Below are 71,577 nucleotides of genomic sequence, written 5' to 3' on the forward strand. Positions count from 1 at the left end.
TACCCTCAACTTCTGTCACCTACACAATCATAACATAGCCATGAAAACAGTTTTCTATGGTATAACATTACTTCCATACAACATTGATTACATACATACCTCACTCATGATGACCGACGATTGCGACTCCCCAGAATCAGATGTAGCTAATGATTCGACATCAAGGCCTGTCTCCGCGTCGGATTCACCGTAATAGTCGTACGCATTATGACATTCGGAAATGAGCTGAAAAATATAACACAAATACATAAGTACTTATCATATAATATTCCGGGATTAATTCAATTTGCATGCATGCCAACAAAAAATTCCACTTCCATACTTGACTAATGTAATCTTCATTCGAGATCTCCGAGTTGTTTTCCTCACCATCATCATGCTCATTGTTTTCCTGACCATCATCATGTTCATCCATCTATAAATTTTCAAAATATAATATTGTCGGATGCCACCAAAAAATTACAACATGATAATGCCACTCACATTAAGATCTTCCAATACGTTCCCATTCTCTGAACTATCTCCACGATCTGAATTTTCATCATCTGACCAATCTTCTATCCAGTCTTTCATCAGTTCTCCAAACTCCATGTCATACAGCATATCAGTTAACTCATCGTCCGCCATTTCCTACAACAATTAATATGTATCGTCACATGTGCAAACATTATCAATGCTGACATATACAACACCTAGCGCACGATCACGGATGTTAAATAAACTACACCAACCGGAGAGCGCCCCAACCGAAGGCGTTCGGATCGTGCACACAACCGACGCCAACGACCTCTGATCGCCCATGGATCCTCCCCCCTCTCCACACCGAGCGGCGTTAAGGTACGCCCCACGAATCCAGTACGTGATCACTTTGGATCGCGAGAAGCAGCGCTACCCGTGATAACATGCGCCGCTAGATTCCTAGCCCACGGCACCAGTCGTGATTACTTTGGATCGCCGGATACCTAGGTAAGCCGCCGCATCAAATAACGGAGTCGTCGTGCACACAACCGACGGCAACCGTCGCTAGGTTAACCCTAGAAAGAAGAAACCCACTTTAGCCCGCGTGATCACTGTGTATATCACGACGAGCAGCACTACCAGAACAAGATCTGCGATGGCCTGGACCGCCAGAAAGCTAGGTTGCCCGCCCCGCTAGGTTAACCACTACGACGAAAACAACGGCAGTTCGTTTGATGCTGCCGCGAGCGAGACAAACGTGGGGAAACGGGATGCGGTACCTGCGAGCGCTGGAGGTTGACGACGGTGCCGCGCGCGCTCTCGGACGAGATCGCCGGCGATAAGATCGCTGCCGCCGATATTCCTAGAGAACCTCACCAGAATGATGGAGGAGCTGCGTGAATGATGGATCTGCGTGATTGATTGAGTTGCGTGATTGATGGATCGGCCGTCGGCAGGTCTTACCTGGTCGTGGGGTCGTGTCATCCTTTTTTTTCGGGATGTCACCGTATACATACGTATGGGTCATACGGGTTATACAGGGCTTGGATATGGGCTACGGGGCTTGGATATGGGCAGCGGCGGGCCGGAGAAAAAATAGATGGCGGGGGTCAAGAATACCCCTAGGAAATTGAGTTAGGGGGTGCACCGGAGCAAGCCTCTACGTCTGAGTCTCTTCTTCCTCTCTCTCTCTCTCTCTCTCTCTCTCTCTTTCTCTCTCTCTCTCTCTCAGTGCTTTGGTGGTACGTGAGTGTCTATTTTGTGGAGAGAAGAAGAAAACCCATACGGTGATGCATGTGTGTGTTAGACAATGTAAATGTGTACGTGGTGGTGCAGTATAAACCACGTACACATATAGTATGGGTTGCGTGCGTTGTACTCTAGGTAGTTTAGGTTAGTTGGGATTGATGTTTATCTTGTATAGATCTTAGCTTGAGGATCAATCTCATAACAACCTGAACTACCGCCCTTGTACCTATGATCTATAAATAACACGCAACGCGTCCCTGCGAAAGCATACACTTCAACCATATTTTACATGGTATTCAGAGCCTAACCTCTAGCACATCCCAAAACCCTAGCCATGGCCTCAAGCTCCACCGCCGCCGCTGCACCAGCCCTCATTCCCATCGCCGATCGCCTCCATCGCTCCAACTTCCTGGTGTGGCATGCCAAAGCGGTTGCTGCCATCCGCGGCGCTCAGCTCGTCTCCTACATCAACCCAGACAGAGAAGAGCCGGCGCCCAAGCTCACGGACAAGGATGGCAAGCCAACAGATGTGCCCAATCCGGCGTATGAGATCGCCAAGGCGCAGGATTCCCAGGTTCTGAGTTTTCTGTTCAATTCAGTCTCACCTCCTGTGATGATCCAGATTGCCCACTGCACCATGGCCTCGGCAGCATGGACTGCCATCACGGAGATGTTCATCTCACAAACCCAGGCGCACATGGTGAACACGAGGATCGCCCTGTCAAACACCAAGAAGGGCACATCGACTGTTGCCGAGTACATCGGCCGCATGAAGGCGCTCGGAGACGAGCTGGCTTCTGTTGGGAAGCCCCTCACCGACGATGACATGGTGTCATACATCCTCGCCGGCCTCGACTTCGACTACATGGGCTTCGTCTCCTCCCTATGCGCCAGGGCCGAGCCGATCAAGGTGAGCGAGCTCTACTCCCTCCTTGTCGGCTTCGAGAACAGGCTCGCCATGTTCGACGGCGGGCATCAATCCTCTCACTCATCTGCCAACGCTGTCTCTCGTGGCGGCGGTCGTGGTGGACGAGGAGGTGGACGTGGCGGCGGCCGCGGACAAGGCTGTGGAGGTCGCGGCCAAGGAGGAGGCCGCAACGATCTCCCTGAGGTATTCTGTCAGATCTGCTCCAAGCCCAATCATGTTGCTATGGAGTGCTACCGCCGCTTCGACGTCGCATTCACCAAGGAGAAGAGCGCAACGGCTGTCAACACCAACACCAGCTCCTACGGGGTCGACACCAACTGGTACGTCAACACAAGGGCGACAGATCACATCACCATTGAGCTTGACAAGCTCACCATGAGGGAGAAGTACTCTGGCCAGGATCAAGTGAACATGCCCAACGGCGCAGGTATGAAAATTAGCCATGTTGGTCAAGCCTACATTCACACCCCCACTCGCAATCTCCATCTTAAAGATAAATTGCATGCTCCTAAAGCAACCAAAAACTTGATCTCTGCTCATCGCTTATCACATGATAATCATGCCTTTCTTGAAACTCATCCACACTATTTCTTTGTCAAGGACAAGGCAATGAAGAAAACCCTCCTCCAAGGCAGGTGTAGGGGTGGCCTCTATCCCCTCTCATCTGCACCTTTGAGCTCGGGCAGGCAGGCGTTTGGTGCCACCAAGGTCTCTCCATCGAGGTGGCATAGCCGATTAGGTCACCCTTCGTCAACAATCGTTCAGCATGTTCTTAGGAAGAATAAGATTTCCTTTTCAAATAGTGAGTTGAATAAAGAGAGTGTATGTGATGCTTGCCAAAAAGGCGAAAGTCACCAACTCCCCTATCCGAATTCCATTAGTGTTTCCAATGCTCCTTTAGAGGTAGTTTTCTCTGATGTATGGGGGCCTGCCCGAGATTCTATTAATAGAAAGAATTATTATGTGAGTTTCATTGACGATTTCAGCAAGTTCACTTGGATTTACATCCTTAAACATAAGTCTGAAGTGTTCAAAATATTTCATGAATTCCAAGCTCTTGTTGAAAGACGCTTTAATCATAAAATCATCACCATGCAAACAGATTGGGGTGGTGAGTACGAGCGTTTAAACTCCTTTTTCCGGCAAATTGGCATCACTCATCACGTCTCCTGCCCTCACGCACACCAGCAAAACGGGTCGGCCGAGAGGAAACACCGGCATCTTGTGGAAGTTGGACTCTCACTATTAGCCCATGCCTCCATGCCCTTAAAATTTTGGGATGAGGCCTTTATAGCTGCCACGTATCTTATCAATAGAACTCCTAGTAAGGTGATCAATCTTGAAACACCTCTCGAACGATTGTTCCAGGAAAAACCAAATTATCATGCTCTCCGCACCTTTGGGTGCACATGTTGGCCTAATCTCCGCCCATTCAACTCTAAGAAGCTTGAATTCCGCTCCAAACGTTGTGTTTTTCTTAGTTATAGCAATCTTCACAAAGGGTTCAAGTGTTTGGATGTAGCCGCTGGATGAGTTTACATATCTCGTGACGTCGTGTTTGATGAAACCGTGTTTCCTTTTGCCTCACTAAACCCCAATGCCGGTGCTCTCCTTAGGTCAGAAGTTCTTCTTCTCCCTGGAAATTCCATCACCACCAAACCTCTTGATCATGGGGATGAAATTAGTGCTAATCCATCGGTTAATTTTCATGCAAATCCTGCTATAAATTTTGGAGGAAATCCTGTTGTGCGCCATGATTTTATGCAGCACCAGACTGACGCAGAACACGAGGAGGATCCAGGTGCTGGCGCGTCTGGCGGCGACAGTTCTACAGGCGGCGATCCCGAGCGCAATCTCTCGAACGCCGCGCCTGCAGGTAGGGACAGCGACTTGCCCACGCGCGACCGTGACCCGTCCACGTGCACGCCTCTGCGCAATGACACTAACTGTGGGCCCGCTGGGAGCAGCCCCACAGCGCACTCCGAATCAGGCGGGTCCAGGGCGGTACGGCGGCTCCTCCGAGTCGCCAGGTGGCGGCCTCTGCACCGCGCATCGACGTGGGAGAACGGCGGGCCCCTGACAGCATCTCTGGGTCTGCCGCTGCTGATCCTGTCGAGATCCGCCTCGGATCGGGCGTGCCTGGCTCGTCTGCGGCAGATCCCGCGGGATCTTCTGTGCCAGCTCCGGGATCTTCTGCGCCTTCCTCAACAGTGGCCGCACCCGAACAAACTCGGCGTACACGGTCTCAGCATGGTATTGCAAAACCCAAAGTACGTACAGATGGTATGGTCAGGTATGGTAAAACCAAGTTTCTTGGTCTTGCTACAATAGAAGAACCAAACAATCTACATGAAGCTTTCGAAAGTAAAAAATGGAAAAATGCAATGGATGAGGAATATGGTGCACTAATCAAAAACAAAACTTGGCATTTAGTTCCTCTGGCCAAGGGCAGAAATATTATTGATTGCAAATGGGTCTATAGAATTAAAAGAAAAGCTACAGGAGAAATAGATAGATACAAAGCCAGGCTAGTTGCAAAAGGTTTTAAACAAAGATATGACATTGACTATGAGGACACCTTTAGTCCGGTTGTTAAAGCAGCTATTGTCAGACTTGTTCTATCTATTGCAGTATCAAAAGGTTGGAGTCTTCGTCAATTGGATGTGCAGAATGCGTTCCTTCATGGCGTTCTAGAGGAAGAAGTGTATATGAGACAACCTCCTGGGTATGAAGTGAAAAACAAACAACATTATGTATGTAAGCTTGATAAGTCCTTGTATGGGTTGAAGCAAGCACCTAGAGCGTGGTATTCTAGGTTAAGTGAAAAACTTCAAAGGCTTGGCTTCAAACCATCAAAAGATGACACTTCATTATTCTTTTATAGCAAAGGCAAGATCACCATCTTTATGCTTGTGTATGTCGATGACATTATTGTGGCCAGCTCTTCACAGGAGGGGACTACAGCATTGTTGGAAGATCTCAGAAGGGATTTTGCCTTGAAAGATCTTGGTGACTTGCATTATTTCTTGGGAATAGAGGTGAAGAAAGTCAAGGATGGTATACTTCTAACTCAAGAAAAATATGTATCAGATGTATTAAAACGTGCTTGTATGATGAATTGCAAAGTGTCAAATATGCCTCTGTCCACATCCGAAAAGCTCTCTAAAGAAAAAGGTGAAATCTTGGGAGCTCATGATTCTACAAATCATAGAAGTGTGGTAGGTGCATTACAGTACTTGACTTTAACAAGGCCAGATATATCCTTCTCTGTCAATAAAGTATGTCAATTCTTGCACTCTCCTACACTTGAACATTGGACTGCAGTAAAAAGAATTCTCAGATATCTCAGAGGAACCATGAGCACTGGACTTAAATTTTCCAAGTCAAGTTCTACACTACTAGAAAAAGGCTTACTAGTGGCGCACCAGTTTTGCCTACTAATGGCGCACTACTGGTGCGCCACTAGCACCACGCCACTAGTATTTTTTACTAATGGCGCACCACTAGTGCGCCATTAGTATCTGGTATACTAATGGCGCACCAGGCAGTGCGCCATTAGTATAGGCCACGGTGCGCCATTAGTAAGCCTCCCAGGGGGCCATATTTACCCATGTGCCTAGCCATACTAATGGCGCACCGCATGGTGATGCGCCATTAGTATCCTTGGGCATACTAATGGCGCACTGCATGGTGATGCGCCATTAGTATCCTTTGGCATACTAATGGCGCACTGCGGTGTGATGCGCCATTAGTATGTATATTAGGGATTTTTTTTTCTTTTTTGATTTTTGCACAGATTACAAAATATATTATTGGACAAAATATAAGCAGCACCACACAGCAACAGCAGATTCATCGAATACAATAGAAGATTAGTCTCCGAATACAATTCATCATATTAGTCTCCGAATTCAAAAGACCGAACAAAGATAGAACATTACAAGTCTCGAGACCGCGAGTAGCGAGTTTGTCTTCACATTACAAGTCGATATCGATCATCTAAACTACCATCACATAGAAGAGAGCTGCGGTCATCACGATGAGCATCATCGCGATGAAACTGGTCTTCATCCGGTTCCTCCAACGCTCCCTCCTCTCTCCCGCTAGATAGCGCGCGTATCTAGATTCCGCCTCCGCCCTAGTGGTGTACCCGTTGTAACTGTTACCGCTGAAACGGTGAACCTGTCTCCGACACTCCTCCAAGTCGTCGTAGACTCCGGGAACCTTACCCTTGTACACGACATACGACGGCATCTCTATGCACTAGCCAAACAACAGACAATACATAAGCAATATATAAGTATGCAACAAAAGCATCGAAAGAGAAAAGCAAGACATTAATAGCACGATTCATGGTCCTACTAATAAATAGCATCGATTACATCTAAGTTGAACGACTGTCCAAACCAAAGAGACATACAAGTTCATTAAAGTTTAATTACAACAAGACCTAATCAATGTTTCAGAACTACACATAGCATCACTACTTTCGACTCGACTCATGGCACCGGAGCGTGGATGAAGCCGCCGTCTGTCGTGATGGTCATGAAGTCGCGGGCGTTGTCAGCCTGCATTTGTAGCGTTGTGTCTATCTCGCTGTTGGACGGTTGAAATTTGAGGTAGAACTGCCCCGAGGTACGAAGGACATCTTGATGGATGATTTCTGCAAACTCCGACTGGATGCGAAAGAATTCTTGTCGGATGTCCGCGTCCTGGATTGCCGCCAAGCTGCGGCCCAATCTTTGAGATTATTTGGTAGCAGAAGGTGATTATGGTCCCGTACGATCGCCCGCATGTGATGGAGGGCGTAGTAGGCATCCTTCTGACCGCCTGCGTGACGCAGGGGAACGTCGTATTGTGGGTGAACACGTGCCTGCCCTACCTACGAGATGGCCTCTTAAAGGTGCCTCCAGATGCGGCGTAGCCGGGGAGAGCATCATCAAGAACTTTCTTGATATTTGTGTAGTCTATCTTGGAGTCACGGTCAGGGTCGAAATACGTGGCCATGGAATATTTCGGGCTTAAGAGGATGAGTGTGCAATGTGTGTCACTGCACAGAACACAGAATGTTAGAAGAAAAAAAAGAACGATCGAAATCTAAGAAATCATATGTTACGGGGCGGTTAGGAGATGACTTACTCGGGAAAGTAAGGCACGAGGAAGTTATCCTTATCTGGGTTTGCCAGAATGACGCCTTCGAGGTGTGAACTCGCGACTTGCCGGTCCCCAGCGCTGCCCAAGATCTTGGCACGCATGTAGAAGGGGTCGACTATCACAATGTCCGGGGTCTTGTCTCTAATGATCCGCATCTCCATACTCAGCGAGAACAGCCGAACGAAGGTGTAGTGCAGCGGATGATGGTTAAGCATAGCAAAGATGTCATCAAACCGCAGGACGATCGTACCCCCGACGGCGCTATCCACAAAGCCCTTGCCCTCTGGCACCTTGGCCACGAAAACCGGGTATGCCACATGATTCTCTCTGAGACGCCGCTTTTCCAAAGAAAGAACACTGTCATGGAGACTCCGCATAGCACCGGTTGCAGCATTGAGCATATTTGTCGGTAGCATCGGCCTACCCGCCACATGCACCCTCCTCGAGATATCCTTAGGTGAAGATGGCCTGTACTGAGCACGGATCGTACTCGGTGCCGGCTGGCTCACACTGGCGCCCTTGTTAGTCTTTCGTTTCCATCCCTTCTTCCTGATCTGCTGTAATGGGATCAAGTTCTGCTCACAGACCGCCTTCTTGAGCGTGTTGGGGCTGATAATATTTGGCACCTCAGCTATCTGAGGCTCGGTGAAGGCGGCAGCTGGAGGCGTCTCCTGAGAACTGAACGCCAGACGACGCCTGTTGCAATTGGGTTTCTCCGCCGTACCAGCTAGATCACGGTCGTCTTTTTTAGGGTTGGGTTCTTGAGAAGGAGGCCCGCAGAACTCGTCACCGTACCCATGTTCGGCAAAGTACTTATCGACGTTGGAAAATGTACCGCCGTCGTTGTCGTCGTCGTCCGGATCCTGTGCCATATGCATGCCCGGATCCTGTGCCATAGGGATGTCCGGCATGTCCGGTAGCGTTGTGGCGTTCTTGCCATGGCTTGGCACTGGCACGACTGGCGTTCTTATCTGTGGGGTGGTGTCCCCCGCCCCCAAACGAATCTGGCTCTTCGGCCAAAGCAGGAGCCAGCTTGCACAGGCGCTGAGGGTCATCACATCATCTTCGTCGGCCTCAGCAGGTCGAATCGGAGGTAACAACTCGTCACAGCCTGGCAGCACCCGAACCAGTTCAACCCTATACAAGGTGGGTGGCATCGGATTACCGTGGAACACGCGGTTGCCCGGTTGAATGATTCTGCCCTTGGCGACATCGACCAACTCGCCGCCCATGAAGTGCAGGAGAGTGCAAGGAACATCGGTGGCGCCCTGCGAAAACATGTAGGGCGTCAGGGATGCCCAGTCAAAGGCAAGGAGATGAAGTCATCGGCCGAGAGGCTTAGTTACCGTGATGCCGTCGAGCTCGGCTAATGTCGAGGCACCGCCAACGGCGGGCGTGCGCGTGCAACTGACGGAGGGGCCGCTTGCTGGCGAGGTGCCGGCCGGCGTACACCCGGGTGCATTAAGGTCCAATGCCCGTGCCGGCGCCGGAGACACGAATACCGCCTCCGCCGGAGACACCAATGGCGCCGCCTGCGCGTTGTGCGAGTTGCTGGCCGTGAAGCTGGGAACCGGGGGAGGCCCCTGTTGGCCGCCCGCAATCCACGTCGTCAGCCCCTGAATCAAGGTAGGCACAATGGCGGTGAGCGTCGTTCCCAGTTGTTGTTGCACTTGCTCTTGGACAATCTCCGGAATCCGCGCCACTTGTTCCTTGAGTTCTTGAATCTCGCGCGACTGGCTTTCCGAGCTGGTCTTTTTCTCCTTTCGCCCACCAGCGGTATAGTATGACGACCATTTTGTGGACAAGCCTTTGCCGGCCACACGACCAGCTAACGACGACTTACTGAGCTTATCCTTGTTTTTCATTACGTTCAACGCCCTATTTAAAGGGGTGTCAAAAGGGGAGCTCTGAGACGACCCCGCGCTACTGCTTTCAGCCTCCTGCGGAAGGAATGTGAACCATTTAGAAATTTGGCTTCATTAATTAGAATGCAACCATATGGAGCTAATTACGCGGGGGTGTATTCCTTACCAGAACAAGCTCAAGCGCCCTGGTCTTGGGATCCGTGGTAAGCTCCTTTGTTACCGGGTCCTCCTTGTACCGGGCCCTGACAAAGTTCCTGGTCTGCTTGTCACGTAATTTCTCGAAGCGGGGCGGTAGGCCTTGCTCGGCACGCTCCGCGTCCTCCTTGTCCCATATAGGCTCCGCCACTCTGTAACCGCCGGGACCGAGTTGGTGGACCCCTAAGTTCAACTCCCGCATTTCTTTCCCCCACTGACTTGATTCGGAGGTTGCGCTGCTCTCGCACTTGATCTTGAACTCCTTGTAGTCATCTTCGCTCATCAAAGGATATTTCGCCTTGATCTTCTCATAACTATCACCTTTTTCAATCATTGCCTTCACCGTACTTCTCCATGTAGACAGGGTCGTGCTCATCCTCGTGAGGGCGGCACTGTTCACTTTATTCCTTGAGAGGGGTGTGTTTGCAAACTCAGCGGGGAACTTGTATCGTTCGTGCAGCTTCATGAAGAGGAGGCTGCGCAAATTCCCTCAGTCCTTATGCCTTAGGTTCTCGGTGTTGATCGAGATGGTGCTCCGGAGAATGCACCCGAGCTGAACCGAGTACCCCTTGACTACATGTTTGGGCGCCGTTGGATGCTCGTCGGAGTTCACTTCAGTATATTCCTCCTTGGCGGTGCCGAGCACGTTCGGGCGCCGGTCCTTCCGTTGCCTCTTCGGTTGGCTGCCATCTGTGCGTGCGCCGCCATCATCAGTGGTGGCATCCTCAGTGGCACCATCAGTGGTGTCATCCCCGACGCCACTAGGGGTTGTGTAGTCAGGATCGGTGTCATCCGCGGCGGCGTCCTCATAGCAGTGAGGTTCTTCCTCCATCTCCTGGGACAGCTCCCAGAATTGCTTGTCGCCCGAACCGCCGGCCTCATCATTGTGGGCCATGTTTCGCTCTAAATAGGAAAAAGTTTGGTCAAAAAGTTGGTTATTGTCAAGGAACAAGATCATGGTCTCATCATTTAGGGTTTGTCGACACCGAGGCATCCTAAAAGCTAAGCTTTTATCATTTAGGGTTTGTCGACGCCGAGGCACCCTAAAAGCCTAAGCGTACATCATTTAGGTTCTCATCGACACCGAGGCACCCTAAAAGCCAAGGTTTTATCATTTAGGGTTTGTCGACGCCGAGGCACCCTAAATGCTAAGTTAAGTTTTCATCATTTAGGGTTTATCGATGCCGAGGCACCCTAGGTTGACTGATATATATGGGTATCTTCTAATAATATACCCTACTTAATTAAGGACAAACACCAAGAGACAGTAAACATATCACACTTCTATATGTATAACACAAGAGGCAGTTGATCCTACTTAATTAAGTACTAAGATACCCCGGCCCATGCATTAGTCGCAAGTACCCCATATGTCCTATTTTTAGCAAAGTCATGCTAAAATTCACGGAAAATTTCAGCATGACCTTTGCTGAAAATAGGACATATGGAGTACCCGAATTTGCCGGAACGGAAGTTAATCGACATTCCAGCAAACTCAAGGGCCTCTCGGGGTACCTGCAAAATCATCACGACACGATGGTCGGAGACAAAACCCAGCAAACTAGCACCACAATGTGCCTCTACTTTCATATGGATGAAAAGGCCATAGACCATATGGTCCTCTGCTTTCATATGGACAAAAAGCAGCTCAACTTATGTGAGCTTCCATTCCAGATCTAATAGCAGCAAGTTGTTCACTTGTACTTGCAGGCTAAGAAACATTCCAGATCTACATTCCAGTTCTTTCCAACTTATCTAACAGATTCCAGGACTATAGAATCGGAAGCTAAGAGGTAAAACAGTTCGGAAAACTCATATTCAACGTAAAATAGCTCAAAACTACTCAGTGTTAGTAGCTCAACATACAGTTCAAGTGTAGAGGCACTACATAGTTCAACACACGACTCATACTAAAATCCATACTACAACACCTGAAAAGAATTCTGCACACTCTAGATACATAAATCTCCAAATTAAGGGCACTTCAGTCCTATCTTTTCCATTGTTGATAAACGGAAGAAAGCATAATATAAGGAGAACCTTTTTCCAGTGTATCTTTCTTAGCAGTGACAAATGAAAGAAGAAGTTTTCTGACTAGTAAAAGTCTCAACATTCAGACAGGCTGAAAATGCTGAATGTCAGGCTTCTAGTGTCTCTGCACTCATCAGCAACTAGTAATTTTTGTAGGAATCTGTGCATATTGCTAACAGTATGTAGTAACAGTGAGAACAAACAATACCTGAACTAAAAGAAAACAAGGGAAAAGAGATATCTGATATCTAGAGTTCCCTACTTGCTGCTCCCTGTCACTGTCACTCAAACTCAAACTCTATGCAGATTCAATCTTGGCTATCTGTTTTCTACCCTACTTCTTGTTGCTCATGCCAAATGATGCTGCTGATACATTCAGACAGGCTTCTTGTTCCAGCAGTTTTTCTTAGTAGTAGAAAAGAATAAAAAGAGCTTTGTGTCAGGCAGGTGTAGCACTTACTAAAAATGCTTCATGTCAGGCATTTGTTGTAGTTATTCTTCTCTAGGACAGCACATGGAAAGTTGCATGCTTCTAGCAATCACTGAAGAAACAAAAATGATCCATGGAAGAACTCACCTCGGTGGACGCGGTCGTAGACAAGGTCGTAGACGGCGGCGAAGCAGAGATGAGGTCGCAGACGCAGTCGTGGTGCTCCGGTGGACGCGGCTGCATCAATCGTTTGAATTGACATTTAATCAAACACCTCACAGGCAAGAACAGAAGGTGGAGACAGAGAAGAGAGGGGATCGAGCAGAGAGGGAGAGGGCAAGGAGGAAGGAGCAGAGAGGGAGAGGGTGTTGGGAATCGTAGCATAATTTAAAATTTTCCTACGCTCACCAAGATGCATCTATGGAGTCTACTAGCAACGAGGGGAAGGGAGTGCATCTACATACCCTTGTAGATCGCGAGCAGAAGCGTTCCAATGAACGTGGATGACGGAGTCGTACTCGCCGTGATCCAAATCACCGATGACCGAGTGCCGAACGTACGGCACCTCCGCGTTCAACACACGTACGGTGCAGCGACGTCTCCTCCTTCTTGATCCAGCAAGGGGGAAGGAGAGGTTGATGGAGATCCAACAGCACGACGGCGTGGTGGTGGATGTAGCGGGTCTCCGGCAGGGCTTCGCCGAGCTTCTGCGAGAGAGAGAGAGGTGTTGCAGGGGAGGAGGGAGGCGCCAAAGGCTGTAGTGTGCTGCCCTCCCTCCCCCCCCCTTTATATAGGCCCCCAAGGGGGGTGCGCAGCCCTAGGAGATGGGATCTCCAAGGGGGGGCGGCGGCCAAGGGGGGGAAGGGGTTGCCTTGCCCCCCAAGGCAAGGGGGAACTCCCCCCCCCCTAGGGTTCCCAACCCTAGGCGCATGGGGGGAGGCCCAAGGAGGCGCCCCAGCCCACTAGGGGCTGGTTCCCCTCCACTTTCAGCCCACGGGGCCCTCCGGGACAGGTGGCCCCACCCGGTGGACCCCCGGGACCCTTCCGGTGGTCCCGGTACAATACCGATAACCCCCGAAACTTTCCCGGTGGCCAAAACTGGACTTCCTATATATAATTCTTCACCTCCGGACCATTCCATAACCTCTCGTGACGTCCGGGATCTCATCCGGGACTCCGAACAACTTTCGGGTTTCCGCATACATATATCTCTACAACCCTAGCGTCACCGGACCTTAAGTGTGTAGACCCTACGGGTTCGGGAGACATGCAGACATGACCGAGACGCCTCTCCGGTCAATAACCAACAGCGGGATCTGGATACCCATGTTGGCTCCCACATGCTCCACGATGATCTCATCGGATGAACCACGGTGTCGAGGATTCAATCAATCCGTATGCAATTCCCTTTGTCAATCGGTATGTTACTTGCCCGAGATTCGATCGTCGGTATCCCAATACCTAGTTCAATCTCGTTACCGGCAAGTCTCTTTACTCGTACCGCAATGCATGGTCCCGTGACTAACGCCTTAGTCACATTGAGCTCATTATGATGATGCATTACCGAGTGGGCCCAGAGATACCTCTCCGTCACACGGAGTGACAAATCCCAGTCTCGATCCGTGCCAACCCAACAGACACTTTCGGAGATACCCGTAATGCACCTTTATAGTCACCCAGTTACGTTGTGACGTTTGGCACACCCAAAGCACTCTTACGGTATCCGGGAGTTGCACGATCTCATGGTCTAAGGAAAAGATACTTGACATTGGAAAAGCTCTAGCAAACGAAACTACACGATCTTTTATGCTATGCTTAAGTTGGGTCTTGTCCATCACATCATTCTCCTAATGATGTGATCCCGTTATCAATGACATCCTATGTCCATAGTCAGGAAACCATGACTATCTGTTGATCAACGAGCTAGTCAACTAGAGGCTTACTAGGGACAGGTTGTGGTCTATGTATTCACACATGTATTACGATTTCCGGACAATACACTTATAGCATGAATAATAGACTATTATCATGAACACAGAAATATAATAATAACCATTTATTATTGCCTCTAGGGCATATTTCCAACAGAGGGCAGGGCGTGGTGGCTCACCGGTGGCGTTGGAGGAGAGGCCCCGACGAGCACGTCTACAGTGGCGAGCACGTCTACTAGGGGCGGGCGAGCACGTCTACAGCGGCGAGTTCGGCTCTGCTTCCGCTTCGGCTCTGCTTCCCCGAGGAAGAAGAGGCGGAGATGGTGGGGGCGGAAGGGCTCGTCGCCGCCGGTGAAGACTGAAGACTACGGCTGGAGCGCGAGGGTCGGAGCGGGGGAGGCGGCGGGGGCGCAGGGGCGGCGGGGGCGCAGGGGCGGCGGCGGCGCAGTACGGGTCGGGGCAGTGGGCGGTGAGAGAGATGGGGAAGATAGAAAGGACTGGGGATTTTAGTGGGGGGGAAGGGTTGGCAATGGCGCACCCCCGAGCGGTGCGCCATTAGAAAAAAAATTGTATAGCAATGGCGCATCCCGGAGAGGTGCGCCATTAGTAATCTTTTTTTTTGAATAGCAATGGCGCACCCCAGAGAGGTGCGCCATTAGTAATCTTTTTTTATTATTATTTTTTGTGAATATGAAACAGTAATATATTTTTATAAAAACAGTAATAATATTTATGAATATGAAAAAATCATCAAATTTATTATTTGAAAATATAATCAAATATTTGGGGAGGGTGCGGGGGAGGGCCGGGGGGTCGTCGGCGGCGGTGGAGCGGGGGGGAGGGTGCGGGGGGTCGGCGACGGCGGCCGGTGGAGCGGGGTAGAGGGTGCGGGGGTGCTCGGCGGCGAGGGGACCGGATCTGGCGAGGTGGGATAGCGATCGAGATGGAGGGGGATCGAGATCGAGTGTCCATGAAATTTAAAAATATTCATGAGTTCAAAAAGTGCCCATGAAATACAATCGAGAAATGAAGGCTACAATTTAAATACAATCGATCTTAGCTACCTACCTGTTCACAATCTTCTTGCCCTTATTTTTCGTAAATGGAGTTCTTCTCTTGAACGGACGTCCTTTAGGTAGGGTGGTCCTGCTTCTTCTTGTGGTGTATGCTGATACTTCATCGTCATCGTCATGTTCCATCTTCGGGTCGCCGTACTTGTCGAAGTCTTGCTCATTGGCGACTCCATCCATTCCGATGATCTTCCTTTTGCCTCTCCTCACGACAACACGACTGGGCTTTGACGGGTCGGTAATGAAGAAGCATTGGTCCACTTGGGAAGCCAGTACCCATGGCTCATTTTTCGCGGTGACGTTCGCGCCTGCGGTCTTGGATTTGGCTTCGGGTATAACCATGGTGGTGAAATGCCGGTCTTCTTTTATGACGCTCTTGGCCCATCTGACACGGAACATCGGGACCTTCTCTCCAGCGTAGCTTAGCTCCCAGATCTCCTCGATCCTTCCGTAGTATCTGTCCTTGTCGTTACCGGTGTAGGATTCCATCGTTACCCCGGAGTTCTGATAACCATCGCTCTTCATGTCCTTGTCCTCGGTGTAGAATGTGTAGCCGTTGATATCGTACGCCTCATACGTCATCAGGTTGTGCTAGGCGCCCTGTGACAAGGCGAATATGAGTTGTTCTTCCGCGGAAGAATCCTCATGTAAAGGGTACGACAGAAGCTTCTGCTTGAACCAACGCGTGAAACATGAGTTGTGCTCTTTGATTATATCTCCGTCCATCCTCTGTTGGCCTCGGTCATTGTACGTCTTCTCAATAAAGGTTTTGTGCTCTACCACCCAAGGATCGACCACGTCTATGTGTTGTAGCGCAACTAGATTTGCTCTTTCAAAGTCGGCGAGTCGACCATCGAAGTCGACATGCATTTCGCGGCGACCCTCACGGTGACCCCATCCAGCGAGCCTGCCGAGGTGCCTGTTGACGGGCAGACCAACGGGGTTCTCGATGCCTAGATAATTCGTGCAGTAGGAGATGCACTCTTCGGTCAGAAAGCCCCTGGCTATGCTTCCCTCTGGACGTGACATGTTGCGAACATATCCTTTGATGACACCATTCATCCTTTCGAACGGCATCATGCTGTGCAGGAACGTCGGCCCGAGTTGGATGATATCCTCCACGATATGGACCAGCAGATGCACCATAACGTCGAAGAATGCGGGCGGGAAGTACATCTCAAGCTCGCATAGTATCACCACGATCTCTTCCTGTAGCCTTCTAAGTTGCCTCACGCCAACCGACTTCCGAGAGATGACGTCGAAAAAGTTGCATAGGCCAAATAGCGTTTCATCTCCAGAGCCATGAGCGTTACTTTCAGGCGGGTATCCTCGGGCCTGCATCCTTCATACAATGGAGTAACCGCGTCTATCTCCAGTTGATCCAGCTTGGCTTTCTCTCGGGCGGCAGCTCTTGCGTTATCCATCTGCTTGAGAAGCAGCTCTTGAATATGAGGGTCCTGCACCCAGCCCATCGATGGTCCATCGTCGTCTGCTCCGCCGGCATCTTCATCTTCATGATCATGCCCTTCGTCTGCTCCCGCATCTTCCTCATCATCATGTCCGGCATCTTCTACATGATGACTGTGTACAGCATCACCGTCGTGATCATGTCCTGGAGATTCTTCGTCTTCTCGCCCGCCCGAGCCGCGGTGGTTGTCTTGCTGCCCATCCTCATTTCTTGCCCGACCCCCATGGACGACTTCATAGTCATCTTCATCACCTTGCCACCGATAGCCATCCATGAAACCACGCAAGAGCAGGTGGTCTCGCACCTGCCCGGAATCCGGATCCGCAATAAGGCTCTTCAGCTTGCATCTTCGACACGGACATCTTATCTCCGTCTCGTTCTTTTCAAGCATCTCGGCCTTCGCAGAGCTCAAAAACCTATTCACGATGCCTTCGGTCATCGTGCGGACCATGGTCGCCTGCGGGGTAGAGCAAAACGATATTTTAGAACCAAGAAAAAAATTGGCATGATTTTCCCTAAAAATAGGACCAAAAAGAATGCATAGTGCCAAAATTCTCGCCGAAACGGAAATGAATCAACATCCCGGCAAAATATTGGCAACTATCGCATTTCAAATACCGGTACCTGCAAACACAAACATATATACAACACCACAAACATATGCAACACCACAAACATACATAGATCTAGCCAGGCCATAAAAAGTGCATGTGCACGTTGTTCGAGAGGGAGAACAACATAAAGATAGCTTCCCCCTTACTTACCTATCAAAAAAAGGTAATTTAACCACTTAATTTGGATGAATTTATGGTGCAAATGAGGTGAGGAGGAGGAGGCAGCCGAGACAAGCTTGGAGTAGGAGGTGGAGAGAATGAAGTGGGGAAAGTGAGTGGGTAGGTGTGGCTGTCCAAAATATCTAGCTCGTCCCAGGTTACTAATGGCGCACCACCACCTAATGCGCCATTAGTAACCCTGGTTACTAATGGCGCACCTGCTGGTGGTGCGCTATTAGTAGTTTTGCAAAAAAAAACACTAATGGCGTATCAAGGAACAGTGCGCCATTACTAGTTTAGTAATGGCGCACTGTTCCCTGGTGCGCCATTAGTAGTTTTGCAAAAGAATAAAAAAATAAAAAAAATTAGTAGTGGCGCACTGTGCCCTGGTGCGCTATTAGTATGTTTGGAAAAAAATAAAAAATTATTACTAATGGCGCACCTTGTGGCTGGTGTGGCTGGTGCGCCATTAGTGTCTCGCACCAGCACATGGTGCGCCACTGCTATATAGCAATGGCGCACCAGAGGTGCGCCATTAGTGGCCATTCCATCTATAGCCCTTTTCCTAGTAGTGCTACATTGGTAAGTGCCTTTTCATATGCAGATTGGGTAGGATGTCCAGATGGCAGAAGGTCCACAGGTGGCTTTGCTGGGTTTTTTTGGACCCAACTTGATATCTTGGAGTGCACGCAAACAAGCAACAGTGTCAAGGTCCAGTACTGAGGCAGAATACAAGGCTTTAGCAAATGCCACGGCTGAAATTATATGGGTTCAAACTCTGTTGAAAGAGCTAGGTGTGATACACTCACCAGTTGCATGTCTTTGGTGTGATAATATTGGTGCCACTTACCTTTCAGCAAATCCAGTGTTCCATGCAAGAACAAAACATATCAAAGTTGACTATCACTTTGTGAGAGAAAGAGTAGCCAAGAAGTTGTTGGACGTTCATTTCATTCCCACCAATGATCAAGTTGCAGATGGCTTTACCAAAGCCTTATCATGGCGTAAATTGGAAGATTTCAAGAGCAATCTCAACTTGGTAAGTTATGATTGAGGGAGGGTGTTAGACAATGTAAATGTGTACGTGGTGGTGCAGTATAAACCACGTACACGTATAGTATGGGTTGCGTGCGTTGTACTCTAGGTAGTTTAGGTTAGTTGGGATTGATCTCTATCTTGTATAGATCTTAGCTTGAGGATCAATCTCATAACAATCTGAACTACCGTCCTTGTACCTATGATTTATAAATAACACGCAACTCGTCCCTGCGAAAGCATACGCTTCAACCATATTTTACAGTGTGAACATGTCTCGTCCTTTGCAACGAAAATAAGAGGGCGAGAATTGGCCCATGCTGGCCCTGCCTCCTGCCCCACGTGACCGGCCTCGCCATGAGCCATCTGGTGCAGCCACCGGTCAAACTTTAAAGCCTTCAAGCCCTCTTTCCCCCACCTCTCCCTCTCTCTCTCTCTTTCCCTCCCTCTATGAACAAGCAGTGGTAGGTCGGCGGACGCCATGGCGAGCAGCGGCGAGGTGCAGAGATCGCTTCAGGCGGTGGCGCAGGGGCTGCGGTGGACGTACGCCATCCTCTGGCAGCTCTGCCCCGACCAAGGGTACAACTGTTAGTTCTAATCTTGATTTAGTTTTTTGCATGTAGCTAGTTGCGTACCTGTAGTTCCGGCGAAGACATGCAAGACGAGATGCTGGAGCGGTCGTGCCACGCGGTATGTCCGGTGAGATGCCGTTGGTGGTGTGACTTTGCCGCAGTGCATGCAGGAACTTAGGATATTATCTAGTAGTTAGTTGAGTGCATGCATTACTTGTTAGCTGCTTAGCCGGACCATGAGTTAGTGGCCGTTGTGGTGAGAGTGCATGTAGGCAGTGGGTTAGTGGGCAAGTGTGGCGCCCAGAATTTGTGTTGGTGCGTGGCACGAGGTGCCCACATCCCTTGTATAAATATTGCACCTGAGTTAACAAAGAGGAAAGGGCCGAGAAGGCAGTGGAAAAATGTAGCCTTCGTGGTAGCCAAGGGAGAGTCACTTGGCAAAGCTATGTGTTCTTCCCTGGTATATGTGTGTGTGTGTTCTTGTGAGAGGAGAGAAACTGCAAGTGAGAGTTGTGTGTGAGGAAGAAGAAGCGGCGCTGCGAGGAGGCGGCGTCAACAATTGGTATCAGAGCCTTGTTGATTCGAGGCGACGATGGCGGCACGGCGGGCTCCTTGTGAGGAGGACGTCGACGGTGCAAGGTGAGCGTGTCTTTATCATCGTCAAGCTGCGTCACGAGCGATGGAGAAAGGTGTCATGCCCGGTAATTTGCGGCACCGGCAGCAAGGAGGTGATGGCCATGGAGCGGAGGCCATTGCCGCGAGGAGTTCCATGTCCGAGTCGGCGACAAGGTGCGTCATCGTCGGCAACATGGAGGCGAGTCACCAGCGAGTTGCGTCACCAGTGACGAACATGGAGGCGAGTCACCGGCGAGTTGCGTCACCGGTGACGACCATGAAGGCGAGTCACCGGTGACGACCATGAAGGCGAGTCACTGGCGAGGTGCGGCACCGGTGGCAAACATGCGGCGGCGAGTGTGCCATGGCGGCGCGCTCGTGGGGAAGGCGTAGAAGGTGTGGTTCTCATCGAGGCCAGCAGTGACGGTGACAATCGGCGTGACAAGATGGCATTGGCGGCCATCTACGTGTTGCACCGACGACATCGTTGTCGACGGCAAGTGGTTGCAGGTGATCCACCTCGAAGATTGGAGAATCAAGAATTAGGAGGGAAATTGTTAGTTCTAATCTTGATTTAGTTTTTTGCATGTAGCTAGTTGCGTACCTGTAGTTCCGGCGAAGACATGCAAGATGAGATGCTGGAGCGGTCGTGCCATGCGGTATGTCCGGTGAGATGCCGTTGGTGGTGTGACTTTGCCGCAGTGCATGCAGGAACTTAGGATATTATCTAGTAGTTAGTTGAGTGCATGCATTACTTGTTAGCTGCTTAGTCGGGCCATGAGTTAGTGGCCGTTGTGGTGAGAGTGCATGTAGGCTGTGGGTTAGTGGGCAAGTGTGGCGTCCAGAATTTGTGTTGGTGCGTGGCACGAGGTGCCCACATCCCTTGTATAAATATTGCACCTGAGTTAACAAAGAGGAAAGGGCCGAGAAGGCAGTGGAAAAATGTAGCCTTCGTGGTAGCCAAGGGAGAGTCACTTGGCAAAGCTATGTGTTCTTCCCTGGTGTGTGTGTGTGTGTGTTCTTGTGAGAGGAGAGAAACTGCAAGTGAGAGTTGTGTGTGAGGAAGAAGAAGCGGCACTGCGAGGAGGCGGTGTCAACAATATGTATCAGAGCCTTGTTGATTCGAGGCGACGGTGGCGGCACGGCGGGCTCCTTGTGAGGAGGACGTCGACGGTGCAAGGTGAGCGTGTCTTTATCATTGTCAAGTTGCGTCACGAGCGATGGAGAAAGGTGTCCTACCCGGTAACTTGCGGCACCGGCGGCAAGGAGGTGATGGCCATGGAGCGGAGGCCATTGCCGCGAGGAGTTCCATGTCCGAGTCGGCGACAAGGTGCGTCATCGTCGGCAACATGGAGGCGAGTCACCGGCGAGTTGCGTCACCAGTGACGAACGTGGAGGCGAGTCACCGGCGAGTTGCGGTACCGCTAGCGAACATGGAGGCGAGTCACCGGCGAGTTGCGTCACCGGTGACGACCATGAAGGCGAGTCACCGGCGAGGTGTGGCACCGGTGGCAAACATGCGGCGGCGAGTGTGCCATGGCGGCGCGCTCGTGGTGAAGGCGTAGAAGGTGTGGTTCTCATCGAGGCCAGCGGTGACAGCGACAATCGGCGTGACAAGATGGCATTGGCGGCCATCTACGTGTTGCACCGACGACATCATTGTCGACGGCAAGTGGTTGCAGGTGATCCACCTCGAAGATTGGAGAATCAAGATTAGGAGGGAAATTGTTAGTTCTAATCTTGATTTAGTTTTTTGCATGTAGCTAGTTGCGTACCTGTAGTTCCGGCGAAGACATGCAAGACGAGATGCTGGAGCGGTCGTGCCACGCGGTATGTCCGATGAGATGTCGTTGGTGGTGTGACTTTGCCGCAGTGCATGCAGGAACTTAAGATATTATCTAGTAGTTTGTTGAGTGCATGCATTACTTGTTAGCTGCTTAGGCCACGAGTTAGTGGCCGTTGTGGTGAGAGTGCATGTAGGCAGTGGGTTAGTGGGCAAGTGTGGCGTCCAGAATTTGTGTTGGTGCGTGGCACGAGGTGCCCACATCCCTTGTATAAATATTGCACCTGAGTTAACAAAGAGGAAAGGGCCGAGAAGGCAGTGGAAAAATGTAGCCTTCGTGGTAGCCAAGGGAGAGTCATTTGGCAAAGCTATGTATTCTTCCCTGGTATATGTGTGTTCTTGTGAGAGGAGAGAAACTGCAAGTGAGAATTGTGTGTGAGGAAAAAGAAGCGGCGCTGCGAGGAGGCGGCGCCAACAACAGCAACACCACCAACTCTAGCTCCATCCTCGCAACGTTCATACTACCTCACTTGCATAACCACCTCACTCATCTTGATCTATCCATGCTCAACACAAGTGTTCTTTAAAAAAATTCTTTTGCTCGTCACGGAAATCAATGGGACTGCATGCAGCGCACTGGTGTGGGTGGAGGGGCACTACAACAGCGCCATCAAGACGCGCAAGACGGTGCAGCCGGCCGTCGCCCAGGCGCAGGCGCCGGCGGCGGCGGCGGAGGCAGCCGACCAGGCCCGGAGCCGGCAGCTGCGGGAGCTGTTCGACTCGCTGGCCAGGGAGGCTGCCGCGGGCGGCGGGACAGGCTTCAGGGACGTCCACGGCTGCGCCCAGGAGGCTCGGCGGCCCAGTGCGGCGCTGGCGCCGGAAGACCTGACGGAGACGGAGTGGTTCTATCTCATGTCTGCCTCCTACTCCTTCCCTTCCGGCGTCGGGTACGCACCACGTTTGCAGCTTTTCTTGCACTGTTTTTAGTATGTTGTTACCGGACGTGGATTTGGTGAACATGGATGCGCACGCATCCTTTATAAATAGTAAATTCGAAAAAATACTAGAAAAAATCAAAAAAATCTGAATTTATTTTTTTAATACACATAGTCAACCGGGATAGTCGCATATGAAGTTTCACGAAGAAATCACATCCGTGGTAATCTAGGCAAAAATGACAAAATCGAAGCTATATTAAAAAACAATGTTTAATGAATAGTATGGCCGCATTTGTATTTTCTTCACTAAAAATACCATGGGTGTCAATACATCATGAAACTTCACATGTGAGTAGAATGATCGACTATGGTTCATACTGCGAAATTTTAGAAATTTTTAATTTTTTCTAGTATTTTCTATGAATTTACTATTCACGTGGGTGCGCGCGCACCCATGTCCACCTTTGTATTTTTGCTTGTTACCGCCTTTTCTTACTCCGGCAAAACATTCCGGCTGTAGCTAAGGAAGAAAAGTTTCGGTCCATCTTGTTTTGACAAATTTCTAACCAAACTTAGACAAAATTACGGGAACACTTCCAGCCTTCAGGTGTGCTACATAGCTCAACCGTGCAAAATTGCGGGGTGCACTAAGGCATCCCCCGTCGTGAAAGGTGTTGTCGTGTTAGAAAGTTGTTTGTATCTTTTTTAGCTCTCTCCGTATCAAAATATAAAATGTTTTTTTATATATTATCATAGTGTCAAAAAGCGAGTGGGGCGTTTTGGAGCTCGGCCTCCATGGAGGCCGAAAATTTTTCATAAGAAAAAACAAAATTTGAACTTTTAGTATCAAAATAACCTAAAAAACATTGTACAAGTAAAGAAGGAAGTGATGTGTGTGTGTGTGTAAAATTTTAGGATGAATTATTTTGAAATGCAATCTGTGCAAAAAAGACAAATTCATGGACTTTGAGGATGAATAATGCATCTACTAAAAAGCCTTTTTTTGTGTACCACTCATTTTAACGCATTTCGTCCTAAAAAATATGCACACTTGTGATTATGTCCCTATAAGTATATGTGTATTTTTAAAAAGAGAAACATGCACATTTGAATTTTGATCATTTCAAATTTGGCCTCCATGGAGGCCAAGCTGCATTGGGCATTTTCGCCAAAAAACATCTTATATTACAAAGGTAGTGTTGTTTATGTAGTTCTACTGGTCGTAAGAGTAGCACACTCCAATAATTGTTGGTAATATAATATACACATGTATATCAAACCAATATTCAATATTACTCTCCTTTGGAATCCCGAAGATAAGCAAAAAATTGGCCAACATTCTCCGAATTCCATAGAACATAAGCCAAGAATAAACACAACTCAATAACAATTTTGCCAAAAAGCATTTAAACAGGATGTGCTCAACATTCTCATCCTATCCATAAAGAGAACACGCTGCATTTGCCTGACTGCGAGGTTTAAGAATCTGTACTATAAGACACCTAACGGCTTACCAAAGAAAGATTTTAATTTTAAGAAGGGTACGGGCCCTCCAACTATCTCTCGGTTTCTGGGACAATCTGCACTAGATGATCCTCAAATCAAGAGACTTAACAAAGAACTTTTGAGAAAAAACGTGGGGCCAAATGACTTGGTCACAATGGAGTGGGACTCAAAGCAGTAAGAGTCAGTCACCAAACCATTTCTTCCAGAGAGAGCGAGCGTTGGCAAAGTCCCAATTGTTATCATGGAGTTTGGAAAAATAAGGCAATTTATCTTTAAGGGGCCCATGCCCTGACCACCAATCCAACCAAAACCAATTGGAAGAAACGGAGCCGACAATGAATTTTATAAGGGATCTAACCAACCTAATCTTAACGAAGGATTTCCAAAATTGAGAGTCATTCCTCGGAGTGGAGCTGGAAGGGTCTCCATTGGGTAAGTATTTGGCTCTAAGCAACTCTCTCCAAAGAGTATTGTTGCTAGGTTGAGAAATTTTCCACGACCATTTCATCATAAGACACTTCTTCTTGATGGAAGTGTTGATGGCACATAGGTTTCAACTTAATGAGCTTATATCATTTTAAGTGTCCATGCAGTTCCAAATGACACTAGTAGAAAAAGGGTCAAATGTGAAGCACATTAGTGCCGGTTTGATTTTGAGCCGGCACTAATGTGTCCATTAGTGCCGGTTCCAATGGCTAGGCGGGAGGAGCTCTTTAGTACCGGTTCGTGGCGAACCTTTAGCACCGGTTCGTGCCACGAACCGGTACTAATGAGGCTGTGGCCCCACGAGCACCTTTAGTACCGGTTCGTGGCATGAACCGGTACTAGAGTTTCTTACTAAGCTGTTTTTTAGTCCCACCTCGCGAAGAGAGAGGCACTAGGAGCGGTTTATAAGCCATGAGTGCAAAGATGATGATGAAGAGGCGCAATGCTCACCTTCACGTTGCTTATCTTCAAGCCTTGAGGAATAGGGTAGACTGCATGGAGCTATGTGCAGTGCAGTCTACACTATTCCGAAAGGCTTGAAGCTAATTAACGAGCATTGCGCCTCTTTTTTATTTTTAATAACTTATTACAACTCCGGACTTCTTCTGTTACGGCAAAAACTGGATGCACTTCGTGTACAAACTGGACAATACGGCAAAAACTGGATGCACTTCGTGTACAAACTGGACAATCTCTTTCGAAGTATCAGGGCCGGTTTCGGACAAAAACTCATCTGTTTTTTAATAACTTATTACAACTCTGGACTTCTTGTGTTACGGCAAAAACTGGATGCACTTCGTGTACAAACTGGACAATACGGCAAAAACTGGACGCACTTTGTGTACAAACTAGACAATGTCTTTCAAAGTATCAGGGCCGGTTTCGGACGAAAACTCATCTGTTACACCGGCAATTCATTTTTTTAAACTTATTACAACTCCAGACTATTTTTGCGTTCAGTACGCAGCATTCAAAGCGACGTCATCACTTTTCAACACTTTCTGACATCATTTGTTGTTTTTCAGTCATTTACCGATTTGTTTTCAGAGCTAAATGACCATGAAATTGAAAATCGCTACAAAATGAACTCTGAAAATGTTAAAACTTGGCATGGTATCATCATTTCACCCACATAGCATGTGCAAGAGAGTAGAGGGGGTTACGGCAAAAACTAGAAGCACTTTGTGTACAAACTGGACAGTCTCTTTCGGAATATTAAGGCTTCGGACGAGAACTCATCTGTTACACCGCCACTTCATGTTTTTTAAACTTATTACAACTCCAGACTATTTTTGCGTTCAGTACGCACTATTCAAAGCGACGTCATCACTTTTCAACACTTTGTGACATCATTTGCTGTTTTTCAGTCATTTACCGATTTGTTTTCAGAGCTAAATGACCATGAAATTGAAAATCGCTACAAAATAAACTCTGAAAATGTTGAAACTTGGCATGGTATCATCATTTCACCCACATAGCATGTGCAAGAGAGTAGAGGGGGTTACGGCAAAAACTAGACGCACTTTGTGTACAAACTAGACAATCTCTTTCGGAGTATCAGGGCTTCGGACGAGAACTCATTTGTTACACCGGCACTTCATGTTTAATAAACTTAATTGAACTCCAGACTATTTTTGCGTTCAGTACGCACCATTCAAAGCGACGTCATCAATTTTCATTTTTTAAATAACCTAAGCATTACCAAATTGAATATAATGATAAAACACACTAATATTAAACATAAAAAAAAGAATCACTGAATAATCTATTTTCAAAGTTAAGTTATTCACAAATTAGTGATTCACACAAATTTTAAATAATTCTAAATGTAAACTATTCAAATTTGTAAACTACCGGCACTAATAGAAAGTTTGTAATTTTTTGTACCTAAAGCAAAAATATTCACAAAGAAACTCTAAATACAGCAAAAAACAACTCAAAAATAAATAAAACAAAAATAAATAAAGCAAAAAAAAGCCCGCCTACTGGGCCAAAGCGGCCTGCATACGACTAGAAACCCAACCTGTTGTTGGGCCAGGATGCAGGCCCGCAAAGGCCCAATAGGCCCACAAGGCAGCACAGAACAGGTAGGCCCAGAAGGCCTGCAATAGAGAGGAGCTCGAGACAGCTGCGGCGACGGGGCTTATAAGCAGGTGCGGGCGCCCTTCGGCTAGCGAGGTGGGACTAAACTTGCCCGCACCGCACCTGTGCCACCGCACCCCTTTAGTACCGGGTCATGGCTCCAACCGGTACTAAAGAAGGGTCTTTAGTACCGGTTGGTGCCACCACCCGGTACTAAAGGTGTGCGCTTCCCGCCGCTTGGGCTGGCCAAATTTGACCTTTAGTACCGGTTGGTGGCTCCAACCGGTACTAAAGGCCCATCCTATATAAGCAGCACTAACAAATTTTGTCAGTTTTCATCTGCTTCTTCTCCTCTGCCCCGTCGCCCGCCGCCCCCCGTTGCTGCCCCCGTCGCCGCCCCGTCCCCGTCGTCGCTGCCCCGGCCGTCCCCGTCCCCGTCGTCGCCGCCCCGTCCCCGTCCCCATCGTTGCCATCCGCGTCATCGCCGCCCGTCGCCGTCCCTGTCGCCGCCCCCCGTCGCCTCGCCTCGCCGGTGAGCGCCTGCCCTGGCCGCCATGTCCACACACACACACATTGTTAATTAGTTGTAAATTGTTAGTAATTTTTATGTTTTTAGTTATAGAAATATTTATAGAAATGTTAGAAAATTTTCTATTTTTTAGTTATAGAAATATTATAGAATTGTTAGAAATTTTTCTGTTTTTTAGTTATAGAAATATTTATAAAAATGTTAGAAATGCATGCCAACTTCAAGAATGAAAATATTACTATATATATATAGCTACTTTATATATTTTAGTAAGAAAACTAATAGAAGTAGTTTATTTTTAGTAAATTCTTAGTTGAATTATTTGAATTAATAGAACTAGTTTATTTTTAGTAAGAAAATTTAGATATCTGATATTTGATGATCTAATTAAAATATTACTATATAGAACTAACTACTTTATTTTAGTAAGAAAATTAATAGAACAAGTTTATTTTTAGTAAATGCTTAGTTGAATTAGTTGAATTAATAGAAGTAGTTGAATTAATAGAACTAGTAAGTGTTTAATGTTTCACCTATATGAACATAGAAAATGTCGTCTGACGACGAAAAAGATTTCATTAAGTGCGAATACTGTGAAGACCAGCGCGACCTGTGCGACAGAAATTTCCTAGTTGATGATAGGCGCTTCAGCATCAAGCAGACCTTCGAAGTGGATACAGTAAGTCACAACGACAAGTCTTTTTTCGTAATTAAGCATGACTTATATATGCTTCATTTGCTTCAACTTATAATTTTAAATTTTCACTATTCTACTAGCGCATCCCCGGCCATGCAAGAATTTTTGTCTTGGATAAGATAGGTTTCAGTGCTATGGAAACTATGGAGGTAAAGATAGTTTACCTGAAGACGGAGCATGGTTATACTTTCAACGTCAAATTATACAATGCAGACACGTACACCTATTTTGAATGCAAAACTTGGCAAGCACTATGCAAGGCTTATGCATTTGAGCCTGGTATGGTTATCACCTTTGATATTCGTCCGGAAGATGATATTGAAGGTAATAAAGACATCTGGGTCGATGTGCAGACGCCTCCAGTTCTACCATTATGTGAGTTTCTCAACCATATTTAAGTCTTTGATATTGTTTATTCAAAAATAGTTGACAACAAATTTCTATTGACAGCTTATTTCCATTCAAGCAAACATGTCCGGTGCTTGGTAGATAGGACCTACTACTGTCCCAGAGCTGAACTAAACTGCGAGGAGATAAGTCATTATGTTTCATGGCTTGAGGATCTTCATACTGTCAAGACAAATTTTCTTCCCGCACTTGGAAATGTTAGTACTCAAAACATGCGACCAATAGTGATCGTATTGAACTACGGTCACATCTATGAAAGATGGTAAGATTTTTACTATTTGTCCTCAGTGCATCTTTTGCATACATTATTTTTTTCTAAACTTTCATTGCTAAGTATATTAATTACTATATGATGTTCTTTAACAGGGACTCCCGATGACAGTTGTGCCTCAGTGGATCGAGACTAAAGGTCACATGTCAATGGTTAGCTTACGGCCAAGATATCCTACATTGCACATGAGTGCATTCAGGATTTCTAATAGGGATGAATGCTTAATAGTGAAAGATTGGAGCAAAATTGTTAACGATCCCAGAGAAGTACTAGGGGGCAGCAATGAGAAGCGCAGCCCACGATTAGGAGACAGGTTCATCTGCATGCTCCAGTATGATGAATCAGGAGAGCTATACATGTTCTATGCTATTTTACCTGAGAGAGAGCAGCGGGAGTGATTTAACTAGTCCATGCTCTTAGTACTTGTCCTCTCATGGCCGTGTTCTTCGTCCTGAACTTAATCTCAAAGGGTGATTTGCTTTTGTGGTGTTATGAACGCTTATAATATCATGACCATGTTGAACTTGATGATATCTTTGCTTCTGGTACAAGTGAATGTTTTTTCTTTAAGCTAGTGTTGGTGGTGATTAGATAGCGGTAATGACTATGATGATTAAACAGTGGTAATGACGACTATGATGATTTTTAGCTAGCTAGTATACTGTTGTTGATGATATGATGCAAGAGTTTTTATATTAATATGATGATGATGATGATGAGTTATTATATCATTTATGAAAGAAACCGCAGATTAGTTTAAGCTGGATGGATCCTAGCTAAGTGATCAACTATATGCCATATCCATATTATACTTGATCACTTAATTATAGGTGATCAAGTATAATATGGATATTGCATATACTTGATCACTTAATTAGCTAGCTAGGATCCACATGCATCCAGTCAAAACTAATCTGCGGTACTTTCACCTAATGATTTAACAACTAAAATAATCACTAAATTAAATTGAAAACACAAAATTAAAGGAAAAATAAAAAATAATACCAAAACACCCCCAAACATTTAGTACCGGTGGTGTTACCAACCGGTACTAAAGTCCTGCACGCACCCGGGCCTGGCTCGTGCCACGTGGTGGCGCTTTAGCGCCGGTTCGTGATGAACCGGTACTAAGGGGGGGGGGGCCTTAGTCCCCACTCTTTAGTGCCGGTTGTGGAACCGGCACTAAAGGCCCTTACGAACCGGCGCTAAAGCTAGGTTCTGCACTAGTGTGAGTTCCTTTCGACAATCAATAAAAGCCCATTGTGTACATAGGCATATTGGACAGGCACATAAGGATGAGCTTGTCCCATACAGATTGAATTTACCACACCAAGGTGCCACTCTGCATGTTTCGCACAAAAAAGGGTCCAATTTGTCAAATATTATTTGAGCTTTTAGATATTTGCTTGACATGCTATTAAACTTTCATATAAAATTGTTATCCCATTATTTTTTTCGAAACAGAGGCAAAAGTTTTATCTCCTCGCATTAATAAAGAAGAAGGTTAACAAGTTTCAAGGTTCGTTTGCCTCAACAAATGGAAAACAAAAGCCTACTCTCGCGACATGAGTGAACTCAAGTGCTTCACCCCGGCGGTAATCCAATCCTTGACCTCATTCTTGATGTGTGCAATGATTATGGTCGGCATAGTAGACTTAATTCTTAAAACCCTTGCATTTCTATCATTCCACGACTCCTAGATGACCAACACTACAAGCAAGGCCATCGCCCGTCTCATATGCTCTTCTCGCAACACTTCAGCCTCCCACCAAGCATGAACCGAGAGGAGCCCTTGCCAGGAAGTGGTGTCGAGCTCTAGTGCATCAATCCAAGATTTGGCGGTGTTCCAAATTATTTCTGATAGAGAACCCACATGTGAACAACATATGGGCTGCCGACTCAGGCTTCCTCTTGCATAGCTGACATAAACCACAGTTTGGTCAGCCTCTTCTCTCCAAACGGTCGTCCATACTCTATTTTGAGGACGAGCCAATTGAAAAAATTGCACTTGAGGTGCCTTAGATGACCCAAACTATTGGCACCATGATGGTATCAATTGCCCCATGGGAATGGGTCACGCCAGGGAATACTTACCATTGGCGGTCATCTTCCAAACAATATTGTCAGAAATGTCATCGTGGAGATACACTTGTTCTAGACTTGCTCAAAGGGCGCAAAATTGCACAATGTGGGTTACCAAGAGCCCAAAAGTCATGTCAATCTTCTTAAGCCAAGAAATATTGTGCAAAACGTCTCGCACGGAGAGGCTCCTGCCAGTCGAGGTATCAAAGACGAGGGGCACAATATCCTTTGGCTTGGACCCAAGAAGCCAAGGGGAGTGCCAAAACTTGGTGGTCTGGCTATCGCCCACCATGATGGTAGTTGCGATGTAGAAGAGGTCCATGTGCACCTTGCTGCAAGGCGTCCCCAATCTAACCCAAGCTTGATTAGGCTCCTTCCATTGGTACCATGGCCAACGCAATCAGAGCGCTCTAGCATACTTGCACAAATCCAAAATCCCCTAGCCTCCAAACTTCCTTGGCATATAGACCAGCTTCCACCACGCCTTGCATTGACCACCAGAAACCTTGTTGAAGCTTTTCCACCACCACAAGCATCCCATGTTAGGACTAGGAGCGTGATATGGTAGACCGCCTGCTCCGTTGGGACCGCTTTGACAAGGGCAACCTTGCCAACTGCCATGATGTTGCCTCCCTACCAGGGGACGAGCTTACCCACCACCTTGTCGACGAGATGCTCCAAATCAATCCTCTAATGACAGTGCATAGACAGAGGTAGCTCGAGATATATCATGGGGAAGGTGGCCTACTTGGCAGGAAAACTCTCGAGGACCTTGTCAAGTTCGATGTCAGTGCATCAGATGGGGGCCACAACCATCTTCTCCAACTTCGTCACAAGGCTTGTTACCTCCCCAAAACCATGCAGAATGGCGGTAGGGCGCTAAATATCCACCCGAATTGGCGCCACAAAATGACCGTGCCGTCTGCATATAAGGAGGTGCGAATGAAAGCAGCCCTCCCACCCACCGAATGGAGATGGTCCCCGTGAGTGGCGATGTCCAGGAGGTTCTGAAGCAAGTCGATCGCAAACACAAAGGGAAGTGGGGAGAGCGGGTCTCCATGAGAAAGGCCCCTCACATGCTTGATCGGCTCCCCCAAGAACTCAGCGAGACCCTCAAAGTCGAGGATTGCATAAGAGCGGCAAGCATGTCTCGGAATTTTACCAAGAACCCCCTACGGTGGAGAAGATTGAACAAGTGGTCCCACCAAATAGAATCGAGGTCTTCTTGGTGTCCAACTTAAACAAGAGAGTTAGCTTCTTTAACCTGTGCAGCTTACGCCCCAAATTGTGAACATATAGAAAGTTTTCATGGATACTCCATGACTTGATGAAAGCACTCTGGGTCCGGGAAACGAGCATGTGCATGAAGGGTGCAAGACGCGAGGCCATCATCTTTGCCACAAAAAAATCACGGTCGTGTCGATGATACTAATAGGCCGAAAAAAATCATAGATTCACTCGGCGGCATCCTTCTTGGGGAGAAGCGCGATGTTGGCCGTGTTGACCCACTGGAAGTGCTTTGCATGCAGGGGCATGGAAGAACGCACCATATAAGCCTTCGGGGCCCGACGCCTTGTCCTTAGACATTTGCACAGTGGCATCAGTGACCTCCTTCTTTGTGATAGGGTCGCCAAGGGTCGACAGGTTGCATTGTGTGAAGTCCATGCCCTCCCAATTGAAATTATGCGTCCTTCTCTGGCTCTTGTGCAGTATGGACCTGAGGTGCTCCTGGGTCAACTTCTCTCTCTCATCATGATGCACCATTGCGGAGCCGGTGGACGAAGTTCTTCCTTCTACGGGCATTCACACGTAAGTGAAACAAAATCATGTGTTGGCGTCACCCTTCTTGTGGTTAGTTATCCGCAAGCATTGCCTTTTACATGCTCACTCGAGGACGACCAAGGTAATGACCCTCCTCTTGAGCCTCCTCCTCAAATCTCCCTCCTCCGGTGATAGAGTTCTCAAATCTTTTCTGTCGAGTTCAACACCTGATGACTCCACAGTTACACTTGTTCGTGCTAGTTGACACCTGATAATCTCCTGTTGTCACGAGCCCAGTAAATCTGACATGTACTCTGTTTGGTTGATACTGGTCTGTACTCTCTTTGCAGGTTACCTGGAAGGGCCTTTGCAAGGGGAGGGCACGTATGGCTTAGTAGAGCAAATGAAGTTGACAGCAGGGCATTCTCAAGAGCAATACTTGCCAGGGTACTTTTCTTTTCTTAATTTTCCCAAACCATTCGTTAGTTGGCGCTTAATCTGCAGCGCATGCAAAATCATAATTAAGCATGACAAAAACTAGATGAACAAATTGAGTAGAAAGAATGAAAAAGCATAATTCTTTACCTAATGGTAGACATACAAAGTGATTGGGGCAACAACAGGAAATGCATACCAGTGATTGGAGTAGGGATATGTGCAACAGGAAATGCAAAGTGTATAAACATGCTATAATGGCGAAGCCAACACGAATCTGTACAATTCAGTTTCCCCCCTTCTTTGTCTGATGATATTTTCCTTCTCATTTGGTGCATAACAAATTTCGGTGGCAATGAATTGCAGAGTGCAGGAATCAAGGTATTTCCCCTATAAGCGTAGCTATTTACCAATTATAAATTTCTACCTACAAACTTCGTCTAATATCCATTATCTGTACATCAATCATATCACAGACGATCGTATGCATGCTGATTGTCGACGGTGTCCTGGAGATCGGGACCACAAAAAAGAAAAGGTGAATTCACATTGTATTATTTCATTATAAACTAACCTGCTTCTCATTACTTCTGCCAAAAAAAATCTGCTTCTTATAACTGTGAGGATAAATCAGGGAAAATAGAGGCTTTGACTAATCAAAATGCACATATTTTAGGTGGAGGAAGAGATAGGTTTGGTCCAGTATGCGATGGCCATCTTCATGGATCAACAAGAAGCCCACATGATCCCCAGCATCTGCCATTCCAACCAAACCAGCCACATTGATCAACAGTCATTCCAGACACACACTTGTCAGACAAAGCAGGAGCCAAACAAGTTTGACACGGAGTACGAGGATGATGAGATGGAGTACGACGACGACGACGAGATCGACGCGGGGTGCGCATCGGGTTCAGCAAGCGATGATGATCAGGCAACACATAATGCAAGGAGCAGCGAGCTGATGCAGGTTGAGATGTCAGAAAGGGGGAGAGATGGCTGCTCAAGCAACCTGGGCGATGAGATCCAAATGCTGATGGTCTGCCAGAACGGTACTAGTGACCATTCCAATTTGCATGGGCAAGATGAGCCTTGGCATTTTCTCTACGAGGAGCTATGCAGTGGCTACCCTCAATCGTCAGGTAGTAATTCCATTTCTCATTCTCTTGATTTTTCTGGCTAACGTCTGACCTCTTTTGGTGTCCTCTCTGTATCCCAGCTGCAGGTGAAGACCAAGCAATGGCTGAAAATGCTCACTACGCACAGACAGTCTCGCTGATCCTGCACCGCAACAACGCCCTGAGACAAGCCGACGGCCTGCACACCGGGTCCTACCTGGCAATCTCGCACCGATCTTCATTCTCCAGATGGGATGCTGGCATCCATGGACGCACGGTCGCCCAAGGCGCCGCCCGGCAGAAGATGCTCAAGAGTGTCCTCCTGTTCTTCAATGCTACCTGCAACAAGCCACCTGGTGATCTGAGGTGCGACGAAGCCGGTGCGCGGAGGGAGGTCGACTTCGGCGCCAGCCATGTCATGCAGGAGCGGAAGAGAAGGGGGAAGCTCAACGAGAGGTTCATCATCCTGCGGTCCCTGGTGCCCTTCGTCACCAAGGTACGTGCACGACCTTCAGCCAAAAAGATTCAGTTATATTTGTTTCAAACAAATTCAGTACTAACCAGGAACTTTAACCAGAATTCCTTCAGTTATTTTTGCTTACAAAAAGAGAGATTCAGTAACCTTGCATGGATCTGTAACCAAATTCAGACATCTTCTTTCCATGGTTATCAGATGGACAAGGCCTCGATACTCGGCGACACGATCGAGTACGTGAAGCAGCTGACGAAACGTATCCAGGACCTTGAATCATCGACAGTCAGGGGGCCGACGATGTCGAGAGAGAAGCGTGCGCTGCTGACAGGCATGGAAGGGCCCAGCAGCAGCAGCGGTAGCAGCAGCAGCGCCCCGGTGGCCACGGACGTGCAGGTCTCCATCATCGAGAGCGACGCGCTGCTGGAGCTCCGGTGCCCCGACAGGCGCGGCCTGCTGGTGGCCATCATGCAGGCGCTCCAGGAGCAGCTCCGGCTCGAGGTCACCTCCGTCCAGGCGTCGTCGGACCACGGCGTGCTGCTCGCCGAAATGCGAGCCAAGGTACAGGGCCATTTATTCTTGGTTCATTCATCTGTCTGAACGTTACTTTAATGCTGGCTTGTTTGCTGCATGAATACATGCAGGTGAGGGAGGTGCATGGGAGGAGGAGCAGCATTTCGCAAGTGAAGAGAGCGATCCATCTCATCATCTCATCGGGATGAGCGGATGTGCAACAGATCGGTACTAGCATATGCCATCAGCTCTCCCTTGATGCTTATGAATCGATAATAAGCACCCTTTGTCGAAAAATTTCATCAGGCTTAGTTTTTTTTAGCCTCTGTTCATATATATATATATATATATACACACGGTTTTGGTAATTTACATGCAGATGAAAACAATTCGCTTTCATCCGTTTTCTGTGCCGTGCGATCTGTGCGCGGAGATTCGTGTGTTTGGCCCATTATTTATCTCTTTTTTGTCTCGTTTCTCTTATCGGCCTGTGTGGTTGACCCGTTATTTTTCCCATCGCAACCCCGCGCGCTTGTGTCGCTCTCCTCCTCCCAGCCCCTCTGTCATTTCTAACACGCAACCCCAAACAGAGTCGAGCGAGAGGAGAGAGACAGCCATGGCGATTTGGAGCTCCGCCTCGCCGCTCGATCCAGTGTTTTGGTGGTGACTCGTCCGCGCTCTACCTCGTGCTGCCCCGGTTCCTCTGCTTCCCTTCTGTTCCTGGCAGCGGGATCTGCGACATCTCTCGGCCCCGCACCGACCCGTCCCCATTTCCGCCGCTGGCGATTTTGTTCGTTGGATTCGGTATTTTTCCCCTTCCCTTTTTGTTGTTCCTGTGATCTGTTAGGTAGTGAGTTGGTTTTGTCTGTCAGATGTGTTGATTGTATCCATCCCCCGCAGCTATTTTCCGTGTAGATTTGTTTAGGTTGCGCCGTTTCTGGGATGCGTTTGGTTGATCTGCTAAGCGTGGTAGCTGGGATGCGCGTTGAGCTGCTGATCTGTACTTGGTTGGTTGTTCGAATTCGAGTTGTTCCTGTCAGGTTGGCTTGCTTAGTTGTAGTAGTCTGATGTATTCAGTCAATTCGAACGGATCTATTCTGTTCCCTGGCCTAAATCCCTAGACCGCGTTTTTCTTCACTGGTATCGCTTAGTGGGTATGTTGTTTACTCTGCAATTCCTATTTGGATTTATAGTGATTTACAGTGCATTCCTCATTGTTTTTTAGAGTGATCTACAGTGTAATTCATATTGGTTTTTATTGATGTTTCACTGTAATTCGTAGTGGGTTCCCACTGTAATTTTCTAGTGGGTAGGTAGTAGATTGTAGTGTACTCCTTGGTTATTTTACAGTGTAATTACAGTGTATTTTGTCAGTGGATTTGCACCGTATTTGCTAGTGGAATAACAGTGCACGTGTCATGTATAATTACAGTGTATTTTTGTCAGTGGAGATGCATTGTATTTGTTAGTGGAATTACAGTGTATTTGTCGGTGGATGTACAGTGTAATTTGATAGCTGATTTACAGTGTAATTGACTTGGATTTTTATAGTGGAATTGCGTTTGGATTTACAGTGTATTTGTCAGTAAATTTACAGTGTAAATTCAGTGTAATTACACTGTAATTGTGAGTGTATTTACAGTGGAATTACAGTGTGTAGCTTGATATTGTATGTTTTATAGTAGAGAAATTGTGACCGTTTTGTGATGCATCGCTAGTTTGCAATTGATATTCGGAATTGCTAACTTTCAGCTGGATGAAAATAATTGGGCTTCATTCGTTTTTTCAGCCGTGTGATCTCTGTCCTGAGATTCATGTTTTGTCTTATTGGGCGCACTAAATTTTTGAGGGAGACCCGTTTTAGTTTTCCCTCGCGGGCCGAACCACCGGTCTTCTCTTTATTTTCATTTTTTTTCCTTTTTCTCTCCCCTTCCCCTTTCTCATTTCTAGCACGCCACCGAGAGAGTCATGGCCATTTGGAACTCCCCTCGCCCCTCCCTCAAGTTCTTGGTTGTAATTATCCCCTATCGCCTATATCATCCCCTGCATTTTTCTTCTTCTGATTTCTAGATACGGCAGATTGCATTCTTGTCTATTGGTCATTTTTGGGCTTTTTTGTTGCGGATGTAGCGTTTGATGTAGATGTAGCGGTGGATCTCTCTATCTTTTTTAATATCAGCTTATCCTGTCATTTGATTTTGATGCCCCCTGTACTGGGTGTTGTTTCATCCCTATGGGCGTCTGATAGGTGTATGATTCCACTGGTTGTTTCAATTCAGCTTGCCTATTTGATGTGGATGTAGGATGCAGATGCTTAATCCCCTGGTTGTCCCGTCGGGCCGTCGTCCCGGCCAGTGGTTCTCATCGTGACTGCCACAACCCGCTTCACCGCCTCTTCGGGCTATAGCACCGCGGAACAAGGTCCTTGCGGCCGTCTGAGGCCGGCATCACCAACCCGCGCACCACCCCGCTACATCACCCCTTTGGGCCGTAGCACCGCGACACGCGGTCCACACTGCCCCGAGATCTTCCTACTGTCACCCCGATCTACCCGCCGCTGCTGCGTCGCCCTTTCGGGCCGTAGCGTCGCGGCCCCCGGTCCACTCCGCCGTCACCGCGCGTCGATCTTTCCTGGTATGCTCCGCGCCGCTTCCCTTGGCGCAGGAACGCCACCGTCTGCGCCGGTCTTCATCATGCCGTCGGGTTCCTTGCCTACTTCGAGCATCGCCGCCGCGCTCCTAACCTAGCCCGTCCACCTCCTTTGTCTTCTTCCAACACCTGCCCGTCACCAGCGTCGACGTCATCTTACCTGACCACTTCGTCTACTTCGACCACCCTTGGTGACATCGGCCCCACGCAGATAGGCACCACAACCGTCATCGAGTCTCCTTCTCTCCTGGCCCCTCTGACTCCTCAACATGGCGTACAGCTCGTGCAGGTCCCTCATCTACACATGTCCGGTGCTGGCAACACCGAGGTGTGTCTTCGTCCACGACGTGTCCTCGGGCCTGGCAAGCCTGGTGCGATGCTTCATCAACTTCGTCTTCGTCCGTCTACGCATGCCCGGTGCTGGCAACACCAACGCGTGCTTTCGTCTACGATGTGTTCCCGGGTTTAGCAAACCCGGCGTGACGCCTTGTCAACATCATCCTCTACACGATGCAAACTACTTTGACACCACTGCGCCCATGACTAACTCGGCGCCTCCTTGCGCCCGCAGCTCCAAGGTGAAATCCTCGACACCGGCTACCCTGACTCGACATCGATCACGGTGTTCTTCGCACGGTTACCTCAACCACGGCTACACCACCCTGCTCTCTCGGCTACATTGACAAACGGCACAAAGGGCTACCGCCTTGCTTATGCAACCTCGTCGGTTTCCACTTCAGCCACAACTTTCGTAATGCATCGACCGTTACTATTGGGGGGGGGGGGGGGGGGGGAGTCCATCGGCTTGCCTTCGGATTCTTCTTCAGTCTTATCGTCAGCGTCGCTACCGTTCTGACTGCGGGGGATGTTGAGTATATGATTGTTAGGAAGTATAGGATAGACTAGGATTTGGTCCTGCATTGTCTTGTACTCCAAATTGGTCATTGTACTCCTATATATATGCCCACGAGGCTCAAGCAATAAACAACGATTCCACCACTCCCTCTCCATCCCTTCTAACAGTGACAAACTAACCGGCAAGAGCATGGGTGTTGCACAATACTTACTTGATTAAACACTTTGGATTCATGTTCATCCTCCTCATCATAAGTTCATAACACAAAGGGACGACGGATTCTACACTTTTCACATCCGTAGTGAAGTTGTTGTATGTGCAGCATACTCTTCAGTTAGCCTGAAATAGTTCTATTGCAGCTACCTGATGTTTGCTGCTATTTTCTTACCTTTGTTCCTTCTTGTAACCAAATCTGGTAGTAACATGTACGTTTTATTTCATTTTTCTAATGAAAGGTATCATTTTTTCGAAAAGGAGGAATAACCCCCGGCCTCTGCATCTCTTGATGCACACAACCATATTATTAAAGATGCAAGGTTTTTTTTTTTTATATCTGTGTCCCTAACTCAAACCCGCTACTCAGATTTTCCCCTAATTTTAAAGCGTGCTCAAATTTACCTTTTTGCCGTTAAGTGACCTTATAGGAATACCCTTCCGCTCCGTTTTCGTCCGGTCAAAGGGGTTTCACAATTTATTGGGTGTTTATTGGACATTTTGCCCCTGCCTCCATGTGTCACTTACATGTGGGCCCCCCAAAAAATAGAGAAACAAAAAAAGGAAAAATCCCTCCCACCTCTCTCTCTCACCTTCGGCGAGCGCCGGCTCCCCTGGACCGTGCGCTGCCACCACTAGCTCCCCACGCGCCGCAGCCCTACCTCCATCCCATCCTCCCTCTCCCTTCCTCCCACCCCGTCCCTCTCCCTTCAACCCTCCTTGTGCAGAGCACCACCGTCATCGCTGCCATCTTCTCCATGAGGCCAATGGCCTCCTTGGGCTCAACCTCCATGTCCAGGAGCTCCGCCATGATCTCCTTGCCCTCCGCAGAGATCGAATTGATGTGGGGCGCCTCCATTAGTCTGTGCATTGCTGTCTTCCCTACCTCCGACCAGCCGCCATCTCGCCCTGATCTTCCACTCCGGCGAGTGTCGACTGCCCTCCCTATTTTCCTCGGCAACCGGACTTGGCCTCGGATCTCCTGGTGCCTCCGCTCTGAGTTGCGCGCCTCGAGCCATCATGACCGTGAGGCCATGTTTCGTCGATCGCCGTCGTTGTCCTGGATGAACCTTTGGTCTTTCCCATCGTACGTGCTGGACGCGTGTAATGCGTGGAGGCCTTGCTCGACCGCAGGTACCCCTCTGCCTCGTTAGCGTGCACCGCCATGTTCGCTACCGTGCGTCCTCGCTCGGACCAGCGCCAGTGCAACCTGATTTCAGCCGGCCAAGCCGCTGCCAGTGGCTCCCACCGCCACGTGGGGCCGTTAGATTAGGGTTATCTTTTTTGCGAGTTAGATTAGGGTAAATCTATGATGTGGGTATTAATTAGTTAAGTAATCTGTTAATGGCATATTAAGTCCATCTAAAATAATCAATCTAAAATAACTAACCTATGACAAGTGGACCCAATCCCCTGTTGACCCAGTCAATTGTTGACCGTTTGACCTTGATAGTGCGTCCTGCATGTCGGTGACATAAGGAGGCAGGGGCAAAATGTCCAGAAAACATCAAGTAAACGGTCAAACCCTTTTGACCGGACGGAAATGGAATGGAAGGGCATTCTATAAGGGGAACTAATGATAGAGGGGAAATTTTGAGCATGCTTTGAAATTAGGGGTACATGTGAGTAGGTGGTTTGAGTTAGGGATATAAATGCAAATGGCCCAAGAAGCAAATCCAGCAGCTGAACAACATCGACCCGGAACAAAAGCGAAAGGAAAACCTGAGTCCGCATGCCTCGCGATAGTAACTCTACTAGATAGCCACTAACCCTATGTTACAAGACACATCCGAAATGAAAAATACACAGCTCCTAGGCTACGCCTTCAAGAAGGAATCGCCGCACATGCACTGATGATGGCGAGTCCACCAAGGTTGAACTCCGGATTCTCATCCTCAAAGCCAAGCTTCAATCCATCACCTTCAGCAAGGACACGACACAGGCATGCGTCGACGTAGCCCGATCAAAGATCTTGTGTTTCCACCCGAGTGCATAAACTCGTCGTTGAAGGCATCTGTTATTCTGGGTATCTCTGTCAGACTTGTATGGTACATGTGCAGTATTATTGTATTCTGCATTTGATGCTAATAACCGAATTTGCTGCAATCTAAAATTAACTAAGGTTCCCACTTGAGTCTTGATTGCTTTGCCAAGTTCGTTTGTTAATGAAGGAGCATGATTTGGTAGTTTAGGTGGTTCCTTAGCCACAGTAGTAGCAGAACTGACGAATCGGGGGAGGGAGGGTTATTGTCACCTCACATATTCTTCAATAAAGTAAAAATCTATTCTATATTTCAGAAATTTTCTCCACCCGCAACTCCACCATGTCGATCTGCTTCTCGAGCAATTCCACCATGTCGATTTGCTAAGTGCCCATGGTCGAATCAAATGTAGCTTCGGAATTTACCACGGGAAGAACCCAGAACCCTCGCGGTGACCTCACCCTTCCGTTGCCGACAAGGAGAAATCGACCGCCAACATAGCCCAAAAAGATACAAAGGGTCTGCACACACTAGACCAAATTAATCGTCTCCGAGGATTGACAAGATACTGATAACAATGACAGGACCACAACATAATTAACACGAATTCCACTCAAACTAGCCAGATTTTACGAAGGAGTTGGGTACTAGTTCAAGGATCAACCAATTCTGCCAAGTAGTTCTAGGGTTTTACACTGGAGTTAGCTATTACGAGTTGGAGAAGGGAGGAAGAATAGATCCACCGATTGTGAAGAGGGGTTCCAATGGCCGGAGACGATAGAGGCAATGGCATGAAATGGGACAGGATCATGAAGCAATGACAGAGTTGATCACCCTTTACTGAAACAGTCAATTACACTAGTGATCTTAAAACTTGGCTAGGAAAGTCACTTTAGCATCGCAAACTAGAAATGGAAACAAGAAAAACGAGACAATGGGTCAAACTTGCAACCTACGGATCGCGAGCACAACATGCTAGCCACTGCAGCCGCCACAGTGATATAGTCAGTCCGGATAAGGAAACATAATCTATGACAAAGGACACACTCGTTGGGCTTAAATGACCTTCAGGTAATGCAGTCCATTTTGCACGTTTTTCTTTTCTTTTTTAACATTATAAAATGTGTAAGTAATAAAAATGATGTTTAAATACTCGTGTGTTATAAATATTGTACATACAAACGATGGTTAATCAGTAAATATAATGTTTCTTAATATACATTCTCAGATTATATTAAAAAATGTTCAAGTATTATTCGAAAAATATTCATATATTATAATTATGTTTAGAAATTATAAATAATGTCTAGTTTTTTCATTTTATAATAATACAAATATTCAAAAATTGTAATCATAAATATTATTTTAGTTATAGAAACATTTCAATTATTATACACACATTTTTTATAGTTCATAAGTATGTTGTTAAGAAAATATTTTTATAATTTAAATATTTATAATACAAAAATAAAAATATTGATATGAATATTGAATTATGTAATATTTGAATTATACTTTGTGAATATAAGTCATGAGTAAAAATTATACACCAGTTAATGTTCATAAAATTTAGTAAATGTTTATATTCAGTATTTTTAAAAAAATGAGCTAGAATGTATAAATGTTTTCGTATTCATTGAACATTTGAAGTGTTTGTATTCACAGACCAGTTTTTAATATAATCTATGATTGTATATTTAAATGTCTTTATTTACTAATTAACTAACATTTTTATGTATAAATTTATAACACGGGAATATTCAAACATTATTTTTATTACTTACATATGATTTACAAATATTTTAAAAAACTAACGCGTGCAAAATGGGCCGTAGGAACTGCGGCCCATTTAAGCCCAGCGAGCTTCCTTATGATTATACATCAGGTTTTCGTATCTCTATTGTGAACCAACCTATAGTTGGATGGTTAAGAGAACAGTGGTATCCATAGCCCATCAGGGTTTTAATCCTGGCTCTCGCATTTATCCTGGATTCAGACACCTTCGGTGGAAGGAGACACTCTCGTTGACTACAAGGCGGATGTGTTGACTTCGTCAATTTCAAGATGATAATGTCGACTCTGTCTTTCCTGAGTGCGCGTAGGGGTAGGATGTGCGTGTGTTCATAGGGTAAGTGTACGTGCGTATATATGAGCGCCTATGTCTGTACTGTGTTAAAAAAAGGTTTTTCGTGTCTCTGTTAGACGTGACAGAGTGTTGGGCTATTTTTTTAATAATAGATTTTTAATTAACTTTCAGAAATATTACGCCAAATTTATATTTTTTCAAAAATAATACATAGTCAGCCATCGGGTGGCCAACTGGAACTAATTCGCTTACAACAGGTCGATTAGTACCCCGTCGGCTAACTGTTGGCCGACTGGAACTAATTAGTATGTGGACACACTCTCCCCCTCTCGTTGCTATGCATCTTCTAGATAGATCTTGCGTGAGCGTAGATTTTTTTTTGAAATTGCATGCTACATTTCCCAACACATGAACCGATCAAAGAATGAAGTAGTCAGTGCAAATTAAAAGATATAAAATATTTCTCAAAACAGGCATTATGGACGGACGGAGATTAATGAAATGATTCGAAAAAGACTAGACCAGTCAGCAATGCACCTAATGATTGATACGGTCTATAACTCTTAAAAGTTATCTGCTTATCAAGCACTGAGAAATTTCCCTTACTGTCCCTTTACAGAACCGTACATGAGATTTTCACCTCATACGGCTCCTCGGTCAATTCTTTCGAAGAGATCCTTTTTCTCGTTCGAGAGTCTCCGCCCTTCTTCCGCTCCATCCCGAAGACTAACTAAGACCAACTGAGTCACGTTTTCATGTTCTAATTGAACACTTTCCATTTATGATATGATTAAATGAGAAGATTGTTCTTTTACCAAACATATGCCGATCAAATCACGTCTTATAATAAGAAGAAATCTTTCTCGGTATCAATCCCCTTGCCCCTCATTCTTTGAGAATCAGAAGGATCCTTTTCGAGTTTCCATTTCTTCATTTGGAAATTTCATAGTGACAGTCATATCCACCGCAAAGTATAATGCTGACCAAGCTTAGTGCATCTGGACGAAGCAGCTATTTAAGATGGTCTTGTCGCTCCTCAAGAAGCGATGTGGGACTAAACCACCAGCTATACTTTGCCGAGTTTTTTTTTCGGGAACTCGACAAAACTACGAACCATGGAATTCCGATAAAAAATGAATGTTGGCAAATGTTTCAAGTAAAAAAAAAGACCTCAGAGCACATGAACGGTATTAATTAACAGAGAAGATTTATAGTGACAGTCATTTCTTCCACAAAAGGTGCAATGATGACTGTAGCTTACTGTTTGTGGACGACGCCGCAATTTAAATTGGTCCGGCCGCTTCTTAAAATCCGAGGTGGGACTAAACCACCGGCTTTGTTTGCCGAATTCTTTCTTTCGTATGCCGCGTACCGATTCGTATAGGTGTCGTATTCTTCAGACAAAGTGTCTAATTCTTCAGTAAAAAGAAGATGCAGGTCTTCAGGGTCTTGGCACTCCTGCGACCGCGAGTGCCGAGTGGCGTGTCACCGTCCCGTGCGTGCTCCAGGCCGGCTTGGGCATCGCCATGGCGCGGCGGAGCTGGTGCCACACCTGTGTCACTGTTGAACAGGAAGGCAGGGGACGCCGGTGAGTGGCATGTCGGCGTGCGTGAGCGTCCCCGGCGTCTCGGTCCGGCACGGCGAATGCCCGTCGTAGCGAGGCCTGGCGGCGTAAGGACTGCCTCTTGGTGACCAGAAGCCCGGGCGAGATGGCGAGCGTGTCCAACGGTTCTCCAGACCGTAGTTCACCTGGGCTCCTACGGTCCGACCTCGCGTCGGATTCGGCACTTCCAACGCGGCGGGATTCCCAGTTCCGACGACCTGGATGATTCAATCACAGATTCACAGTGCTAATCAGGCCAAGAAGCAATCTACCCCGTCCCATCCAGATTTTCAAACAATCTAATCTGTCAATCAGTCTTCCCGGCCAGCTGATTACATTGGCCCTGCTTGGTTCCCACGCTCTCGGCAATCCGGCTCCGACGCCAACACGGCGAGCTCCCACCGCCTCGCGCTTGGTATAACCCTAGCCCCGCCCCTCTTTCCATCGTTTCCTTCTCGTCCATCGCCTCCTCCCGTTCCCCCAGACCTCCACTGCCCCATCGCCATGCCGGCGTCTATGTGGAAGAAGCGCCCGTCCCCCGGCCTGCGTGAGATCAACCGCGAGCTCGATCGGCGCCGGAAGCTCGCCGTGTCCGCGAAGGGGAGAGTTGCAATGAAGTCCCCTGCCGTGCAGCCGCCTCCGCGTAGATCGATGGTGCTGATCCCGTCTGTGTCACCGGGCGCCGCCACCATGGAGCTCGCCAACCCGACGGGGGACGGAGTTGCAAAGAAGTGCTCCACCCGGCCGCTGCCGCACCGGCCTGCCCTGGCCCCGCTCGCAACAGCCAAGGCTGCCTCCAAGAAGATCGCCTACCTGGACATGGGAGCGGCTGAGCAGCGACGCACTGCCCCGCCGCGCCGAGACCCGCTGATCCCGACCGCGTCCACCGTGAAGGTCCCCGTCGTGGCGAACAGAGGAATTCCCAAGAGGTGCTCTGCCCCTCCTCCGTCGCCATGCCAATCCGCGTGGATCCCGCACGCGCCGGCTGCCACCGTGAAGCTACCCAGTTCGGGTTCGAGCACATCCGAAGCAGAGTACAGCAAGAAGACGTCATCGGCACCGATCCCGCGGCGCTGTTCGTCCACCTCGGCGAAGAAGGGCACGCCAGTGAAGGTGCGCACGCTGCTGGCGAACCTGCCGACGGGGGAGCGCCTCTTCTTCTTGCGCAACGCCGTCGCCGTCTCCGACGCAGAGGACGGCTACATTGAAGTGCTGTACAACGGCAACTACCCTCCCGACGATCCATCTCGAGCCGTGCGCGTCGCCATGGACCGGATCAAGACCATGCCGCCCACCCAGTGAGGACTGAGGACAAGGCGGTCGTCAAATCTCCCGCTACTGAAGAAGCTCGAGGCGGATACCAGTAGTTCAGAAAGGTGTGGGAATACACGAAGGAATTAGGGACCTGAAAGATGCCTCCTTGCAAGTTTTTGGGTCATGGACGGCACTGACAGGTTTGTGTGGCGAAAGGCTAGCCAGCCAGTCAAGACGCAGCATCTGAATGTAAATCTCGGGAGTCCTGGATCATGCGCTCCTATGATGTAATGAATTTCTCGCATGAATGGAATGAAAATCATTTGCTTCAAATTGTTTGGATAGGCCCGTGAGAAACTAAGCGGCAAGCATGTGTGATGCACAATACTTGCTTGATTAAACACTTTGGATTCATGTTCATGCTCCTCATATCATAAGTTCATAACCCAAAGGGACGACGGATTCTACACTTTTCACATCCATAGTGAAGTGGCTGTACGTGCAGCAGACTCTTCAGTTAGCTTGATTGAAATAGTTCTGTTGCAGCTACCTGATGTTTGCTGCTATTTTGTTACCTTCGTGCCTTCTTGTAACGGGGACCTTTTTTTATGAAAGGTATTAGAGCAACTCCAACGGGTCGACCCAAACGGACGGCAATTTTGTCCGTTTTTTGTCCGTTTGGGTCGGCCAGGCGGACACGAACGTCCGCTTCCGCGTTTGGGTCAGCGCGTGTGCCCAACGCTGGCCCGACCCATTTTGACGGTGCTAGAAAAAAACATGCACATTTAAAATAAAAACAACATTAATTAAACATTAAAGCCCGCTATGAAGGACGACGAGAGTCCACGCGTCCACATTTGCATTTAAGAAAAATAAAAACAAACTAAACTACGAGGCGGCACGCTGCCCTCATCGTGGTCGTCCTCGGGGTCTGTGAGGCAGATGAGCGTCGGCGCCGGGCCGTCCCGGGGGAACGGCGTGATCCAGAGGGCGTTCATGTTGGGAGCGGGTTGTGCGGCCGCGGGCTCTGCCGCCGCGGCCTGTCGCACCTCCTCCTCGGCCTCGCGCTGCTCGTCCTCGGCGTCGCGCTCGAGCATCTCGAGGTACTCGCGGTGGCGGCGCTCCTCGGCCAGCCGTCGCTGGCGCCAATGCTCGAGGTACGCCGCCTCCTGCGCTGGCGTCGCCCCAACCCAGACCGGTGGCGCGCTGAGCCACTCGCGCACTACTCCTGTCCAGGAGTAGCGCTTTTCCTCTTGTTTGGGACTCTAATTGGCATGAAACTAACCCGGACTGACGTTGTTTTCAGCAGAACTACCATGGTGTTGTTTTTTATGCAGAAATAAAAGTTCTCAGATTGAAACGAAACTTTGCGAGGATTTTTTATACAAATAAAGAGAATTTCTGGAGCCAATAATCACCGGAGGGGGCACCTGGGTGGGCACAACCCCCAGGGCGCGCCACCCCCTCCAGGCGCGCCCAGGTGGGTTGTCCCCACCTGGTGGCCCCGCAGACCCTGAAACCGACGCTACAAAATCCTATTTTTCCAGAGAAAAATCAGGAGGGAAGAATTACCGCGTTCCATGAGACGGAGCTGCCGCCGCCGTCTCCTGTTCTTCATCGGGAGGCCAGATCTGGTGTCCGTTTAGGGTTCCGGAGAGGGGGATTTTCGATCTTCGTCATCAGCAACCCTTCTCCATCGCCAATTCCATGATGCTCCCCACCGGGAGTGAGTAATTCCTTCGTAGGCTCGCTGGTCGGTGAGGAGTTGGATGAGATTCATCATGTAATCGAGTTAGTTTTGTTAGGGCTTGATTTCTAGTATCCATTATGTTCTGAGATTGATGTTGCTATGACTTTGCCATGCTTAATGCTTGTCACTTTGGGCCTGGGTGCCATGATTTCGGATCTGAACCGTTTATGTTATCACCACTATATCTATGTTCTAGATCCGATCTTGCAAGTTATAGTCACCTACTACGTGTTATGATCCGGCAACCCCGGAGTGACAATAGTCGGGACACTTCCCGGTGATGACCGTAGTTTGAGGAGTTCATGTATTCACTTTATGTTAATGCTTTGTTCCGGTTCTCTATTAAAAGGAGGCCTTAATATCCCTTAGTTTCCAGTAGGACCCTGCTGCCACGGGAGGGTAGGACAAAAGATTTAATGCAAGTTCTTTACGTAAGCACGTATGACTATTTACGGAATACATGCCTACATTATATTTATGAACTGGAGCTAGTGCCGTATCGCCCTAGGTTATAACTGTCACATGATGAATACCATCCAACAAATCGCTGATCCAATGCCTACGAATTTCTCTCATATTATTTTTGCTAAGTTACTACTGCTATCGTTACTGTTGCACTTGCTACAAAATCAATTCTATCGATGTTACCGTTACTATTGCTGTTACTATTATCAAAACTATCATACTACTTTGCTACTGATCACTTTGCCGTAGATAGTTAATCCCCAGGTGTGGTTGAATTGACAACTCAGCTGCTAATACTTACAAATATTCTTTGGCTCCCCTTGTGACGAATCTATAAATTTGGGTTGAATACTCTACCCTCGATAACTGTTACGATCCCATATACTTGTGGGTTATCAAGACATTTTTCTGGCGCCGTTGCCAGGGAGCATAGCTATATTTGTTGAGTCACCTGGGATTATTATCAAATTGTCACTATGAAGAATCTGAAGGATGCTAAGACTAAGATTTTTCCCTCTAAGACGAAGGGAGGTAAGGAACTGCCATCTGATGTCTACTACGCAACTTGTTCTTGTAGACTTGTGTTGGGCCTCCAAGCGCAGAGTTTTGTAAGACAGTAGCAATTTTCCCTCAAGTGGATGACCTAAGGTTTATCAATCCATGGAAAGCGTAGGATGAAGATGGTCTCTTTCAAAGAACCCTGCAACCAAATAACAAAAAGTCTCTTGTGTCCCCAACACACCAAATACAATGGTAATTTGTATAGTTGCACTAGTTCGGCGAAGAGATGGTGACAAAAGTATAGTAATGATAGTAGATATTGATTTTTGTACTAGGAACAATAAAAAACAGCAAGGTAGCAATTGATAAAATGGAGCACAAATGGTATTGCAATGCTTGAAAATGAGGCCTAGGGTCCGTACTTTCGCTAGTGCAATCTCTCAACAATGCTAATCTAATTGGATCATATAACCATCCACTACTGGAATCAGGATCTTTGCCGTCAGCCAGGTCTTTGTCGTCCGCTAGCCGACGGCAAAGACCTTCTTTGCCGTCAGCTCAATAGAAGCTGACGGCAAAGACCATATTTGCCGTCAGCCAAGTCTTTGCCGTCCACCAGCAGACGGCATATAGTCTTTGGGCACTTTTGTCACCATCTCTTCTAGCCGGCAAACGTCCGTTAGCTAGGATCTTTGTCGTCTGCTGGCGGACGGCAAAGAACCGTGCCCTAACTAAAATCCATATCGACACCCACCCGCGCCCTACATCTGTCCCCCCTCTCTCTCCGCCCGCGCCCGAGCCGCCGCCGCCCCGCACCATCCCGCCCCCGTGCCGCCGCCGCCCCGCCGCCGCCCCGCGCCACCCCTGTCACCGCACCGCCCCAGCAGCCCCGGTGACCCCCTTCCCCGCCCCGTGCCTGAGCCGCCGTCGCCCCACGCCACCCACGTCGCCGCGGCACCCCCTCCTCCACCCCGGCGGCCCCGGCGCCCCTCTGCTCCACCACCGTGGCCGCCCCACCGCTCCCTCCTCCACCCGGCGGCCCTTTGCTCCACCACCGCGACCTCCCCGCCGCTCCGGCGCCCCCTCCTCCACCCGGCCGCCCCGACGCCCCTCTCCTCCACCCGGTGAGACCTCTTGTATTTTTTCTGTTTTTGTTTCTGTATTTTAAGTTTAGTTTAGGTTTATTTTAGGTTTGGTTTAGTTTAGGTTTACTTTAGTTTAGGTTTAGAGCATAGATAGCATCTTCTCTACTATAATTGTGTATAATCTCAATTCTCACTAGTAGTCTTATTAGTTAGATAATCTTCTATACTATTATTGATCCACAGTGTTTAGTTATGCATGATCAATTTTTTGTACATTATGCTTTATGTGTCATTTAAATAATGTAGTGCCAGATTTCTCAACTCATTGGCATATAATGAATTATTATTGTTATATTGTTAATAGATGATGGAACAAAAACTATTTCCCTTCAAAGTGAAAAATCTTTCAGTGAAGTAAATATTAGTGCACGAGTTGTTTTGTATAGAAGAAAAAAAATTGGCATGTCTTGGTAGGTACATGGCAACCGTATCATCATAGTTAAACTTTAGAATTAGTATTTGTGATAAATGAGTTCAAATGCATTTCCAATAGAGAATGTAATACACATATCTAGTGAACTGTAAACAAAAGTTATCCACAGACTCCTTGAAGGGGTTGTATAAAAGATTATGAAACTAATAGTGAGAAGAGCAAAAGCTTTCCTCAAATTCCTTTGCATATATTCAAATTCATCAATCAGCAACACTCGAATTAGTTTAATTTGAGAAAACAACAAGGCATGCATATTGCTTATGGAATCTGTCATAAGAGGCAAACTATACCCGTCTTTTTCTTTTCTTTTTTGCGGAAAGGCAAACTATACATTCAGCAAGCCGAAGGAAAGTCCAGCGTGTCTTTCTCACTAGCATAGGCATGAAAGCATAATCTCAATCTAAACAAGAGGCCGTGTTGATCGGAGTGGCTGCAGCTTGATTATGGTTATAATGTCTTACCCCAGCTTGCATTTACATACCTTTTCTGTAATAGGATCCTATGGTAATGTGATGTGGTACTTGTTCTGATTTGCATACAAAGTAAATTGATTTTACGACACTACACCCTTAGTTTCTGATTTGAGGTTTGTTTGTTTGCTTGGTGTGTGGCACCTAGAGCCACCTAAAATATGGTGCAACTATGATTTGTTGCCACAAGTATTCCAATGTGATCACACCAGAAGGAACTTTAGGTTTAGTTTTGGTTAAGAAGAAAGATGAAAAAAAGAAGATAAAGAGGAGAAAGAAGAAGTGTATTTTCCCCTATTTTTAGATTACTATGCTCTTTTTTTCAACATTTTCAGTTTTCTTTCACGTCTAAAGAAATCCCTAGTTTTGAAGGGTGCCAATTGCCATTGCCAACTAACCTACCAAATTAACTAAGTGTTGTTGATGTTGTTGAGCACAAGTGCATTGCTTTTTTTTCTCAGTTTTCTTTCATGTCTAGAAACTTGGCTCTATGTTTATAGATATGCTTCTAGCTAGATACTAATTGGTCTCTTCTGCTGCTTATTAGAGATGGGGGGAGGCCGTCACCTCAGGCTCCGCTCTGCCACACCGAAGTACGAGTTGGATGCTTTCGAGTTCTTCAGTATCATACTTGGGACTTCCTCCAAGAGGCACGTATATAAAAGGAGAGATCTCCCCTTCACCCATCTCATTATGATAACTCTGCTGTTTGCTACATCACTCCTTGTCCCAAACTGCAGAGGCTGCCTGACACTTTTATGAACATGCTGGGTGCACTACAAAAAAAGACACATCCGTGACATTTTGGGCCGAACGAAAATCTTTTCTATCATACTTATGACACTTCTATGACAATAATTGCGACAAAACACGGTATTATCATAGATGTGGTGGGGTCCTACTTCTATGACAAAAAATAATGACAGAAAATGGGCTTTTCGTCCTGGGCGAGACGGAGACGCAGCTGCATGACATTCTTTGGGCCGTCCATGACGGAAAAAACCGTGGTAGAAGCGAGGGCGCGGAAAATATCGGGGAGTCCCCGGTTACGGTGGGTGGTCAGGGGCCGAGCGATGCGCGTTTCTCTCGTACGTACGCGCGTGTGTGCGAGGCGTTGGGCTCTAACTGAACCCGAGCGAGGCGTTGGGCTCTAACTGAACCCGAGCGATTGCACTGCAGGCTACGCGTTACTGAACCCGAGCGATCGATCGATGGCTGTTAACTGAACCCGATCGAGCGATTCCTTCGCTACTGCTGCTAACTGAAGCCGATCGATGCTGCCTCTGGATGAACAGTGAGCGTTGCTGGGGGGGGGGGGTTGGGATGAACAGTTCCCGGTGGGGGTGGATGAACAGGACCCTGTGGCGTTGCCTCTGGATGAACAGTGAGCGTTGCTGGGGGGTTTGGATGAACAGTTCCCGATGGGGGTGGATGAACAGGACCCCAATCGTTCGAGCCGGTTGGGGCTGGATGAACAAGATCCCGTGGAGGGCAGGATGAATAGGACCACCCCGTGGAGGGCAGGAGGAACAGTAGATGGTGGAGGGCTGGATGAACAGTAGCCCGTGGAGGGGTGGTTGAACAGGAGCCCGTGGAGAGGGCTGGTTGAACAGTAGCCGGTGGAGTAGCGCGCGGTGGAGGCTGGATGAACAGGAGCCCGTGGATGAACAGTCGCAGGTGGAGGCTGGAGGAGGTCGACGGTGGATGAACAGTAGCCCGTGGAGGCTGGAGGGGGTCGACGGTGGAGATGAACAGTATCCTGTGGAGTCCCGTTTTGCGGTACGCCACACCCCTCCCGATGAACAGGACCCCCATTTCAACCATAGCGCTCCAACACAAGTCCGTTTCCTCCGTTTTGCGGTACGCCACACCCCTCCCGATCAACAGGACCCCCGTTTCGACCGTAGAAGGTCCGTTTCCTCTGTTTTGCGGTACGCCAGACCCCTCCTGATGAACAGGATCCCGTTTCGAACGTGGCTGATCGAACACAAGGCCGTTTCCTCCGTTCTGCGGTATGCCAGGCCTCGTTTCCATTGGTTGTTCCGTCCAAGCCCTCCCGATGAACACGACGACGCATTCCGTTCCGACCCAGCCGGTTGGCTGCCCATGAACACGACGACGACGCTGTTTCTCCGTTCCGACCCAGCCATGTACACGAGCCCTGGCCGTACGTACGCGCGAGTAGGCGTTCGAGACCCCGCTCGTATGTACCTACGTGGCCGTATTTACTTTCTTGCACCCTGGCCGCTGTACGTACGTGTACATGCTACGTGCGTGCCTCTACTATGACACGTGAGCGCCTCTACATCGACCAGTATGTACGTACACGTTCGCGACCAGAATGACAACGCTACGTACGCTTCGACCAGGTGGGTCCCAACTGTCAGGCACTTCCTTGCCTGCGAAGATGTAGCTGGTGGGTCCCAGTAGTCAGGGGGCGAATCGTTTTTTTTGCCCGGACGCACTTCCTTGCGTGCGAAGATGTAGCTGGTGGGTCCCAGCAGTCAGGGAGAAACGTTTTTCACGCGAAATACGATGGCCCGTCCGGTGGGTCCCCGTTGTCAGGTGGAGAAATAATTATTTTGCGCGTAATAAGGAGGCACTTCCTTGCTGCGGTCGTGGACCCAGCTGTCAGCCCCTCCACGACAGTACTCTTCCGATGGAAGTCGTTCCTTGACCATGTTGACCACGCCGCGCCGAGAGCACCAGGGCGGTGGACGACGGCGAAGCCTAGGAAAGGGACGACGCGGAGCCGGGGAAGACGCGGCAGTGGAAGCCGGCGCGGAGAGGAGTACGAGGGTTCACTGGTTCGGCTGCGGTGTGAGGCTGTCGTCGCCGCAGGGCCTGGCCAGCGGTGGGAATAGAAGGGGGCAGTGAGGCCTCCGCGGCAGCACAGCCGGCCACGGCAGGCAGGAGCATGCGGCACGACCGGCGCTGCTTTGGGCGGCTATAGCAACAAGACCAGAGGTTGAAGAAGCACTACCACTACAAGAAATATGTCAACTTGCGACCACCACTATTGGTCATTGAAAGGTCATTGTTTTTCATTTGCGACCTTTTTTTGACCAAAAACAGAAGGTCAAAGTTGGCAGTCGTAAACTGAAATTAACGACTTTCTTTGTGATATGTAAAAGGTCGTTGGTTCTTCGACCAAAATTTTGGTCACTAGCAGCCTCCCCAAGCCACGTAGGATCCAGCATGGCAAGCTGACGTGGATAAGATTCAGCCCGGTCCGATTTGGTGTCTATATGGGCCGAGCCCATTAATTCAGCCTTTTTAATATATATTTTTTTGTTAATTTTCGCTAGCTACATGGGCCTGGCCCAACAATTTGGCCTTTTTAATTTCTTTGCACATCCCTTTTGATGACAGATCTTTTTCCTCTATTTTTCTGGGCCATTTCTTTGCTGGGCCTCTCACTTTTCTCCTCAGAAATAATTGTTCAATATATCTTGGGCTGGGCCAAAATAATTGATCCAGTCCAACTTTTTTTATTATGCCATTGACATTACAACACATCACACTACAAGCTATCTTGGGCCTAGCCCAGTTCCGATACATTTTCAAAGCAACATGAAATGTTATAGGAGCCCAAAATATCTTTACATGCATTCGTTCTAGCAGTACATATCTTTACATCCAAGGTACCAGTAAGTGCCAAACAAAACTATTCTACAGAAAAGAAAATAAAATAGATGACAAGACATCACAGAAGTTCCTATTGTCATGCTCCTTCAACATTTGAAAACCTTCACCTAGCAGTAGATCAGTCATGAGTGAGAAACAATACAGCAGCAAAGCAATACAGACACAATACGGTTGATTATTCAGAGAAGTTAAACTAAGTGCAGGTCACCCAAAACTGAATTTCTTGCAATCCAAACAACACAAACAACAGGGAGATGGTTGCATAGATACAAATCCATGTGGTAGCAGCAAAATTGGCCAATCTGGACCGCATCTTCTCTGTTTGGTACTAACTAAATAAAACATGGACTTGTTCATACAAATCCCTCTTGAATTCCTTGACACAACCAGGATTTGCATCAAATATTCCTTAATTTAGCGACATTAGTAAGCAGATAAAGAGGGGAAGGGAGATGGGGATGCTACCTACCTTGTCCTGAAGTTTCAACCACCAGACCAGAGAGAAGTTGCTCCTTGTCTTCTTTCCTCAGCCCCAAATTCGCCTGCAATAACCACAATTTCGGTCAGGGTAAATTCTCAGGTCAAGGTAACCTATCTCCCCAGAAAGACACTTCCAGGGGTGCGTCCGAGCGGGTGCAGATCATGGCAATCACTTGTCATAGCTGAAGGAATAGCAGTTCGCAAGGAAATCACTAAAGAAGTAAAACACTAAACACCAGGCTTATAATTATCAAGCTACTTTAGGCTCCTCATCCGTCTGACAAGTGCAAGCAATTTCTTTTTTCACAGACAATGGCATCCCTCAATGTATATAACTACATAATTAACAAAAACTACGGAGTTGGGTCATTGCATCATCCAGCGATCTGATCTCACAAGCCCCACCCAGGTGGTGGACTGGTGGTAGTACAGTAGCTAGAGGGCGCATCACTCACCGGTTGAAAAGCTTGACCCGGTACTCCATCTCCTTCTCCGCCACCCCGAACATCTGCATGGCGCAACCACCACCATCAATTAACCTCAATCACAAGCTCGAAATCGAAGAGGAAGGCATATACACACAAAAAAGAACATGAAAATTCCAGAAAAAGGCGACTTGTAGCTGCCAGGCAGCAACTTGAGAATGAATGATTGATATCCTAGAAGTTGTAAACTGGAAGCCAGAGAAGCTACTAGTCAGGTTAGTTTCATGTTCTGAAACTGAATGCATGGGGTCGAGTTTCAGTATTCTGTGTAAATTAGTCATATGATGTACCTGTAGTTACGCAATGATTTTGCTCACGTTAGATAGCATGTACTTCTATACGAGAGAAAGAAGGATTGCTATAAAATCTGCTACATTTTATTGTGCAATGTCAGTCAGTTTGTGTAGCTAAACTGCTAACAATGAAACGACCAAGTGCATATATACTGCTCGTGAGCATGACCAATTTTTTAATCAGACTAAATTAAGACCGCAAGATAATGTTCTCGCACTGGAAGGTTACATGTGTACTTCTTCAGAATAATCCAATCATTTTATGACAAAACCAAATATGTTGCAGAATAAAAAATCTACAAGGTGAATAGTAGAAGCTGAGTTTTCAAAGAATGTATCACTTTCAGCTATACAAGATTGCCCATCCTCAAGAAAACAATTATAATTTGGAGTCATGGCCTGAACAGCCCCAGTAACTCATCCTCAAGAAAACAATTATAAAAGACTAATCTTAACCCACTGGTAGCAGTCGAACACTAGCAACTAGTGAGCACTGAAGAAACAGCACAATGAAATAGCTCACCCTGATGGTGTCGGCGTAGTTCCATCCGACCTCCTTGGAGAGCTGGCCGAGGAGGCAGTACCTGTGCCCAGGCTGCAGCCTCAGAACCCCGCAAAACCATAAGCAACGTCAACATCAAACACACATACAAGACACACGCAGTACAAGCAATGTCAGCAGCAGTAATGCATTCATCAATAAAAAATGGCAGCAAAAGCAAGCCTAAGAGCCAAACTTCACACTGAGTTTCCAATCCAAAACCTTACACTACAGACTAGACTATTACATTGACCATCCTAACATTCAGATCCAGAAGAAAGCAACACACCTGAGACCTTGTCCTCCCACCAGTAGATGAACCAGAGGTTGCCCCCCTGCTTGTCCATCTTGTAGAGCTCGTACCAGTGCTCGGCCACCTTCGATATGAGCGCTCCGAACCCGGTCGCCAGCACGACACCTGCAGGCAAGGCGTAAGCTACGGATCACAACAATATGCATCGGATGGCAACAATAACATCAACAAGTACAAATAGCAACATCTCAATCACTGTATAATCAATCAGTAAGCACAAATAGCAGCAGCAAGGATTCTCTCAATCACAGACTACACTAATCAGCACCCCTCTCTCTCTCAATCTATCTCCAGCAGATGAAATAGCAATCTCTCACTCATCCCAGCCCAAGCCTCTCCCACCTCTCTCTCTCAACCTCATATCACCTGAACTCGTGAACATCTCTCACCTAAACTCATGAAGCATCTCTCACCTGAACTCAATTTAGGAGATCCATGACTCTGTCAAATTTCAATCTTACTAACTGAAGTTTTGGAAAATGAATTGCAGGATTCTGTTTGCAATCTTTTGTCTTTGGATAACCATAGGTATGCAATTCACTTCTTGCCCATAGGCTAGAATAATGGTGATGAGAAGAACCAGGATCACCACTGTGGCGTCCTGACACCCTCTCGCGCTGCATTGCAACACCACCAGTCAACAGAACCTAAACGGAGCAGAAGTCACCACCAGTCCAGGCTCATGGTCTGGAGACAAAAGGCCCGCATGCTGTCGGCAACCTTAGTCAAGGAATTACAACGCAACAGCGCCCGAATTTATTACTGGCAACGCTGAGATATACACTGATCTATGAAACATTGCATCAATAGTAGTGAACAAGTAACCACACCGGCATGCATGAACGCAGGAGCAGTAGATTTTACTGTATTTCAGAGTCGATTACTTGATATATAGTATATAAGTCAGAACATTCAAATAGGATAAGTCAGGACACGAATAGATTTTTCTTGGTTGTGCAATTTAAAGATCCTACGACGAGGCAAACCGGAATATATACATAGTTGATTGGCACGCCTTATTTACAGGAGGCATTCAGAGCGATTGCCGTGGCAGCCAGCGCCATATAGAGCAATCCGAAGGTGTTCTCGCCGCTGTAGGTCATGTAGAGGAAGCCGTCCTCGTCCTTGTTCTCCTCGTAAATGGCAGACATCAGGGCAGCTGCAAACAGAGGATGAACAGGAACTTTGGTTATTAGAACATTGGACCATGCAATGAACTACACAAAGCAGGGAGAGTCTGTTGCTGCTCCCTACCTGTCGGGTCTAAACTAGATTGACCAACAAGTTTGATTGACCCACGAGGGTCTACTACCCAAAATTCGATTGTCCCGCACATACCATCACCAAACAGTTCTGATCGATCGAACTCCGAGTGAAACAATAAACACACGACGCGCGAGCGCAAGAGGGGATCGGTCGTTGGCGCATACCCTGGAGGACGTAGGCGACCTTGGCGGAGTCGGAGTAGCTGGGGAGCGACATGCCGAGGTCGAGGTCGAAGGAAGACGGAGGAAGAAGGGTTCCTCTCATCTCCGTCGAGGTCGGCTCTTGACGACGACGCGAGTCCGGCTCGATCTGGACCCCGCCTGAGGTGGGGCGAGGACGAGACGCAACCGTCCCCTCGTGCAGACGAAGGTCCAGATCGACGCCCTGGTGCGATCCGCGCGAGATCCCTCTTCTCTTCTGATGGGAGGAGGAGAGGGAGGGGGCGGCAGGTGTGTGTGTGTGTGGGGGGGAGAGAGCGGGAGCGGCGGCTGGCGGCGAGGTCAGACGGGACGGTGGGTGGCGGCGGTGAGGAGGAGTGGCTTAAGGTGGGAGGGGAGGTCGCAGCGGGATCGGCGAGACGGTGGGTGGCGGCGGCGGTCCAATCGAGGGAGAGGGGTTAGGGTTTGGGCTGCGGGTCGTGGGGGGAGGAGTGGTTTGCGGGGGAGAAGGGGAGAGGGGGGAGGAGTGGTGTGCGGTGGGTGAGTGGTGGCATTCGGCCACTAACAGGTGGGCCCGCGAGGAATTAGGCCCACATGTCAGTGTCCTCAACGACATGTGGTGTAGGTGAGGGGAGCTGCTTTCGGGTGGGTGTGGGTGAGGACAGGGTGAGGGGTGTGGGCCGTTGGATCTGGCAGTATCCAACGGTCTCTAATGCTTGATCCGCGTGACATGCCCATAGACCAATGAGAACGAAGTGCAGGCTTTGCTGACGTTATGACCATCTAAAATGGTCGTGATCAATTTTCCATTTTTCGAGTGTCCAAAATGAGTTTTTTGTGAAGGACTTACTGTATATTAGTTGCAAAATTGAACCAAATCAATTTTCTAAAATATTAGGCCATATTTAATGCACAATTGACAAAATGGTTGGGTGTCAAAAGTTTTGATCCACCTCTGGTGAAAAAGGCAAATTCCCGCTGATTTAGCAGGAAGCGGGTCAAATTTAAACTGCAGCTGCCTCATAGTTTGCTCTGTATTTTTTCCAAAAATCATTTCTAGGTACATAAGTATCTATTTAATCAGATAAACACAAAAAAATTCAAGATTCAACAAGTAGCTAGGAACGGTCATTCCCGCCATTTTGACCGCATTTTGAAACGGGCACAAAAAATTCAAAAAAAATCAAAAAATTGGAAAACCTTCGCATTGTGCCATTACATGTGACCAAGTTACCAGGAAAAATAATAAACTTGCAATACGACAATTCTTTTGAAAAAGTGTTCTCAGAAATGAGCTATCATGTGTCAAGATTCATGGCTTTCAATCCAAATGATCAATCTTATGGCCACATTCATGGCATAGTTTGTTCAAATAACCTCATATCATGCACAAGGGTGCATCTTGGAATGGCAAACAATGTTGCCCAAGGGAGTTTTCATTTTCTTTGGACGAAAAATCAATTTTCCATTTTCCGAGTGCCCAAAATGAGGGTTTTTTTGTGAAGGACCTACCATATATTTGTTGCAAAATTGGACCAAATCAATTTTGTAAAATACTAGGCCATATTTAATGCACAATTGACAAAATGGTTGGGTGTCAAAAGTTTTGATCCACCTCTGGTGAAAAAGGCAAATTCCCGCTAATTCAGTAGGAAGCGGGTCAAATTTGAACTGTAGCTGCCTCATAGTTTGCTCTGTGTTTTTTCCAAACAACATATCTAGGTACATAAGTCTATATTTAATCAGAGAAACACCAAAAAAATTCAGGATTCAACCACTAGCTAGGAACGGTCATTCCCGCCGTTTTGATCGCATTTTGAAACGGGCATAAAAAATTTAAAAAAATCAAAAAATTGGAAAACCTTCGTATTGTGTTATTACATGTGACCAAGTTACCAGGAAAAATAATAAACTTGTAATACGACAATTCTTTTGAAAAAGTGTTCTCAGAAATGAGCTATCATGTGTCAAGATTCATGGCTTTCAAGCCAAATGATCAATCTTATGGCCACATTCATGGCATAATATGTTCAAATGACCTCATATCATGCACAAGGATGCATCTTGGAATGACAAACAATGTTGCCTAAGGGAGTTTTCATTTTCTTTGGACGAAAAATCAATTTTCCATTTTCCGAGTGCCCAAAATGAGTTTTTTGTGTGAAGGACCTACCATATATTTGTTGCAAAATTGGACCAAATCAATTTTATAAAATACTAGGCCATATTTAATGCACAATTGACAAAATGGTTGGGTGTCAAAAGTTTTTATCCACCTCTGGTGAAAAAGACAAATTCCCGCCGATTCAACAGGAAGCGGGTCAAATTTGAACTGTAGCTGCCTCATAGTTTGCTCTTTATTTTTTCCAAAAATCATTTCTAGTTACATAACTATCTATTTAATCAGAGAAACATCAAAAGGTTTCCAAGATTCAACAACTAGCTAGGAACGGTCAAGCTCGCCGTTTTGACCACATTTTGAAACGGGCATAAAAAATTCAAAAAAATCAAAAAATTCGAAAACCTTCGCATTGTGTCATCATATGTGACCAAGTTTCCATGAAAAATAATAAACTTGTAATACGACAATTATTTTTAAAAAGTGTTCACAGAAATGAGTTATCATGCGTGAAGATTCATGGCTTTCAAGCCAAATGATCAATCTTATGGCCACATTCATGGCATAGTTTGTTCAAATGATCTCATATTGTGCACAATGGTGCATCTTGGAATTCCAAACAATGTTGCCTAAGGGAGTTTTCATTTTCTTTGCACGGAAAATTCATTTTCCATTTTTCGAGTGCCCAAAATGAGGTTTTTTTGTGAAGGAACTACCAAATAATTGTTGCAGAATTGGACCAAATCAATTTTATAAAATACAATGTCATGTTTAATACACAATTGACAAAATGGTTGGGTGTAAAAAGTTTTTATCCACCTCTGGTGAAAAAGACAAATTTTCGCCGACTCAGTAGGAAGCGGGTCAAACTTGAACTGCAGCTGCCTTATAGTTTGCTCTTTATTTTTTCCAAAAATCATTTCTAGGTACATAAGTATCTATTTAACAATAAATACATGGTTGGGTGGTGATACGTTGAGGTTTGGACGGTGGCCCAGGGCCCCAACTCCAATGCGCGTAGACTCGCATGCCCGTCGCGTGGTCACCGCGTGACCGTGGCGTTGCCACACGTTCTGGGAAGCCTAGGCATGTCTAGTAGGTTTGGCACTCCCCAGGTACATGCTTGGAAGAAAATAACAACAGAAGAATCTCACGAGGAAACCGGACAATGCTCAAACATGAATTAGAACCCAAGTGTTTGATTAGTGGTACGGGAAATGCACATGGCCAATGGGCCTGAGTTTTGGCCGAGGATGATCATCTACTAAGGACACTATCTTGGAAAATTTGCAGCTCAAATGGAGGAGCCTAGGTGTCACTTGCTTTGCAACGTACCACACTGGACAAAAATATGAATGTTGAAGCCACACTCACATGTATTGTTAGATGGGGCTCAAATTTTGTGGAGAGCTATGATTTGGGAATATAGAAGATGTGGCAAAAATTCAGCTCATTAGGATATGCCTAGGTAGTACTTCCTTCACAACAGTTCGAGTTGAACAAAAACTTTGGAAATTTGCCGAGGAAGATTTACCACGCAAATGGAGTTGAATATTGTCATGAGGCAATGATTTGGATAGTAAAGAATGCCCAATTTTTTTGGGAATTTTGGGAATGACAGAAATATAGGTTGCTTCAAAACCTAGGGCAAAAATTGACACATGGACATGACACATAGGCAAAACTGATGAGGTGGCGCCTAGTCATAGAAATAAGTACCAATGCATCCACGTTCACAACCTCATGACCATTTATATTGGTCGTAATCAGGTAGAAATAAGGTCATTGGCCACTCTTGTCTGCTTTGTGACCATTTGGTGTAAGCAATTTCAGGGTTTGAGCCCTTCCAAGCGAAATGGCCGTGGATTTACGACCAATTCAGCTGGGGTCACTAAGAGAAGGTCACAAGTTGACATATTTCTTGTAGTACGGCCGTTGGATGGACATCGTACGGTCACTGGAGTTCGAATCGTTCATATTGACTAAGTTGACAAAGCACTCCGTCCCCGTCAACTTAGTAGGCCCACAAGTCATCCTCCCACCAAGGTGGGTCCCAACCAGCAGGGGGAGTATTCATTTTTTGTGCGTAATAAGGAGGCACTTCCGGTGGGTCCGAGCTGACAGCGGGGGGAATGTTTTTTCACGCAATACGGTGGCCCGTCCGGTGGGTCCCAACACTCAGGGGGCAAACGTTTTTTTGGAAAATACGGTGGCCCGTCCGGTGGGTCCCTGCTGTCAGGTGGAGGAATCATTATTTTCCGCGTAATAAGGAGGCACTTCCTTGTTGCCGTCGTGGACCCAGCTGTCAGCCTCTCCACGTACAGTCCACGTCCGATGGAAGCCGTTCCTTGACCACGTTGACCACGCCGCGCCGAGAGCACCAGGGCGGTGGACACGGCGAGGCCTAGGAAGGGGACGACGCGGAGCCGGGGAAGACGCGACAGTTGAAGCCCGCGCGGAGAGGAGTACGAGGGTTCACTGGTTCGGCTGCGGTGTGAGGCTGCCTTCGCCGCGGAATAACAGGGGGTGTGGGTGAGTAGAGGGATGGCCTGTCCAGCGGTGGGAGTAGTAGGGGGCGGTGAGGCCTCCGCGGCATCATAGCCAGCCACTGGAGGCAGGAGCACGCGACACGACCGGCGCTCCTTTGGGCGGCTGGAGCAAGAAGACCAGAGGTTGAAGAAGCACTACGGCCGTTGGATGGACATCATACGGTCACTGCAGCTAGAATCGTTCATATTGACTAAGTTGACAAAGCCCTTGGTATGCGTCAACTTAGTAGGCCCACAGGTCAGCTTCTGAAATGGTGCGCCCCAGATGTCAGGGGGAGGAATCATTTTTTGGGCGGGTGAAGCTAGAATATCCGAGATTGAAGAAAAAGCACGGCATCCATTGGATGGACATCCAACGGCCACTGCTGCTAGAACCGTGTGTTGACTATAATAAGTTGACAAAGCCTTGCATACGCGTCACCTTCTTTTTTATTGGACGCGTCAACTTAGTAGGCCCACAAGTGTGTGGGAGAGCCCATTTGCGATTTGTCAGAATGTACAACCCATTTTTGAATTCTAATGGAATTTACTACAGCCCATTTACAGTTTGTTAAAAGTATAGCCCATTTTCTAGCTAGGACAACGATTAATAATTTCAACCAACCGTTCAAGACAGAATTCAATAAAATTACCCACATTTTGATGGGATCCGAAATATTTTTATCCCAAAATTTCTAGTCAGATTAAATATAAATTTGTATTACATAAAAATCTAACAAAACATTGCGCGCACAACAATTAAAAATTAAGATTTTCAAAATCCATAAATAATATTTTATAAACTAATTCCGTGCTTGGTGCATTTTTTTATAGTTACTGCCCAGTTTTTATAATTACATCCCATTTATTATTTTTTAAAGCCCATTTTCCTGTTAAGCCTAATGCATCCCTCCTAGGAAAGATTTGCAGCCCAGCGGGGCGGAGAATAACATGTTGACCTTGCCTGGGTATTCCTCAAAAAAACGTATAGCTGGGCTAGCCATTTTCATCTAGAAAAAAATTGATATCTGGGCTGGATATCTGTCCTGGGCTAGACGGGCCACAGCCCGCCCAGTTAATACCCTGCTCTCCTCTGAACAACAATGAAAACATCGCCAAGAAAAACTCTGCAGTGCTCACGCCTCAAAAACACAAATACTGCTCGAGCTGCTTGGTCCCTGCTATTGGCCGCACCTTGTTCAATTCTCTTGTTTATTGACTACATAGGTTGACAATGGTGTGGGACCGTGATGTCAGGAAACCAGGAGGAAGCAAAAAAAATATAGTTTTACATAATAAGGAGGCACTTGCGTACGTACGGCTATGGCCCTAGTGGGTCCTTACTGTCAACCAGTCAAAATAAAGTCATCTCCTGAATCCTCATGTTCATTGACCATGTTAACAATGCTCGGTGCCACGGCGAGCGCAATAACTCGAAGGACGATGGAGAGGGCCTCGCGGGCCCTACGGATGGTCTGATACAGCGCCCGCTGCTCATTCAGGAAGCCAGGATCATCAGACACCTATGAGCACCTTCGAGAGACTGAGACGGCATGAAACGGTAAGGCCACGCTTGGGAGCTCTGGTTTATTTCACAACTATATTAAGATACAACTGTAATTTACTCATCATCGGAAACAACGCGTAAAATACAGGCATAATGAAACTGAGGGCCCGAGGTCTGTAAGTAAAACCGGCGGGCTATGCGTGTAATTTGAGAGACCGGTGTATATTTTACTAGTCGAAATCGACCAACCAAGCGCTTTGCCCGAGACCATCTGCTTTTATTTACAAGCGTCAGTTTTACAAGCAATTCTGGTTGGAAAACGACGATCCAATCACGGCCTAAGATGATGAGTTGGTCGGAAGATCATATGGTTTCACGTCTAACCTACCCGACTTGTCGTATAGGCTATGATTGAAACATAAGACGATGAACTTCTTAAGCACGGAAACAACAGAAGAGGATGATCTTCCTAACAAGCAAATCACTGGCATTAGATCGACATGCAAAACAATGCGAAGCATTATTCTCAGGAGGCACAGTGAACAGCTCGTGATGCCGCATGCCACAACATTCCAAGCTCAACTTTGCAATCAAACACAAGGCCTAGCAATACATAGACAATATTCAGAACAAACTCTTATAATATCTTACATAAGTCAACATTCATGTGACTATGCATCTTAGCAGAGTAAATATTTACTTCTGAACTGAAGACAGGAATAGGAAGAAACGATCGACGTTGCTCACAGCAAAGGGCGTCCCGCTAAAAAATATCAAATGCATGTCTTCTGGCTAACATCAATCAGCAAAAATTGACAAGGTTTTCCAATTCCAATATATTAAACTAATGTCAACTTTGAAAAGCTTTTTCCATTCAAAATATGTAATGCCTATGATTGTGGAACGGGTAGGGTTTGTCATCAGTTTGTCATCTGATAGTCCGGTGGCTCAAGGTGAGACGAATGATTAGAGAACCATTCGATGTATTGTGCATGATGAAGTATTATTATGGAGGACACGAACCATCTGAACATTTTGTGCAGTTCCACTAAAATCAAGCTGAGCATCCCTGTGGATTTCATATTTATATGCTGCCAGAAAACAAAGACACATCAGCACACACATGAATATTGGCCCCAGTGTCAACCCACCAATCGGTGGACTAACAAACTGAAAGTACGGTAAACAGATTACCATACCCAGATGCCCCATCATTGTTGCTTAGAGTGACATTGACAGACTTGGAGTCCTGTCCTGGCTTCTTGGTACTTGTTTGGGCACTTGTTTGCCCAGTGTTCCTCCGAACCACAAGTAAAGCAGCCATCTCTGCAGACTAGTCATGTCACCAGCGTCTACTAATACTCTGTAAAGCTTCTCGATCATTCCTTGTGTAATGTAGCACAAACAGTGACTGCTTCTTTCTGCAAAGTGGTAAGACCAACTGGACCCACTAATGCAGCAGTTTGCCTTAGACACATTGGCTCCTTTTGTGCAGTTCAACTAAAATCAAAGTCGGAATAAAACCAAGCTTTAATTTTGATATCCCTGTAAGCAACAAAAGGTATAAGGGAAACAATTACTGAGAAATAACGGTTGATGACTTGTACTCGCAGAAGAAAAACATCTACTAATCTACCTTATCTTAATGGGAAACAAAGCAGGAGAGTAGAAATTCTCAATCAGTGTGATTCATTCATATTAACTGAGACATTATCTTAACAATGCCTTGTTTCAACATGTATAAAGAACAACAAAGCAGAAAAGTATCATTCCTAAAACAATGCGACTGATTCATTTTAGCAGAGACATTATCTTAACAATACCTTGGTTAAACATGTAGAAAGAACTACAAAGCAGGATAGTACCATTTGTAAAACACTGTAACAGATATATAATAACAGAGACATTATCTGAAGAATACATTTCTTAAACATGTACTCCGGCCGATCCCTAATAGAAATGGTACTCCCGCCGATCCCTAACAACTGTTGCAGTTTTGAACTAAGATTTAGTAGTTAATTCTGAGGAAAGTAGGTACTGACCTTTCAAGACCAAGATTTGAAACAACGCCTGAGGTGGATCTAAAAGAGATCTCAACACATATATGGAAATACGGTCTCATTTTGTGCAGTTCCACCAAAATTAAGCGAAGCAAAATGTCGCAATAGCAACAAGTTGGATAGATATCCCTGTTTTAATAGAGGCAAAAAAGGAATCAATTACTGGCCAATAAAGGAGGATGAAACATGCGGCCACAAAAATGGTAATCCCGCCAATCCCTAACAAGTGTTGCAGTTTTGAAATAAGATTCAGTAGTTAATTCTGAGAGTGGCATTGCTTAATTTTACCAGCGGCATTAGATTAACAAAAAGCATAAACAGTTTCAGGGGAGAGTGGGCGCAACAACATGTGCTTCCATCTACTTATAAAGGGGGTGATGCAGAGATTGTTGTAACAAAGCAACAAGCATAATGTCTGGGTTGGTCCCATTTTTTTCACTACTTAATGGGAAAAGACAGCAATACAATAGCTTCAATTCAACATTTATTTAAAACAGTACCAATACAAGTAGCACAACATCTCAAAACACACTGCACGATCATGTGGATGAAGGCAAGTACCAACCTGTCATGACGCACACAAGATCATGCACGAATCTGCCAACACGAATAGGAAATCCAATCTCGTTTTGTGCAGTTACTCTGAAAACAAGTAAAGTCGCCGGTGAGACATTTATGTTTGCTATAGCAACAAGTTGAATAGATATCCCTGGTTTAACAGAGGCAAAAAAGGAAACAATTACTGCCAATAAAGGAGGATGAAACATGCGGCCATAAAAAGAAGCATCTACCTTATCTTGATGGAAAACAAAGTATAGGACAGTAGCATTTCTAAAACGGTTGCATTGATTCATATTAACAAAGAAATTCTCTTAAAATAGTTCAGTAGTTAATTCTGAGAGTGGCATTGCTTAAAATACAATAGCTTCAATTCAACATTTATTTAAAACAGTACCAATACAAGTAGCACAACATCTCAAAACACACTGCACGATCATGTGGATGGGACATGGGACATGCCAGCACCATGTGCGTCCACACGTATAAATGGGTGATGCAGAGTATGTAGCCAAGCAGCATATCTGTGTTGGTCCCATATTTGTTCTCTTTGAAACTTTTTCTGATGTGAGGACAGCAAATCTAGTCTTGCACAAACTACTCGACCCCCAGTTTCTTTCCCTTTTCAACAAAGAGTTGGGTTCCTTACAGATGTGTGTACTAGGTTACCCCCTTTTTCCCTTTTCGACCAAAAAAGCGGCTGGATAGCTAGTCTATACTACTTTCCCTCCCTCCTTTCCACATTGAACCACGTCCTAGATTCATGCTCCACCCCACCGCACCCTTCTTTCCTCTTTGAACCAAGACCTAGATTCGAGTACAGAATCAAAAAAGATCAGCATGCATCTAGACCAATGACGGTTTCAAAGAAACTTATACCTTAGGGTCGTCGGGATGTGGCAAGGCGTGCGGCGGGAGGTCAGATTTGCCCACACTACATACGTCAGCGAGGAAGAAGGGGTCGGTGGCCCTCCCACATAGGCGCTGGGTGAAAGAGAAAAGCACAGCCTACAGTGGATTGCCTCCCTCGCCGAAGGCGATAGAGTGAACGCTGCACCTCCTCCCCTTCCCGGTGCGACGGGATCCGGACGCCTCCTTCGCTAGCTGTCTGTGAGGGGGGTGAGAGAGACACAGGCCACAACGCAGTCTTGTTTAGATCTGGTGAAGAGGGTGAGAGACAGTGAATATAGCAAACCCTAGCAGGAACGCTGAGCCTCCAGCGTGTATATATATGTAGTGCGGCGAGAGTGTGGAGAGTGCAAACCCTAGCGAACAAGCGCTGAGGCTCCAGCTTATATATACTGTAGTACGTACTGAGCTCCGGTGCCTTAACTGCACCTGCTTTTGGATTTATGACAGGTGGGCCAGCCACATTTTGGGCCCACCTGTCATAAACCCAAAGGCAGGTGCACTAAAGTCAATGAAGCTACATCCATATAGTACTCGTGTATACGACTAATATATAGTGGAGTGGTTTTCTTATTCTCTCCATAACAATCGTTTTAAATTGTGTCAGTACGAAACGAAACTCTTTATTTAACGTACCAGTGAAGAAAACTACTACTCCCTCTGTTCCTAAATATTTGTCTTTCTAGAGATTTCAACAAATGACAACATACAGAGCAAAATGAGTGAATCTACACTGTAAAAAAATGTCTATATACATCAGTATGTGGTAGTCCATTGCAAACCACTTGAAAGACAAATATTTAGGAACGGAGGGAGTACTTCCGATGAACTAACGATCCACGCGTCCTGGTCGCACTTTCTGTCCTTCACGTGCGGTACACTACCCTCCCTTAAGTGAACAACCACACATGCGCCAATTATCGGAAACGTGTGAGAGTGTGTACAAATAAAGAATTTTAATTTCAATTATAGGAAAGGTTTGAGAGTATGTACAGTTTGCCCTCTCTAATAATTATGGTTTGTTGTATTCGGCCTAAACTTGGTCAAACTTTACAAAGTTTGACTTCAGTCAAATCTAATATGCGGAGTAAATAAAAATGGAGGGCTACTACGTCCATCCGGGTTTTTAGTCCACACCATTTTTTAATCAAAGTTAATAGCTGGACAAATAAAATTACAGGGGAGTTGGAGACAAAGTTGTGAGAAGGCTTAGAAATCAATACAAACTTATGCTCTTAGTACCAACGTCGATCCTTCTTCGAGGAAACATTTGGTTCATAGCCAATTGTGTGATAAAATTGCACCAACGTGAAAGACGACTGTGTCTCCAACACAACCAAGGTGAACTGATGAAGGATATCATCTTTGTGGGTAACAAGCAAAGAGCACTGATGGAAGACAACTTGTTTTTCATTGAAAATCGATCAGCTTCACCAGCCGCCGCAACCATGAGCATCGATAGGTCATCGTGGTGATGCATCATCTATTTGGCATCAAGTTTGGGTGAGGCACCTATGAAGTTCGACAAATCCTCACTATGGTCTGTTTCTTCTCAGTAGTCAAGCTCGAGGAAGGAAGAACCACGTGGCAGAGGACAGTGAGGCGGAACAACAATGGCCATCAAATTTTGTGCAGTTCCACTAAAATTGAGGAAGACATGCCCGGGTATGGAGATACGCATCGCTGTTTCCGAAAATATAAAAAAGGGATATAGTGTTGTTACATTGTTTTACAAGATTAACAATGACATCTCAATTGTCAATAAGAATTATGAAAAGTACACCAACAAACAGAAGCATCATGATTATCTTCATGGGAACTAAACCAGGATACCCGAGAAAAAAAAGCATTTCTTCATTTAACCAGTGATAGTATTAGATTAGGAGCAGCAATAGGAGCATATGAACAATGACCACACAACCACCATGTACTTTTTGTTGAAACAAAATGTATACCTCCACCGAGGTATAAATCAGGACAACTTTTCGAGTGGATTTCCTCTATAATAGTAGGTGATGTTGGACCAGCCGACGAACCCTAGCTACTATACATGGGGAGCTGGGGAGTAGTCGCATAGAAGAAAACATGCATGCAGCAACCTGGGGAGCTGGACCAGTACAAGAAGTTATACCTCAGGTGGGCGAGATGTCGCTTAGGCGGGCGGGCGGGATCTGCCCACACGACGGCAGCGAACAAGGGCGCGGAGGACCTTCGTCTGCGCCAGCGCCGGCTCCGAGAGGACGGTGCGCATCGGCTTCTTCCATCGCCGACGGCGACAACGTCAACGCTGCACCTCCTCACCTCCCGCAGCAGACGGGATTCTGCCGGATCTGTGACCACCGGTGAGGAGAGAGATAGTGTGGACACTGTCATCTTGTTTTGATATGGAGAGGGTGAGAGAGCGAGACGCGAGAAACTCTATCAAACAAGAGGCTATAATGGAGTAAAAAATCTCTCCATAGCAGTGGTTTTAAATAGAATACGCGCGTTCCCAGAAAAAAGAAACGAAAACTAGCGGAGAATTTTTTAACGTACCAAGAAAGAAATCTCGATCAAAAACATGCCCCCGCTTCTAGGTCGCGAGAGTCGTCGCGCACACACACATAGACATGGACATGCATATCCGTGTTTACGTAAAATTCCATTTCCATCTCCATCTCCAATCATATTTGTCCAACTGGCACATTATTTACGTTGTTAATTATATACGCGGCAATATTAACGTACATCATCTCTTGTTTGCGGGCGTCCGGACCGCTGCCTCGGCCGCTCCTGACCAACCCGAACCCTCTTCATCACCCGCGTGTGCTTCCCGCCCGAAACGGTCAGTGCCGCATTCATGCCCGGCCAGAGCGGATGCGACCTCTCACTGGCGCCGGCATTGAAGCGGCGCACCGGCCGAGAGAGCGTCGCCCCCGCCGCTTCCTGGTGCACGCGACTGCTATGCGTTCAAAGGTCGCAATAGCCAGCCACAACATGCATGTAAAAAGTTCTTGGGAGTCCGTGCTCCAGCTAGCTGTCCTCCCCAACTCGTCAATCTCTTCCAGTAGTACTAGTACTCCATGGCGCGATCCATCGACAAGCAAGCGGGGAAGTTATCGTATACTCGGTTTGCGGTGAGTGGCATGCCGAGCGACCGTGTGGGGTCGAGGCGTGGAGGAGGGTGAGACACGAACGCGACCGACATGATTTAAACGTTGGTTTTGCTCGATGGCGCGATCCAACGAAACGAAACGTTGGTTTCTCTCCGTTTCCATTTTTTCTCCGAAAAAACGGAAACTTTCCACTCCATTTTCATTCCTACTCCAAGGTTGCCCCGTTACAACATTCCATCAAATACAAAGGAAAACTAACACGCATGCTGATGCATCTCAATGATTCATACGTCATAGCCAATATTTACTTCAAAACTAAAGACAAAAGTTGTGAGAGCGTGTACGAAAGAAAAACTACTGATGGGGTCACTACGACTCAAACCCTAAACCCTAAACAGGATTTAATTTCCTGGCCAGGTAGAACCTGTCGAAGGAAAGACGGCTGGCACCCTCGGATCATACGATGCTTTTGTACAGTTCCACTAAAATCGAGATGAGCATCCCTGATGGCAAAGATATTGAAGAAGTGTTGTCGGGGGTTGGGTGCGACATATGCCAATGGATGGCTTATCATGGTGAGAGCGAGTAGAACGTCGCCGGTGCCTGGAAGCGGGATGAGGCGTAGACACGAACGCCGACGCACTTTACCTAGGTTCGAGGCTCTCCTAGGAGATAACACCCCTAGTCCTGCTCTGCGCGGTCTCCGCATGATCACTAAGGCACTAGCAAGTACAATGGTGCTCCTCGAGCTGTTTGCTAGAGGGTGAAGAAAGCAAGGCTAGCTCTCTCCTCTCTCTATGGGTCGGTCTAGTTCTAACAGGTTGGGAACCCTTTGCATGGGTGCCCTCGGGCGTTTATATAGGCCTACACCCTAGGGGTACAATAGTAATCCGGCCGGGTGTAGGGCCCGGCTATCAGTCTCTCTGGTAGCCGGCTTCTCCACCGGCTGCTGGGGCTCGCCGCCTGGTGGGCCCCGCCGACTGGTCTGGTACTGAGCCGACATGCCGCTTCCACCGCTCGCGGGTCTGGTCGGCTGCTGATCACTGTAGCCGTGATGCTAATGACGCCGGCTCGGTTAGGGGAGCGTGGCTACAGCCCCGCCGCCCGGTGGGCGATTTCTAGAGCCACTCCGTGTCTCGTCTGGTTAATGGCCAGTGGGCCCCGAGGAAGGGGCGGGCCGACTGCTGGGGTCCGACCTCCCTCGGGTCAGACTGGTGGGGCTCTAGCCGTCTTCCGGGCTCTCGCTGATAGGTGGGGCCCGTCGTCCTTGGGCCGTACCGACAAGCCGTCGTGGGAGCAGGGCTTCGCCTGCTTGTGGTGACGTCAGGGGTGGAGTGGCAACAGTGCCACGCCGG

General features: G+C 47.2%; 3 protein-coding genes across 4 annotated transcripts; 2 read left to right on the forward strand and 1 right to left on the reverse strand.

Annotated features, from left to right (window-relative positions):
• The first annotated feature begins 19,068 nt into the window (after positions 1–19,068).
• Positions 19,069–29,002, forward strand: LOC141027697 (uncharacterized). The gene is made up of 7 exons (XM_073504930.1): positions 19,069–19,166; positions 22,190–22,515; positions 26,902–27,101; positions 27,646–27,777; positions 27,876–28,170; positions 28,246–28,465; positions 28,570–29,002. The coding sequence occupies exons 1-7, from the start codon at positions 19,069–19,071 to the stop codon at positions 28,580–28,582; spliced, it is 1,284 nt and encodes a 427-aa protein (XP_073361031.1). The 3' UTR covers positions 28,583–29,002.
• Positions 29,003–31,524: 2,522 nt separating this feature from the next.
• Positions 31,525–35,256, forward strand: LOC109780354 (basic helix-loop-helix protein A). Its single transcript, XM_073508841.1, has 9 exons — positions 31,525–31,775; positions 32,182–32,365; positions 32,413–32,459; positions 32,668–32,764; positions 33,119–33,133; positions 33,429–33,894; positions 33,978–34,366; positions 34,520–34,903; positions 34,987–35,256. Exons 1-9 carry the CDS (start codon positions 31,525–31,527, stop codon positions 35,062–35,064), a joined length of 1,911 nt encoding a protein of 636 aa, XP_073364942.1. The 3' UTR covers positions 35,065–35,256.
• Positions 35,257–53,590: 18,334 nt separating this feature from the next.
• On the reverse strand, positions 53,591–57,936 carry LOC109780358 (uncharacterized). 2 transcript variants are annotated; one of them, XM_040399141.2, is made up of 7 exons: positions 57,453–57,936; positions 57,047–57,181; positions 55,999–56,127; positions 55,692–55,770; positions 54,846–54,898; positions 54,380–54,452; positions 53,591–54,017 (listed from the first exon to the last, which is right to left on the reverse strand). In XM_040399141.2, exons 1-6 carry the CDS (start codon positions 57,550–57,552, stop codon positions 54,394–54,396), a joined length of 555 nt encoding a protein of 184 aa, XP_040255075.1. In that variant the 5' UTR covers positions 57,553–57,936; the 3' UTR covers positions 53,591–54,017; positions 54,380–54,393. The 2 variants fall into 2 exon arrangements, with proteins under 2 accessions (XP_040255075.1, XP_040255073.1); XM_040399139.2 differs by having other exon boundaries at positions 53,592–54,017; positions 55,692–55,763.
• Positions 57,937–71,577: the final 13,641 nt, after the last annotated feature.

The sequence above is a fragment of the Aegilops tauschii genome, chromosome 1, assembly GCF_002575655.3.
Source record: "Aegilops tauschii subsp. strangulata cultivar AL8/78 chromosome 1, Aet v6.0, whole genome shotgun sequence".
Classification (NCBI taxonomy): Eukaryota; Viridiplantae; Streptophyta; class Magnoliopsida; order Poales; family Poaceae; genus Aegilops; species Aegilops tauschii.

Excerpts from the sequence above, each read along its gene's own strand:
- LOC109780358 (XM_040399139.2), bottom strand. The coding sequence starts at position 57,552 with ATGAGAGGAACCCTTCTTCCTCCGTCTTCCTTCGACCTCGACCTCGGC. Across the intron at positions 57,182-57,452 it reads GGTCGCCTACGTCCTCCAGG|CTGCCCTGATGTCTGCCATT; the intron begins GTATGCGCCAAC and ends CTCTGTTTGCAG. Across the intron at positions 56,128-57,046 it reads AATCGCTCTGAATGCCTCCT|GTGTCGTGCTGGCGACCGGG; the intron begins GTAAATAAGGCG and ends CCTTGCCTGCAG.
- LOC109780354 (XM_073508841.1), top strand. The coding sequence starts at position 31,525 with ATGGAGATGGTCCCCGTGAGTGGCGATGTCCAGGAGGTTCTGAAGCAA. Across the intron at positions 32,460-32,667 it reads CTCACTCGAGGACGACCAAG|GTTACCTGGAAGGGCCTTTG; the intron begins GTAATGACCCTC and ends CTCTCTTTGCAG. Across the intron at positions 33,895-33,977 it reads TGGCTACCCTCAATCGTCAG|GTGAAGACCAAGCAATGGCT; the intron begins GTAGTAATTCCA and ends TCCCAGCTGCAG.
- LOC141027697 (XM_073504930.1), top strand. The coding sequence starts at position 19,069 with ATGGCGAGCAGCGGCGAGGTGCAGAGATCGCTTCAGGCGGTGGCGCAG. Across the intron at positions 27,778-27,875 it reads AGACCTTCGAAGTGGATACA|CGCATCCCCGGCCATGCAAG; the intron begins GTAAGTCACAAC and ends CTATTCTACTAG. Across the intron at positions 28,171-28,245 it reads GCCTCCAGTTCTACCATTAT|CTTATTTCCATTCAAGCAAA; the intron begins GTGAGTTTCTCA and ends TTCTATTGACAG.